The 72089-nt window shown below is 36.8% G+C and overlaps 1 protein-coding gene and 1 long non-coding RNA gene across 4 annotated transcripts; both read left to right on the top strand.

Annotated features, from left to right (window-relative positions):
* Positions 1-2355: 2355 nt before the first annotated feature.
* On the top strand, positions 2356-5597 carry LOC107806234 (putative 2-oxoglutarate-dependent dioxygenase SLC1). The gene is made up of 4 exons (XM_016630360.2): positions 2356-2754; positions 3384-3631; positions 4297-4642; positions 5142-5597. The coding sequence occupies exons 1-4, from the start codon at positions 2464-2466 to the stop codon at positions 5391-5393; spliced, it is 1137 nt and encodes a 378-aa protein (XP_016485846.1). The 5' UTR covers positions 2356-2463; the 3' UTR covers positions 5394-5597.
* A 47761-nt stretch (positions 5598-53358) lies between these two features.
* On the top strand, positions 53359-64866 carry LOC107806235 (uncharacterized). Of its 3 annotated transcripts, none has more exons than XR_012698854.1 (8): positions 53359-53722; positions 54270-54346; positions 54433-54507; positions 60085-60206; positions 60292-60356; positions 60455-62182; positions 62730-62806; positions 62893-64866. It is a non-coding gene; the product is annotated as an uncharacterized LOC107806235 (long non-coding RNA). The 3 variants fall into 3 exon arrangements; XR_012698853.1 differs by having other exon boundaries at positions 60292-60368; XR_012698855.1 differs by lacking the exon at positions 53359-53722 and adding an exon at positions 53729-54184 and having other exon boundaries at positions 60292-60368.
* Positions 64867-72089: the final 7223 nt, after the last annotated feature.

Below are 72089 nucleotides of genomic sequence, written 5' to 3'. Positions count from 1 at the left end.
AACATGAGTTATTTCATCTATATGTTTTCTAATTATAGGAGAAGGGCTAGGATTAGGACTAGGATTAGGATTACTACTACTTTCACCTTTACTACTTTTTTTACTAATTTTTTTAAATACGCCAAATATATTTTTAGGTACCATAATTTAAATACGAAATTAAATTTAAAAAGTTAACACAAAAATTAAAAACACAAATGAAATACGAAAATAGAACACGTAAAGTAAACACAAAAATTAAGCACTAAAATAATGCGCAAAAAATATATATTAAAATTAGGAGATGGAACGAGTGCACCGTGATTAAATATTGAAACTTGAAGAAATTACCCAAACTATTGCTCCAAATACTTGATAAATTAATTTGAAGCTTGAAAGTTACTCCAAATATTTGTCCAAATACTTGAAACTTATCACTTGATTGCGAGAAAATTGAGAGAATAATATAGATAGAATGAAAGGGATTTGAGAGAGAATAATTTATTTTTGTGGGAAGAAATGAAGAAGGATTGGGGTATTTATAGTAGAAAATAGGGTCAAAGTGTAATTTAATAAACTTAGGGATTATATTAAAAGTTTGGGGGTAGGGGGTGTTTTGGTGGGAGTGGGGGCCAAATATGACCTTTTTGGCCGTTGGGAACGGCTATTTTTGCAATTATAGCCGTTGCCCAACGGCTATAATTATAAAAAAAGGGACGCGGGGACGGGACGGGACGGGACGGGACAGGTGGGAAGGGACGGACGGAACGGGCAGGACGGGACATACGGGATGGGCGGGACGGGGCAAAACGAAACGGGACAAAATGGGACGGGATAAACGGGACGAAATGGCCATCCCGTCCCATCCCGTATCCCGTTTAACATGGGGCCATCCCGTTTAAAATTAAGTGGGACGGGACGAGACTGGACGGGACGCCCGTCCCGTTGGACAGCCATATATACAATGCAACATTTTTAGCAATCTTGTTACCAAAATAAATTAAGGAACGTCTTTTTGAAAACGTGCTAATAGTAATACAGTAAACTATTACTAGACGGACCGAGTCTTGTGTATTTTTCAAGGCTTTGAACCAATCATAGTAAAGGCCAGTCAGAAATGGCGTGACAATTCAAAATTAGGCTAAAAGAGTGATTCTACTTTATCTCAATGCCCTTAGACCATTGAAAGACAAAGAACTAATCAAGTTTCCAACAAATAGTACAAACAAGAATATCAAATTATTGTGATGACCCAAAATACAGAAAGACCCCACTCCAATTGATGATGCCTATTACTAAAAGTCAGCCACTACAGAAAGAACCAATCCCCTCCATTCCCCACATCCCCAACATAAACCAACTCCTGGTTTTTGGTTGGCCAGGAAAGAGGGAGGGGTTGGGGTTTGTAGGTCTAGGAACGTCTACGAATATTATCTAATATTGTTGTATATCTAAAATAACTTCCCTATTTTCACAAGTTAGAATAAGGTCCGCGTGTATACTATCATCAAAATTATACTGCAAATATTGTTGTTGATTTCTGTTTAACAAGAATTCGCCCCCACCCCCTCGCACAGCTCATTCAGATTCGTGCAGCAGGTCCATTAGGAATTACTCCTTTTGTGTCAAATATCTAATGTAGTTCGAGTTTCGAAAGTCATATTAGTAACTAATTTTAACCGTGAATTTAGACATTAAATTTTTAAAGTTTTAAAAATAAAATTTACATATTTGAAAACTACATAAAAAATATTATAAGTCACAGTAATTAATAGTTGAAGATATTTAAAAGGTATATGAAAAAATCGTGGTTAAAGAAAAACTCATTTGACTCTTAAAACCAAAATACATAACATAATTTGGAACAAAAAGAATAGTAATTTTTCAATTCTAGGGATCCGAGGCAGATGTAGTGTATTACCGACGAGTTCAATTGAACCAATATCTTTTGATGCGGAGTAAAAATGTATATGTAAAAATTTATTAAATTATAAAAATAGTAGATATTAACCTATAATTTTAAACTATAATGGGTTCAATACTAAAATCTTTTAAAAGTTAAACTCATAGGGTTTAAACCTATCCTACTATCAATCCCGAACCCTCCAATTAAAAGTGAAAGATCTATCTATCCCATCATAATATTTTTAAAAGATTTTATAGACTTGAATTTAGCAATGTTAGCAATTTTGTGGAGGGTGTCCATGCCATGAACCTATCACCTATGGGGTCCGTCAACGGTTTTGTTTTATCAAATCAAAAACCAGCACTTGGAATTCAAGAGCTGGTTTTGGAAACTAGCTACTATTTCTTTTCTTGATTTTTCCCCCTCCTCTCTATATAAGTAGAGCTTTTACTTTTCTTAATTCCCACCACCTCCTTTATATTTCCCTCTCACTTTCTTTTCAAGTTCATAACATATATATATAGATTGATACAAACTCAGCTATATATATATATTTCTCTTTTCAACTTTTGAGTAAAATGTCTCCTGCATTGGCAAAACCATTTGAAAGATTGAAGAATGAAGCTGAAGATTATCATAAAGGAGTGAAGTATTTGCATGAAAATGGCATTAAAAGAGTTCCAAAGAAATACATCCTCCCTATTTCAGAACGTCCAAATTATTATGCTATAAATGGAAAGCCACAATTAGCTAGTAAAGAACTCAATCTTAAGCTGCCAATCATAGATTTTGCTCAACTCCGTGGCCCTAATCGAGCTCAAGTTCTTAATTCACTATCCTATGCTTGTGAAAACTATGGATTTTTTCAGGTAAACTAAGGTTCCTGCGAAAGGAATTTTGTGCTCCATGTGACACACACTACTCTTTTATTTGTCTCAAAAGGAATGATATTTTTCTATATTTAGAAATATTTAATTTAACTATTTTATTTTATCTTTAATGACATGATATTATAGTCAGAGAACTGTCTCTGCCATGTTTTAGACAACAATTTTTTCTTTTTTTTTTTTAAAAAAAGAAGAGAATTAATCTATACTCAATGTCATTTAATAGCATCATTGAGAAGGAGGGAGAATATCGTTTTAGGATGAGTCGAACATATACAATTTTTACAGTACAATAGTTGGCTATTCCTACCTTAGTTGTACCTGATGTCTTTTTCTTTCTTTTTTTTTGGGAGAGGGGGAGCTAGCACGTAGAGTGTTCGAATCCACTAGCTTTTGTCCAAATTCTATATTGTTTTAAGAAATCTAAAAAATATGTACAAATTATGAAATTAGAACTATTAAATTAAACATACTACAATTCTGAACCCATAAACTTTAAATCCTGATCTAGAGTTGCGGGGAGCATAACACAATTCTTGAATTGATGATAGTTAATAGTTAGATTGTTAAAATATAGCATTTGAAGTTGTTATTTTTATGGTTTCATGCAGTTGGTAAACCATGGAATTCCAGATGAGGTTATAAGAAGCATGGTTGATGTTGGGGGAAGGTTTTTTAATCTTCCATTAACAGAAAGAGAGAAGTACATGACAACAGACATGACTACACCAGTTAGATATGGAACAAGTTTTAATCAAACTAAAGATGGTGTTTTTTGTTGGAGAGACTTTCTCAAGTTGGTTTGTGATCCTCTTCCTGATGTTCTTCCTCATTGGCCTTCTTCTCCCTCCGATTTTCGGTAAGAAGCTACATTTTCACATTAAAATATACTGATAGTATAAAAAGTTTTTTACATTATCAGTATATTCAACTTAAACTTCTCTTTTTGATAACACTTACACTTTCCTGTTTATTTTTCCATTGAATTCATATTATATACATAGTCAATATTAGAAATTTTTACAACATCAGGTGGGCGAAGCTACTTGTCTTAAAAGGCGGTCAATTTGACCATTGCTCGTCATAAAATTACATTGCATATATAGGTTAACATATTATATTTTAGAGGTATACAATGTATATTGAACATCCTTTGTTGAAGATTTTTTTTTTAAATTTTTTCAAGTTTGAACACCCAGAAAATTGCATCACTTCCTTTACATATAGTAATTGGTAAACCTTCTTATTTTAATTGAGATTACAAATCCGATATTTTGAGGAGGCTTACCTGATCTGATAGGATAAAAGAAAAAATTATACTAACTATGTATATAAGTTAAAAATCTTTTACATTATGGTTTCTTCATGCATGGTTATAAGCAAAGGGCTACAATCCCTAAACTTAACAACAAAACATGTACGGGATCATTTGTTCATGATGTAGATTATTAATGTGAATAGTAAGGGTCATAATCATTATTATTAAACACTGTTACAAATTCATTTACTTTTGTATTTAAACAGGGAACAAGCAATTGGATACGCGAAAGAGACCAAATTCTTGTTTTTAAAGTTAGTGGAAGCCATCCTAGAAAGCCTAGGTATAACAACAAAAGACAAGACACAAGATGATGTTGAAGAAATGTTAAAAGAATTTGAAGATGGAAGCCAGCTAATGGCAGTCAATTTCTATCCTCCTTGTCCTAATCCTGATTTGACATTAGGAATGCCACCCCATTCTGATTATGGATTCCTTACCCTTCTTCTTCAAGATGAAGTTGAAGGTTTGCAAGTACAGTGCAATGGAAAATGGGTCACTGTTCAACCTATCCCTGGAGCTTTTGTGGTCAATGTTGGTGATCACCTCGAGGTACGAGAGTTTAACTTTTATATATTGATAATTATAAATTATGATTTCAGCTAACAAATAATCGGATTCATGACTTAAATTTTATAAGTTCAATCTTTAAATTCTCACTAGTCGAATTTAGACGTTTGAAAGTATGGGCTCAAGATTTAATGATATATTTTTTAAATTTGTATGTTTTTCTACATATAATTTGGTGGTTCCTGTGGTTTTAGTTGAATCGATTATTTATATGCCCCATTTGTCACTGACTAGTAGCCGTCCATAAAAATTGAAATTACGAAAGTTACTAGCTTGAAAAGGTTACAATATACTGATAATATAAAAAATAAATTGTGTCGTTAATGTGTGTTATACATACAATCACATATATGTTAAATTTAAATATTTATAATGTCACAAACACTAAAGTATTAACTTAAACACAAACTCTTTTGCTTTTTATTGTCACGTTCGAAGTAAATAATTTGACGTGATTTTTTCTTGGTGTGTTTTGTGACAGATATTTAGCAATGGGAGGTACAAGAGTGTGCTACATAGAGTTCTTGTGAACTCCTTGATGTCAAGAATTTCAGTGGCTTCTTTACATAGTCTTCCATTTAATAGTGTAGTCAGACCATGGCCTAAACTAATTAGTGAAACAAATCCAAGACGTTACAAAGATACGAATTTTGCTGCATTTCTTGAGTACATAAAATCTTGTGATTCCACCAACAAAAGTTTCCTTGAGACCAGGAAGTTAACTTTGAGCTAAATGAGAGAATTAAACTCCAGAAAATTTTGGAGAAGTTTTGTGTATTTTGACTTTTTCATTAGTATTATTTTAATTTTTTTGATTGGTTGGATCAATTATTTAGAAATTATTGGTTTGGTATATAGTTTACATCACTTGACGACATATTTGTATTGAGCTTATAAATGTATATATAAATACAACAGCTCTAGCTTCTTCCAATCATTTACGAGGAATCTACCCTCTTCTTTCCTCTTGTAATTTGTAATCTTGTTTTGAATAATGAAAGATTGCTTATTTATTTCTTTCAAATTCTTTATTTCAATTTGAAGTTTATTAATGAAAGGAAAAAACGATGGGTACTTATTCGTAATCTTGACACTGAAACCACGGTAACATCAAAATAGCACCTGGAAGTACAAAACATAAAACTAAAAAAAGGTTCGAGTGCCGGGAGAAGATGTTGGAAAAAAGATTGAACAATTGAATTCAAAGAGAATTTGAACCTAACTCAACCTCGAAATCTAATTCATGGGACGAAGATTGTCTAAAATATACATTGAGATAACGAACTCATTCAGGCAACTAATGTGCACCATGAACACTAGGCAGGGGCTAGATTCAATTGGACGCAATAACTTTCAACGCGAAGTAAAAATATATATATAAAAATTTATTAAAATTGCAAAAGTAATATATATGAACCCATAACTTTAAAAATATAATGGGTTTAATGCTAAAAACCGTAAAAATTGAACTCATAAAATTTAAATTCTGGATGCGCCTCTTACACTAATGTTAACATATGAAGCATGAACTATAGAACATGCCAACATGGTAGGCGTAAAGTGAGAATAAGGATATGTTGGGATATATTACTATGATAAGAAAACGATATTTGATGTGTTTAATTTGGTATACGAAGGAATTTCTAATTTTATAATGTTTGGTTGGTCTAAATATTTTAAAAAATATTTTTCTTATACTTATTTTATTCCTATTGGAGGAAAATGACTTCCCTACAAAAATAATAAAAAATATTTTTCAAAACTCTATTCTTTCAGCTTCTCCACCCCAACCCCTACGCTCAACCCCCAATTCACACCCTTACCACCCTAATCTAGGACCCCGACCTCACCCCAACCATCCCGACCCACACCCCATTCCACCATCTAACTATCTCCTCCCTAGCAAGCCTTCCCTACCCCAACCAACCTCAGCCCTCGGAGCACCACCCACTCCTCTCCCGGCCCCCATCCCTTGCCCCGATCCCACCCCTATCTTCCTGCCCCTCCTCTAGCCTTTAACATTTCGTCTTCTATAGTATTTGCCTAGAGTGTATATGTTTCATAAAATAATATTTGCTAACTAACCAAATATCAGAAAATAAGAAAATCACTTATTTTTTTAAGAAAATATTTTCTAGCAAAATAGTTTTTGGGAAAAATATTTTTTTTATACCAAACACACCCCTAATTTAACGTTAAAATGTAACATGCGAGGTGGGGATAACCCAAGACCATATAATAAGGTAATAACTCGCTCTTTTAAACAATGTGAAACATTCTAACATCAACCTAAAACGAACTAAATATGGTAGTATTAGCATTAGTATTATTAATAGTAATAATATTATTGTTATTTTTGTTGTTGTTTAGTTTCTCATGGCCAAAAGAAGCCTCGAGAGAAACAAGGAAAAAAAACAAGAAGAAATACTCCACCATTTAGCATATCCCATAGAATTATGAAATGACCTGCACTAGTTTTGGGTCCCCCCAACCCCCCCACAACCCAAGTTTGTTGGCAGTCCAAAATGGAAAGTTGACTTTTGTGTATTGTTTTGCTTTCTCATTGTAACAAGATTTGGCCCTTCCTATCACTCGTAATCCTATCACCTATATAACAATTTTATTTCCGACCATATAACATTTCCACAAATTCCATAAGATGATACGTGTGATCTCATATAATGTTGAAATTTACCAGCACTACCTTTGTTTGGAAAATTAAAATTAGCCAACGATTTCATCTTCTTTTTTTTTTAATTCTACTCTTTGTTTGTTTGCTTGCTTTTGTCTTGCGTTCATGTAGCAAAATAGGTGCAGGCCTATGGTTTCCGTGAACTCAGTAACTTTTGTCCAAATCCTTTATTTGTATTAAGAAATTTACACTACTAGAAATTCGGTCAAAACCAACCGCGGCTGATCGACCGATTTCGATCGGACAAAATATTTTGAAAAGTCGATGGTTTTTCAAAATATTTTATTTTTCAATTTTTTTTTACAAAACTACCAACTTCGGTCGGTTTCTTTTTGCGCAAAAAATGCGAGAAACTATTTTGGCGTCCCGTGAAATTTATTTTTTAAGAAACCGACCAACTTTGTTCGATTTTTCATGTAAAATAAATTAAAATTAATATTCAAAAAAGTTATTTTTAAAAACCAATCGACTTCGATCGGTAATTTTATATTTTTAATAAATTGACCGAAATCGGTCGGTTATTTTCGCGCGAAAAGTGCAATGAAAGTATACAAATAAAATAAAATAAAAAGTCTTAAATCAAAATGTATCAATTGTCAAGTGGTAGAATAGTATCCTGTCACAGTACAGACCCGGTTTGATTCCCAGACGGTGTATTTTTTAATTACATAATTAAGTCGGTCGGTTTTTTCGGCATATTTTTTCTTTTTTTGGTCGTTTGTGAAATTAATTGACCGACCCAAATCGGTCGATAATTTCATCAAGTATTACTTGAACCCATAATTTTAACGGTGTAATAAGTTCAATGCTAAAAATCTTAAAAGCCGAACACATTAAATTTAAATTCTGGATTCGTCTCTGTATTTATAAATATTTGACGATACACCCAGTTACTATTATATATATAACTCGAGATTGTTGTAACAATCCATAAACTCCAGATTCTGATTTAGAAGCCTATGCAGCAAAAACCTGACCAAATGTCTGATCAGTTTCTTGCAGTACAAAATAATTGGTGAGAGGTGAGAGGATCTTCAAATAGAATTCTCCATTTTAACCAAGAAACATATTATAGTGATTACATTTTTTCCTTGGTTTAAGATAATTGTTTGAAAGCCATCACACTTTTGCTTATTTGGAACCGATTCAGTTCGATCAAAATGAATATCTGAAAGCCATCACACATGTTCGTTGCATTTTGTTTAGTTAGTTTGATACCTTCTTCTTCCTTTATATATGTATTTTTTGGCTTTTAAGATGAAGTCTAAGTCAATTTAGTCATATATTTTAGTTGGCTTTTTAAGAAAGAAAAAAAAGAACACACTATTGACAATATAATGGCTAAATAAACTGAACTAACAAATTAATATTAAGCATGAGTTTACCCACATGTGATGTTCGTTTCACTTAGAAGATTCCAGTCTCTTGATATGACTTGGTGAGTCATGTGAATGTAAGAACACGACCAAGTACTTGCCCTTATTTTTCCTAGTCAAACAATGGAATTATTTCTTTCTTTTGTTGTTTTAGGTAAGAAGCGGAACCAATATTTAAAGTTAATGAGTTCGAAATTCTATTCTTTCTAAATTAATAATTTGTACATAGATGAATTTTAAAGGCAAATATAGAGTTAGGTACTAGATTCGGCCGAACCCGCATTCGAAACTCTATCTCCACCATGTTTTAGGTCTCTTTTGTTTTATCGTCAAGTGTCCTTTCCGCTAAGAACCAAGGTGCACCGCTACCAGAGGTGGAGTTAAGATTTTAACTTTATGAGTTTTGAATTTTAGAATAAGAATTTTAAGTAGGTATACATATTTAATAATTTTTTTTAATACAAATACGTTGTTTAAGTAAAATTTACTGGGTGGAGCGAATCCACATATATGGGCCTCTAGCTTCTATGATTGAGAATTTGAGATTCCTTCCCTCTTAACACATATCTTAGAATTTTTAGTTGAGAAGCGCTTTGTTCTTTTTAGAAATGAATATATTTAGAGAAAATCTAAATTAGTCATACAAGTAAATTTAGGATATTAAATGGTTAATTAAATGAAAAAAAGATCTCTTTTCTCCTCAGTAAGTAGAAGTCTTTAGTCACAAAAGGAAGCTAATGGCTTTTCCTCCACTGAGAAGAGGATTTTGGCCGCCCCAAAAGATGGATCATTGTTTTTATTTCGTGCCAAACCCTATATATAGATCAGATAAATTGATACTAAAATAAATATAACATTTAATTTTGCACATTTAAATTGTTCATAGTTACCTAACGTGGTACTCAGGAATTTATACTGCAGTCAACTTTAGTAAGTTGGTCAACGAGTATGAAGTAGTATCATATTTCATGTAACTTTTTGAAAATACTTTCGCTTAGTCTTAGTTCCAACGTGTCATGACGTAGGAAACTATAAAAGCTACTTTATCCGTTCTAGTATATATGAAATATTTTTCATATTAGTCTGATATAAATAATTAAATATTTATATATTTTAAAAAAATTAACTTATAAATTTTATTTTATCCATTTTGTTCTTAATGAGAAACTTTTATGATTATATTAATGTTATGAAATATTTAAGATTACAAATTATAAATTTCAAATTTCTTACGGTCATGTAAATATTATATAAATATAGGAACTCATTTGTGACGATTATTTTCACAAGTTCCAAAGGCTTGATTGTCTACCGTTGAATTATATCCCTTCCGCGCCTCATTGAAAAATAGACCGGACTACTATTTGTGAAGATTATATTATATTTTCATCGGCTATTTTTAGTTTAAATAATTGAGTGTGTGACTATTTTAGTTAATTCTTCAATAAATTATGAACCACGAAGATTGCCCAAAAGACATATATATATATATATATATATATATATATATATATATATATATATCTTAAAATTAACGTCGCAGCGTAGTCATTGAGTATTTCTAGATCTCGTTAATTCATGTGTAACTGTTATGCATGTGAAATTGATGAATTTAAATAAAATTTAATTTCTAATTTTAATATTTACCTTGATAATTTTTGGGAAATGGCTTTGGCACAAAGATAATCTTATCATTTTACTTGTTTTATTCTGGGATACCTCATTGGATATGGTGTAAAATTATAATAAAATTATAGTATATAATTATACTGATATTATTTATACCCAAAAGATAATTAAATGAACAATAAAATAATACCTTATTTTATATCAAAATTATTTTTATATTCTCGATAATCAGAGATCCCTAAAGGGAATTAGGATGTGAGAGAGGAACCATGATAACCATTCAATCACAGAAAAATGACACTGTATAACTGTTATAAAAATAATAGCCGAAAAATATATAAAATTTATATATTTTTTGTATATATATACATTTTGTATGTTATATATAAATATTATATAAATTTATATACTTTTTCGGATAACAAATATAAATAATTTCTGGCGCACGCTAAAATTGATAATACCCCTTCAATCACTCCATAGGGTCCACTTACTTGGAGTTGGTAAATGGGCTTTTTTCAGAAGGAAATGGGCTTACTGAGGCACTTGTTTTGGGTAGAAATGATACTAGCTAGACATTTTAAAAAGCTGCTATTTAGGAATTAGCCAATGCGTCTTGAATTTTAGTTTTTCAGTTTAATTATTCACGACAAAAATGTTCCGAGTTGTCCTGAAATTAAAAGTTTTAGTTTAAAATTTCAGAAAAAATTAAGTACTGCTAATCTCTAAATAGTATCGCTGAGAATGACTATCTGTGCACTTGCCCCAAAGAATCTATTATTTCTTCAAGAAAACCCACAGAATAAGGTTTGAAGATGTGATCATAAATCATGTACTCATGTTCCTAAGATAAAGTATGCTTTTAGCGTGTTATCCAACTATATATGAGTAGAAACAACAAACACTTACTTTCTTTAAGACACTAACATTCATAGCAACTAAGAATTATCTCAATCCTAACTTATTAGAAAATATTGACCCATAATCCTATTAATTAGTCATCCTCCTAAATCCTACTTATAACTTATAAATACATCATCATGGGTGTAGATAAAGAGATTTTTTCTAACGTTTCTTGTAGGAAATAAACGACGGCTAGGGTTCGATACTCTATATCTTAGATAAGGGTAGTAGGCTTCGAACAAAGGGAATTCATCCGTCTTGTGGGAATTTTTAGCTACTGGTAACACAAGTCATGGTTGCTATAAGTTAGCTTCCCTTTAGAAATATCCATAAGTCTCCCAATCTAATAATTATGGTGAATTATAACTTGTTACTTGATCGTCAGCAGACCATTTAATAAGAAGCAAAGTTGTACTTGAACAGAGCAACGCACCGACATCAAGTGCTAGTCGAGAAAGAGGGGGGGAAATTATCCACACTTGATTTTTACGTAATAGTGTCGTGCGCTTTTCGCATACATGTGTCACTTGAAAATAATAAAATTGTGCAACTCAAGTCAATTGTATACGGTCGAAATCGGGCTCGACTATTGCACGACAGATCGGACTTGGAACGCGAAGAGTTGAAGATTGACCCCGAGTCTCATCGAACCAGAACACAAGGTCAGAATGTCCGTCCTCGAGAACATTGGGCCAATAATCCCGAAATCGACCCTGGCCCCGAATAAGCTCGAGAAAACATTGCCGGTATAACCAACAGAAGACCGAAATAACGGAAGGCCTAAATATCCGTAACCGGACGGATATTTCGGCGGGAATCTCGGCACAAATCAATAAAGAACCGACAAATCAGCAAATCAGGAGATTCTTACCTTTTATAGAATTGTACCTAGAGTAGGACTCCCATACTATATAAAGGGGGTATGATTACTTGTAAAACAGACAGTAACTCGCATCCCAAAGTAATATATTATTATTTTTAGTTCTTATTACTCTCTTATCATTTTATTCAGATATCGATAAAAGCACTTTTGGCTCGAGCACGAATAACCTTCTATGGCTAAGACGGTTCTACTTGTGTGGTTTACATTTACTTTCCCATTGTTTATTTTAATTTCAATATGATTTATCGCTTTGTATCAAATTGGATCACGTATCCTTAAAAATCACGTACAAATTTAATTGTTATCCGATTTTGAGGATAAACATTTTAGCGTCTACCGTGGGGCTAAGGATAATAGTGGTTATTTGATATAAATTTTTATAACACATACTACTTTACACTTGTTCTTTGAAGTGTCTTTGATTCCAAGTTAAAACACAAAATGTCAAACTCTCAATCAACAACCTTACATAATGACAACGAATCCGGTCATCAAGGTGAAAATAACAACATAGCTCACGGTAATGAGGTACCGCATGTCGATCCCATCAAAATTTCGGTCGCAGACCCAATTGATGCTAATTCACATGTGGTTATCGACGCAAACCTACCAACCGATCCCGAAAATAGCATCCGTTGTGGTGCCCGATCAACGACTCAAAATACGCAAAACATTGGTGGAGACTGGATCAGTTTAAGGGTGATCTTATAAATGTTGCAAGCTCAACAAGTGACGATAGCCCAGTTGCAAAACCAGGGCCGCGCACCGAGAAGAGCCGAGCCTGACCCGCCTCGGAAAGTCACCCGCATGGATGAACCGGTCGTAGAAAGCTCAAATGAACATGAATCGGGGGTTAACCCCGAGATCATAAAGATGCTCGAGGAGCTGACAAAACGGATAGAATCAGGGGAGAAGAAAATCGAAGCTAATGACAAAAAGATGGAAACCTACAATTCAAGGGTAGACTCCCAGGAGCGCCGCCAATCTCAAAAGGCCTGGATTCCAAGATGTTTGTGCAAAAATATTTTCCTCCAAGCGCGGCTCCGAAGCCGATCCCTAAGAAATTCCGCATGCCCGAGATTGCTAAGTATAACTGAATGACCGACCCAAATGAGCATGTAACCTCTTACACATGTGCCATCAAAGGGAATGACTTGGAGGATGATGAGATCGAGTCTGTCCTATTGAAGAAGTTCGGAGAAACCATATCAAAAGGGACTATGATATGGTATCATAACTTACCTTCTAATTCTATTGATTCGTTTGCTATGCTTGTTGATTCTTTAATGAAAGCACACGTCGGGGCCATCAAGGTCGAGATCAGGAAATCATACATTTTCAAAGCTAAACAAAAGGATAACGAGATGCTCAGAGATTTCGTGTCCCGTTTTCAAATGGAACATATGGATCTGCCGCTAGTCGCTGATAATTGGGATGTTCAGGCTTTCAATCAAGGGCTCAATGTTCGAAGCTCGGTGGCTTCGCAGCAGTTGAAACAAAACCTGATAGAATATTCGGTCGTTACTTGGGCTGACGTGCATAATCAGTATCAATCGAAGATCAAAGTGGAGGATGATCAACTCGGGGATCCTTCGGGGTCTGTTTATCCCGTCAGAACCTTCGACAGAGTCAAGAAGGATATCCACCGTGAACCGAGACCAAACAGGGATCAATATCAACCATATAATAGAGATCAAAAAAGTAGTGGGTCCGGGTGGATACCCATGAGAAACAAAAGGAGAAATGACCGAAGTCAGAGAAACCGGGGACTCATGACCTAAAACAGCATCCATCGGTCCTAAAGATGCACCAAGGCTATCGGAATACAATTTTAATGTCGATGTCGCCGCCATTGTATCAGCTATCGGGCACATCAAAGATACCAAATGGCCTTGACATATACAATCTGATCCAGCCTAAAGGGATCCTAACCAGATGTGCAAATATCATGCACTCACGGTCACAGAATGGAAGATTCTGGACAGTTGAGAGAGGAAGTAGTCCAACTATTCAATAACGGGCATCTTCGCGAATTCTTGAGTGATCGAGCCAAGAATCATTTTAGGAACAAGGATTCTAACAAATAGACAGAACAAGAAGAACCTCAACACGTCATTAACATGATCATCGGTGGGGTTGATATACCTCAGGAGCCGATGTTGAAACGCACCAAGGTATACATCACTAGAGAGAAATGAACTCGAGACTACATACCGGAAGGAATTTTATCTTTCAACGATGAGGACGCGAAACGGATTATACATCCCCACAATTATGCACTGGTAATATCTGTACTCGTAAATAAAATTCGAGTTAAACGTGTGTTGATCCAGGTAGCTCGGCCAACATCATTTGATCGAGGGTCGTAGAGCAGCTCGGTCTACAAGACCAAATCGTACATGTAGTCCGAGTTCTAAACGGATTCAACATGGCATGTGAAATCACTAAAGGTGAGATAATATTACCGGTAAACACTGCCGGGACCATACAAGAAGCTAAGTTTTATGAAATCGAAGGAGACATGAGGTACAACGCTTTGTTCGGAAGGCCATGGATCTACAACATGAGGGCAGTACCCTCAACTCTGTACCAAGTGTTAAAATTCCCAACACCATATGGAATTAAAATGGTTTACGGAGAACAGCCTGCCGCAAAGGATATGTTTGCGGTCAAAGAGGCAATTCCGGTATTCACACTTACAATGACAAAGGGGTCGAGTTCGATTACAAAGCTAGAAACCAAATAGCAATTACTGACACTAGCTCCAACCCAACCGAAAAATAGGGGACTGATGAAGACGATGATTACGGGGTACCCAAGTCTTTTATAGCCCCCAATGACTCCGACACCACCAAATCGACGGTCGAGGAGCTGGAACAGGTTATATTGGTCAAGCATATACCCGGTTGACATGTATACCTGGGCACGTGGCTAAATCCTGAGCTCAGGAAAAAACTCATTCAATTTCTCATGGCTAACATAGATTGTTTCGCTTAGTCCCATCTTGATATGACACGGATCCCACCAGAGATAACCACTCACAAGCTGAGCCAGGAACCAAAGTTCCATCCGATCAAGCAAAAGAGGAGACCGTAGTCCGAGGTCAAACATTCTTTCATCAAGGATGAGGTATCTAAACTCCTTAAAATAGGGTCCATTCGGGAGGTTAAATTCTCGGATTGGTTAGTAAATGAAGTAGTAGTCCCTAAAAAAGGGAATAAATTAAGAATGTGTGTAGACGATAAGGATTTGAATAAGGCATGCCTCAAGTATTCTTTTCCTTTGCCCAACATCGATCGAATGATCGATGCAACGACCAGCCACGAGATCCTCAGTTTTCTCGATGCCTACTCCGGTTACAACTAAATACGGATGGACCCGGGTGATCAGGAAAAAACCTCCTTCATCACTAAATACGACACATATTGCTACAACGTGATATCATCCAGTTTAAAGAACACTGATGCCACTTACCAATGCCTAGTAAATAGGATGTTCGAGGAATGAATATGAAAATCAATGGAGGTTTACATTGACGACATGTTGGTTAAGTACCTGGGAGCAGAGGACCATTTAAAACATTTACAGAAAACCTTCAACATATTAAAGAAATACAATATGAAGCTGAACCCAGAGAAATGCGCATTTGGAGTTGGATCAGGTAATTCCTCGGGTTCATGGTATCCAACTGAGGAATCGAGATCAACCCCGACAAAATCAAATCCATTGAAGACATCACGGTTGTGGACAATGTGAAGGTCGTGCAAAGATTGTCCGGGTGCATAGCAACCCTGGGGAGATTAATTTTGAGGTCATCCGACAAGAGCCACCGATTCTTCTCACTATTAAAGAAGAGGAATAACTTCTCATGGACCCCAAAATGCCAACGAGATTTGGAGGAACTCAAGTGGTATCTATCGAGCCCACTGCTGCTTCAAAGGCCAAAGACAAACGAACAACTATATTTGTACTTAGTAGTATCGAAAATAGCGGTAAGTGGAGTCCTGGTCCGGGAAGAAGAAGGTACGCAATTTCCAATTTACTATGTTAGTAAGACCCTAGGTGAGGCCGAAACTAGGTACCCTCACCTAGAAAAGATGGCGCTCGCGTTGCTAAGCGCCTCTAGAAAGCTAAAACCATACTTTCAGTGTCACACCATATGCATCGTGACCACTTACCCATTAAGGAATGTTATGCATAAACTTGAGCTCTTGGGCCGGTTGGCCAAATGGGCTGTGAAAATCAGTGGATACGATATTGAATATCGAGACCGCCATTAAGTCTCAAATTTTGGCGGACTTTGTAGCCGACTTTATGCCGACCCTAATACCCTAGGTCGAAAGAGAGTTGTTAATCAACTCAGGGACCTCCTCTAGAATTTGGACCCTGCTTACGGACAATGCCTCAAACGCAAAAAGGTCCAGTCTTGGCATCGTATTGAAGCCACCAACATGCAATGTAGTTAGGTAATCTATTAGGACTATGAAATTGACTAACAATGAGGACGAATATGAGGCCATGATCGCAGGTATCAAACTAGCCAAAAGCTTGGGGGCAGAGATAATTAAAGCTAAGTACGACCCCCTCTTTGCGGTAAACCAAGTTAATGGGACGTTCGAGGTCAGAGAAGAACTAATACAAATGTACCTAGATAAATTACATGTAACATTATATGGATTCAAGGAATGGACTTTACAAAACATTCCTCGGGATCAAAATTGTGAGGCCGATGCCCTCACTACCCTAGGGTCATCGGTCAAGGACGACGAATTCAACTCGGGGTCAATCGTACAACTCATGAGATAGGTAGTGGAGGAAGGCCTTGCCGAGATTAACTCAATGAGCCTAACTTGGGACTGGAGAAATAAATATATAGAGTACCTAAAAATTGGAAAACTGCCATCGGATCCAACTGAATCGAGGGTCCCTACGTACAAAGGCATCTCGATTTAGCCTATCCGGAGACAGAACCCTGTTCAGAAGGGAGTTCGATGGCCCACTCGCCATATGTCTAGGACTAGGGGACATTGAATATGTTTTGAGGGAAATCCATGAATGCACCTGTGGAAATCATTCATGTGCCGAATCACTGGTTTGAAAAGTTACCAGGGTCGGCTATTACTGGATCGATATGGAAAAGGACACGAAGGAGTTCGTACGAAAATGTGATGAATGTCAAAGACACGCTCTGATGATTCATTAGCCCGTGGAACTATTGCATTCGGTCTTGTCACCATGGCCGTTCATGAAGTGGGTCCAAACTAGGAAGGACCGTACTAGATTATCGAGATCACCGGAAAGGGATCCTACAGACTCGGAACAATGAACAACGAGCAACTACCGAAAAATTGGATATAACTCACTTGAAACGATATTATTGCTAAGGTACAACCCCATTCTTTCTCTTATTTACATTTTTAACTGATGCTTGCAGGTAACCAAAAAGGAACGATACAACATTTTAGGTCTGGAAGCACGTGTTGCACTCTTTTTCCCTTGAACCGATATTGTCCCAAATGGGTTTTCCGGCAAGGTTTTAACGAGGAAACACTAAATCGTGCTAACTTAGAATTGAAGGTCGTCTATGAGCCAGTGACGAAGATCACAATAGCATTTGAGGCCTATCTTCGATCAACCCCGAACACTGGGGGGCATTACCCTTAGATATCGACTTTATCAAGGAAAGAAACTTCGTGACCGAAGGTTCTCGATCGATAGGATTTATTGTAAGATTGTAAGGGCCAAACAGTCAAATTAACCTTACCTGCATAGACTATTCGACCCCTGGCACAAAGAATGTACGAATGTATAACTATTATGCACAACATTAAAAGGAAATCTTTTCCTTGCGCGTAAACATCTTGTCCTTTAAAATTATTTTTTGCATTCCTCAAGGAATTTCCTACATCCGATTCCCTAAAGGTATCAAGCCCAAGGGCCACCTTAATCCAGATTTGAACAATCACTCTCACTCGAGAACTGCTGTCCGAAAATAAGCTCGAACGGTCCAAGTTATCGGACATCGATGGCATAAGATCTATTAGGCAACGCCATAATTTTAAATGCGACGGCCACCCCCACACCCGAACTAAAAAGGCTACATCCATATTAACGCGACTCGGAGATGTCCGAGACCCGTAAAAAAAATAATAGGGCCTTAAAATTATTTAAACCGGTTCTAAAGACTACCCTCGACAAACTATAAGCTGAAAATTAGGTTATAGTTTTTCGGTCACACCGAACCCCCACGATGCCCAGAAACAAGATAAATGTTAAAGGCAAGGTTTGTTCGGACCTCTAAACGTAACCTAATTATTTCATGCTGAGGCATTTCAATTCTTACAAATGTAAGTAATAAAGTAGAGGGAAAATTCAGAAGACGTTGAAGGAAAAAGCCTTATATACATATCAAAAAAAAATTACAAGGGCCAAAAAGCCCTCATACAAATTTTTACAAAGGCCAAACAGCGTCGACAACAGGATAATATGAAAAGCAAAAGACAAAAATATCTGAAAATAGCCTAAGTGCCCTAATCTTCGCCAGAAACCGCATCATCACCTTATGTAACGACCCGGCCAGTCATTTTGAGAGTTAGAGCCCCAAACCCCTATTAACGGCTTTCCCAATATCTATTTCTGCTATTGTGACTCGCCGGGATGATTGATTTTGAGTTTCGGAGTATTTTGGGACACTTAGTCCCTAAATGAGAGCTTAAGTCTTAGAATTTGGAACGTAGTCGGAACTGTGTGAAGACGGATCTGTTAGCTCCGTTGAGTGATTTTGAGCTTAGGAGCGCGTCCGGAATGTGTTTTGGAGGTCTGTAGTATATTTAGGCTTGAATTGGCGAAAGTTAGATTTTCGGCGATTTCGCCCAATAGTGAAAATTTAGATATCGAGCTCGAAATGGATTTACGAAAGTGGATGTAGGTTCATAGTGTCATTTGTGACCTATGTGTAAAATTTGAGGTAATTCGGACTAGATTTGACGTGGTTCGGCGTCTTTTGTAGAATTTGGAAAATTCTAAGTTCTTAGGCTTTAATCCGTGCTTAATTCATGATTTTTGGTGTTATTCGATGTGGTTTGAAGGCTCGACTAAGTTCTTATGGTGTTATAGGATTGGTTGGTAAGTTTGGTTGAGGTCCCGGGGGCCTCGGGTGTGTTTTGGATGCTTAACGGAATGAAATTGGACTTAGGAAAATCTTGTGCTTTTGTTGTAATCGCACCTGCGCAAGGCTGCTCGCAGGTGCGAGCAAATTGGTGCAGAAGCAAAAAAAATGGAAAAGTGCCAGGGGTCGCAGGTGCTAGGTGATTTCCGCATCTGCGATGCCCGCAAATACGTTAGGGGTCTTCGCAGGTGCGCAAGGTCCGCAGTATCGAAAGGGAATTCCGCAGGTGCGCACGCGCAGATGCAGCCCTTTCATCGCAGGTGCGAAGGCAGATGGGTTAAGTGATTTGCGCAGATGCGCAAATTTTGCCGCACAAGCGCACCCGCAGGTGCAAGCCTAGGCTCCGTAGGTGCGGAAATACCTGGGCAGTGGTTAAAACCGAAGGGCTTCGCGATTTTTGTCATTTTTGGACTTTGCAACTCGGTTTAGGGCGATGTTTGAGAGCAATTTCGAGGGATTTCTTGAGGTAAGTTCCTTGTGCTTATATTTTATTAATAATCATGCTTCCCCATGTATTTTCCCACCTAGTTAGTGTGTATTGGAGGCTAGGGATTTGGGAGTTTGAATTGTGGATTTGGAGGACCATTTGGTGTCGGATTTAGTAAAATTGATGTGGTTAGACTCGTGAGTGAATAGGCTTTCGGATTTTGTGACTTTTACCCGATTCTGAGACGTGGGCCCGTGTAGATATTTTAGGGCGAATTTAAGAAATTTTGTTATAGTATTGATTTAATTAATTAGATGAGTTTATTATGGTTGTAATTATGATGTGTAATTGCTTTTGGCTAGATTTGGGCCATTCAGAGCTGGATAGTCATAGAAAGGGCATTCTTACGGATTGATTGCGCTTGATTCGAGGTAAGTGGCTTGCCTAACTTTGTGTGGGGGAAATCTCCTTAAGATTTGGAACTATTGTGCTATGTGAGCACCGTGTACGTGAGGTGACGAGTACGTACACAGGCTAGTTGTGGAAAACCTGATTTTCTTACTGAGCAGCAACATATTTTTCCTGTTATTTTGAGTTATACCATTTTTATGTGTACTAATCTATTTTCATTCTTAATTGAGTTATTCCAATATGTGTAGCTATCATATTTAGTCTAATACAACATGTCTATGTGTCTTAATTGTTTATGTGAATTATGTGTAGTATGCTTAATGAATTTCCTGCTTCTTCCCTAACTGGAACTTAGTCTAAATTGTAAGAATTTCGTGATGTAGTTGTATTTCTATCATTCGCGCTACATATTTACTTTGGGACTACGGAACGGTATTCCGGGAGATCCCCCTGCATATTTATTTTGGGACTACAGAACGGTATTCCGTGAGATCCCCCTGCACATTTATTTTGGTACTATGGAACGGTATTCCAGGAGATCCCTTTTTAACCTTAAAATCGGTGGTCACTGAGCACCCACTAGGAATAAACATGCTAAGAGGAGGTTTTGCCACTGGTTCCTCGCCGGCCGACTGTGATGTTGAATATTGGGGAACTATTTTTGAAGTCTTTGCTATTTTCTTTTAAATGGAGGGTAAAAAGATGAAAAACAGGAAGTTAAAGGGGTACACTTGACGGTTCGAAGTGAAGACAAGCGAAAGTTCTTACAAATATCTCAAGAAATTAGGATGCAAATGCTAGAAAATATAGAGATTTCTAAGGAACAAGAGTAGAGAAGGTTTGGATGAAAAGTTTGAATAAATGACGAAGGAGGTATTTATAATTTTTAAACTACGGTTCAAAGCCAGGAGTGGCCGATTAGCAGCTGACGAGCATTTAATGCCATTAAGGCATAACTGACGAGACGTTTCGTTCTTTTTGTCATTTCTGATATAGAGTACCGTGGTGAGAATCAGAAGCTCATATCATTTTTCGTCGTTTACATTCCGAAAAGCGAGGAGACTATCTATATACGGTCAAAATCGGGCTCGACTTTTGCATGACAGATCGGGCTCGAAAAGCGAAGAGTTGAAGATTGACCCCGAGTCTCATCAAACCAGAACACGAGGTCAGAATGTCCGTCCTCGAGAACATTAGACCCATGATCCCAAAATCGACCCTGACTACGAATAAGCTCGAGAAAATATTGCCGGTATAACCAACAAAAGATCGAAATAACGGAAGGCCGAAATATCCGTAACCGGTCGGATATTTCGGCGGGAATCTCAGCACATATCAATAAAGAGCCGGCAAAGCAGCAAACCAGGAGATTTTTACCTTTTATTGAATTGTACCTAGAGTAGGACTCTCCTACTATATAAAAGGGGTCTGATTACTTGTAAAACAGATAGTAACTCACATCTAAAGCAATATATTGTTATTTTTAGTTCTTATTATTCTCTTGTCATTGTATTCCGATATCGATAAAAGCACTTTTGACTCGATGGCGACTAATGTTCTAAGTCTAAGACTGTTCTACTTATGTAGTTTGCATTTACTTCCCTATTGTTTATTTCAATTTCAATCTAATTTATCGTTTTGTATCAAATTGGATCACGTATCCTTAAAACCACGTATAAATTCAATTATTATCTGATTTTGAGGATAAACACAATATATCATATAATCATTGATAAATTAACGTGGCTAAATAAAAATATCATTTGTGAGTAAATTTATTCATCGACAAAAGGCCCGAAAAAAATAGACATATCTTTTATGTTACCCATAATATGTGGAAGTATCTTGGTAATTTTATAGAGTCATTCGATCCGAATGCTAAATAAAAAATATAAGCCATGACAAACTATCTATTATAAAGTATTTTCGTGTAGCAGTTGAAACCACTTTTGAATTCATATGTCATTATAATAGGCGTTGGAAATATATAATATGAACTTAAATTAGGGTGTTATTTTGAAATAAGATTATTTGTTATTAAATTTCTTGATTTACTTGTCTTTGTGTCGCGATTGATTGCTCCTATGAAAGAGCAAAATTGTCTTTTAGTAGTATTGACCGTTAAGTATTATTTTGAAAAATAATTTTTGCATTGCTTTCTTTTTGTATAACTTTAAAGTTAAAAGCCGATCCATGATTTAAGCTTTATGGATTAGAATTTTTTTAGCATTAACTCATTGTATGTTTACCCTAAAAACGGATAACAATTAAATTTATAAGTGGTTTTAAGGATATACGGATTAATCCGATGCAAATGATAAATTGTATTAGATTAAACAAATAAATATAGAGTAACCACGTGAGGAGGAGGATTCCAGCCTCAATGAAATATCCACCCTCGATCCGAACTCACAATGGCTAGCACTAATGTACAAGGATAAGAGCTTTCAATAACAGAGAAAATAATAGTATATTGCCTTGGTATGCATGTGTTACATTGTGTCAATAAATAATTACACTCCCCTTTATATAGTAGGGGAGTTTTACCCTAAGTAAAATTCTATAAAAGGTAAAAAATCTTCTGTTTAACTAATCACTGGCTCTCTATCGATATATGCTGAGATCCACGCCATGATATCTGGCCGGTCGCGGATATCACGACCTTCTACTAGTCGTGCTCGGTTGCCCGACAACATTCTTCGAAGTCTTTTGGGATTTGGACCGATCCCAGATCATGGTCCCAATATTTCTCGAGGGTGGGCATCATGCCCCCGGACTCTGGCTCGATTTATCTTACCGGAAACCAGGGCATCCCACAAGCCCGGTTTGAGCCGTATACAGATAGCCCGGAAACGGCGAGAAACGACATGAGCTCTTCAATTCCTTCTTCAACACGCCATGACACAAAATGATATAGAAATCGAAATGTCTCGTCAATCACGTCATAATGACCCCAAACGCATGTCAGCCACCGGCAGGTCGCCCCTGGAAGCAAAACGGCACAAAGCCTCTATAAATACTTCTTCGTTCATTCATTTTTTACTTTTGACCAAGCTTCTACCTTAGATTTTTCAAGATATCACTGTCTCCCTTCATTCTTCAACATTCTTACCTTCGTTCTTCAAATTGCAATCATTCTTTGCCTTTCACTTAAGCTAATGTGCTTGATTTTCTCAGCAAGTTCTTACCCTTCATCTCCTCATTCTTCTTCATTCTTACCTTCCTTTTTATCCAGATAAAAATTGCGAAGATATCCAAGACCGTTCCCCAGAAATGTGCTCCTTCTTCTTTGCATCCCACAAACAAGGTCGAGGAGACCGTTTCCGATGTAGTTGTCCCCGAGAGGTCCACTTTGGGCACAACCACCGATGAACCGGCAGCCGAGTGCACCTTGAAAATGTTTGTCCCCGTGGGGTGTTCAGTTAATGACGACTTCAAGATCGAAAATCCCTCTTCGATTCAAGGCCGATGCAAGGCGGTGTCACGGTACATCTGCTGCATTACTGAGGCCATTCTTCCTGTGGTTCGAAAGGACTGTGGCTGGATAGATAAGGACGTAGTGATTCCCTGACCTGATGACGATATTACTATTCATGTTGAGGGATATCTGAGTGGTTAAACTTATCCATTTACATTAGGCCTGGTGGACCCGGTCATCTTTGACTTCATCAGGAGGTACAACGTATGCCTCGACCAAATTCACCCATCGCTATGGAGGATCGTGATCCTCCTCCGATTCTTTGTGAAAAAAAATCTATTCATGCACGTTCACCAACGATCATCTACTCCACTTGTACAATCTCCAAATCTTCCAGGGGGAGGTTGATAAAGCTTATACGTATCACGACCCGTAATTCCCACCTTAAGGACCGTGATGGAGCCTAACATTTCACTTGCTAGGCAAGACAACGTTAGAGAAATTCTTTTACCAATTTTAAATACTTTGAACAATTTAACCAATCAGAAGAAAATGTAATTAAAATGAAGTACGAAATAGCATAATAATCCAATATCTAGTACAATCGGATCTGGAGTCACACGTACACGAACTTCATTACTGATGTCGTTCTTCCTGTGGTTCGAAAGGGATTGCGGCTGGATGGATAAGGACGTAGTGATTCACGGACCTGATGACGATATTACTACCCTTGTTGTGGGATATCTGAGTGTTTAAACTTATCCATTTACATTAGGCCCGGTGGACCCGGTCATCTTGGACTTCTGCAGGAGGTACAACGTATACCTCGACCAAATTCACCCATCAATGTGGAGGATCGTGATCCTCCTCCGATTCTTTGTGAACAAAATCGATTCATGCAAATTCACCATCGATCATCTACTCCGCTTGTACAGTCTCCAAATCTTCTAGGGGGAGGCCAATAAAGCTTGTATGTGCCACGACCCGGAATTCCCACCTTCAGGACCGTGATGGAGCCTAACATTTCACTTGCTAGGCAAGCCAATGTTAGAGAAATTATTTTACCAATTTTAAATACTTTGAACAAGTTAACCAATTAGACGGAAATGCAACTAAAATGAAGTACGAAATAGCATAATAATCCAATATCTAGTACAACCGGATCTGGAGTCATAAGTACACGAGTTTCTAGAGGTTCTACATACAGGGTCTGAAATAAATACATATGTCTCGAATGAGATGAAAGGTAAATAAGGAAAGAGGAAGGGGATTTCAAGGTCTGCGGACGCCAGAAGATCTACCTCGAGTTTCCAAATGCTAATTCGAGTTGATACACCTCACGTACAGCTGAGACCAGTACCAAAATCTGCACAAGAAGTGTAGAGTGTAGTATGAGTACAACTGACCCAATGTACTCCGTAAGTGTCGAGCCTAACCTCGACGTGGTAGTGACGAGGCTATGACATGCCACCCACGTAATTAAACCTATACAGATGAAAATATACGCGCAACATAACAACAATAAGGATTTAACATGTACTATTGGGAAGGGACATGCGAAAGGGGTAAAAAATATGGTAACTACAACAGGGAATGACAACATGAAACAGTCAATAAACCTTCAGCCAATGAAACAGTTAAACGTAATGAATATAAACTGCACGGCATCACCCTTCCTGCTTTTACTCTCAACCTCACCATGAAACAACAATAATGGCATGACATCACCCTTCGTGCTTTTACTCTCAATTTCATCATGAAATGATAAATACGGCACGATATCACCCTTCGTGATTTTACTTTCAATTTCATCGTGAAATGATAAATACGACACATCACCCTTCGTACTTTAACTCTCTTCCTCACTCTGTATAAATCAACAATTGGAATAATAATCAGCACTGCATCACCCTTCGTGCATTAACACTCTATCCCTTACTATGAAGCAATGAATATATGACATTTGGGAGAAAGAATAATCAAGAATAAACCTTACATCAATAACGTTTCCCCAATACCGAGCCTCAACTTCCAATAATATTCAATTATCACAAATAATATTCAATTATCACAAACAAGTTTCAACCACATGCTTTAACCTAAAAACAATGCATAAGTACTCTTCGCCTCATATATACGTTGTACCCAACATTTACACACGTAGAAAATAGTCAAAAAAATCCTAATCCCTCAAGTCAAGGTTAACCATGACACTTACCTTGCTCCAAAAATCAATTCAAAGCCCAACCACGGCTTTGCCTTTTGAACAAGCCTCCGAGCTAACCAAATATAGAAAATTACCAAGCAATGATTCAAAATAAACCTTAAGAACTCCCCACAAATAAGGAAGGTTCAATTTAGGTCATTATTGAAGAAGTCAACTCCCGGGCCCGCTTGGTCCAAACCCGAAATTCGGACCAAAACCCAATTTCCCATTCACCCCCCCAGCCCGGTTAGGCAATTTATTTCAAAATCCGACCTCAATTTGAGATTTAAATTCCAATTTTACAAAAATGACTAATTCTACCCAAACCCTCAATTTCTACCATGAAAATCCTAGATTTTAGGTTGAAATCTTATAAAATGTAATGGGTAATTGAAATAAAGTAGGTTAGAATCACTTACCAATGAATTGGGGAAGAAGAGCTCTTGGAAAAATTGCCTTTAAGGTTTCTAGGTTTGAAAATTTGTAAGAATGAACAAAATCTCGTCTAGCTTAGCTTAAGTCCAGGCGAAGATGTCACAATTGCGACCTGGGGTTCGCAATTACGAACCCTGCAAATGCGAAAAAACCCTTGCAAATACGAAGGTCTCACACTTCTACTTCCATCACAATTGCTATGGTTTGTTCGCATTTCCGAACTTGAACTTCTCGCAATTGCGATAATTTTGATTGCAAATGCAAACATTGCTCCCCCAACCCACTTCGCAATTGCAAAAATATTGTTCGCATTTGCGAACCATTGATGCCCCACTGTTTTTCGCAAATACGAGGAAATAGCTGGCAAATACGAACCAGAAAGGAAGTCTGCCATATCGCAAATGTGAAGCCAGACCTCGCAATTGCGAGGTCTGAGGCTTGGACCAGAAACAGTAGAACACCAGTTATGATCCTAAGTCCAAAATTATTCTGTATCCTATCCGAAACTCACCCGAACCCTCGGGGCTCCAAACCAAAAATGCACACAAGTCCAAAATCCTCATACGAACTCGCTCGCGTTATTAAATCGCCAAAATAACACCTAGAACTACGAATCAGACACCAAGTCAAATGAAATTTTCAATGAAACTTTAGAATTCCTTTTTTAAAATGTCGATTTTATGTTTTATCTTTTCTTTTACTCATCGGTGTTTGATGTGGTGCAGCCCTCGCTCGAGTCCTAAATGCCATTCCTTGACTCACGGAGTGGATCAGAGGCATTTGTTCATAGATGCCTTATGCCGAGCGCTTGTGGCGCGAACTCTCAAAGGGCCGCTGGGAGTCCCGTTCCCACGGTAAGAGTCCTTTTCTTAGATAAGTATAACTAGGCTTTCCTTTTCAACGCTATGTTTTCATTCCTTCTCTTCTCATTTTTAAAGATTTTCCTAAGACCATTGAGCTTAGGACCTTAGTAGGGGAGAAGTCCTACCTACCAATCCTTCTACTCCGGGGCAGCCCAGAGCCACTGCAGGGGAGAAGAAAATAAAGAGGGCTTCGAGTTCCCCGAGCTCGGAGAAAAAAAAGCTAAAGAGAAGGTTGGCTCGTAAGCCAAAGAAAAGCTCCAGCTCTCGGGTGCCTGACTCAGACTTGCTTTACCAGTTCAGGGACGAGCCCGAGGAGGACAAAATATTTGTGGCTTGTGAGCCGTATGTCCCTGAGGAACGGGTGCCAGCCGAGGGAGAAATGACGGAGGCTAATCCCCTTCAAGTCCCAAAGGCGGGTACAGAGGTAAGGGTCGAGACCTCTCGTGACGTCGGCTCCGTCCCACCCGGTGTTATAGAAATTTTGGGATCGCCCTCGTTCATAGAGTCCATTTTCAATGAAGCCCGAGCGATGAAGGAGCGATCTAATGAAAGGGTTCATGGAGCGGACGATCCCCTATGATGCTTCTTTGATGGTGTAGACTCAACCGCCTTGGAAGACTTCTCCGGGTTGGGTGACCTAGAGGTACCGAGGAAAAGTCCATCCTCGGAGGTCGGTGGGCCGAACTCGAGCATGAGGTTGATCAACCGGTTTCTAGATCCGAGCAGGGTTCCTGGACGGAAGCGGCCAGTTGTTATCACCGTCCCAGAGGATGCCCAACTTCTTTCTGCCCCTGTCAGGGTAGCTAGCTACCTGCTGTTCCTGGTAATCGAAGAGGACCAGGCAAAAATGAATGAGGTGGATGCGTCATGCATGTTCAATGAAGAACAATAGGCACCGAACTGGTTAAGGTGTTGTCACACTCTTTTATCTTCGCCTTTAGTGTTTGATGACTCTAATGCCTTTTATTTTTCACATTTTGCAAGCATCAGTGCTCCACCATGAAAACTTTCACCGGTACCAGGATGAGCTTAGCCAACTCGAGGTCAAAGAGCTTGTTGAGAAGAGGGACATGTATAAGCTTCTCAGCGAGCAACGTGAATGAGAAGTCAAGAATCTTCGGGGTGAGTTGGACGCAGCTCAGAAAGAACATGCTGACCTGGTGGAACAGGTAAGATCTTTGAAGTTAGTTATGACAAGTCAGTCATGGTAACTAACGGTCAAAACCCACAGGTCTAGCAGAAGCTTGATCCGATCGACCAACTTCGAGCCGAGATGGACGTGGTCAAGGCTAAGGCCGAAGAGTGGAAGGGAAAAATTGACCGAATGGCTTCGGAGAAGGAGACTTCCCGGGAGCAGCTGGCCTCGGCGAAGGTTCAACTTCCAGCGGCGAGGGAGAAAGCGGAGGCCTGGTCCCAAAATATTGTAGACCTCCAGTCCCATCTGGTCTCGACTATCGCTGAACGTGATGCCCATAACATGGAGCTCAAAACAGTTATGTTAGTGATGGAAATAACCAGGGCTGATGCTGAAGAGATGATGGCCTAGTACAGAGCTGACACTGAGGGAGCCCAAAACCGCCTGAAAGTCACTGTCGAATACGTGAAGTGGCAATCCCGAAGAGAGGCTCTCGAGGAAGTTCATACTCGGGGTTTCGACCTATCAGCTGAGATCGAAAATGCTAAGAGGCTTGAGGTCAAGGCCAAGAAGTTGGCAGATCCCGAGGACGAGGAAGGCTTTGAGGGTTTCGGAAAATCTGAGGGCTGATAAGACCCCGATGGTCCCGCGAGGTGGGCTCCGGCGAAGATCATGCTTAGGTGCCTTGTAGATTTTCTTTGTTTTTGTATATTTTGTTGAGGACGTTTGGCCTTTGTTGAGGCCGTTTGGCCTTTGTAAAGATATTTATATATATACAAGGCTTTTATTTTTTCCCTTTGGCAATTTTCAAGTTTATTTCTTTTGAATTTTTCTTTACGATTGTAAAGATTTCAAATGCCTTAGCACGTAGTAATAAGGTCTTGTTCAGAGGTTCGAACAAGGATTGTTCTCGATATAATTTTGCTTAAAACTCGTGGGGGATTGGTATGACCAGAACACACATTCAGATATGCTCGCTGGTCAAATATAGTATAAGAAAATATCGTATCCACAGAGATTGGAGTTAAATAGTATTTTTTAGTTTATAGCTTGATTGCTATCCAAGATGATCAATAATTGAGATTTGTGTGATTAAAACTAAAATTTAACTAAGAGTTTAAACTATTGACTAATGACAATCGCAACAATGAGTAAGGAAGATATCAATGGGAGAAAATAAGGGTTGATTGGATAGGTGCAAGATACTTGTCTGGGATTTAACTCTAGCTAATGCACTCCTAAGGTTAAAGTGAGTCTCTCAAATTCACTCAATTACTAGTTCAAACGTTCAGTAGAAACTCCTCTCTCGATTAAGTCTCAACCTCACAATATAAACTAAGTTAAGCTCGGTGAAGATATGCAAGAATTCGTAGTGGATTGGTTTGTAAGAGAACCTCTTCCGATTATTCTCCTAACTAGGTCTAAATAATAATTCAACTAGCCTCTTTCGATTACTAAGATGAATCAATGAATTTAACCAACAAGATAATGCAAAAACATCACAAGTTACGCCTCTTTCGATTACATAAACATGTGAATATATGAGCAACAATTTAAATACCCAAAACAATTTAATACATAAAAACTAGAGTTAATATCCACAAACAATTCTCAAAACACCAAATCCATCAATCCCTAAAGAAGAATTACTCCATAGATATGGAGAAATTCATCACAAATAAGTTTAAATTAAAGGAAAACATAAACGATCCAAACTCTTGTCTTGAGTGAGGATTGAATGATGAAATCCTTGTGATATTGCTTTTCCCCCCTTCTCCTTAGCCTCCTTATGTCTTAGATGTGTCAAAAGTTCCAAAAATACCATTTTTCAATGTATATATACCAAGTAGGGTCGGGCCCAAACGAACACACCTTCTCATTCACTAAATAGGACTCCTCCCAATAGGACGTGTGCGGACGCGCACCTGGAGATGTGCTCGCGCATTAGGCCGCACACTTTGGATGGTACACTACCTCAAATGTGCACCCAGTGTGCGCTCATGCACCTGGGTGACGCCCGACTCGATTCTTTTTTCTCTCTTTGAATGCACTAGTGCCCGTTGATCCCAAACTTGATCCGAACTTAATTCGTGGGCTTTTACTCATACTTCAAAACTCCAGAATAGCTTAAATTCATTCCATAACATCTACATAGATCGGGGAACACTCCTACAAAGCATAAAACATATAATTAGTGCAAAACACTAGCTATTAAGGTTCAAAGTCAAATAAAGTGCAATAAATTAGAGTGCGATAAGCGACTAAAATACGTAATTATATCCTACCATCAACACCCCACACTTAAACCATTGCTCGTCCTCGAGCAATCAAACTACACTTTATATAGACACGACCTTATTACACAACTCTCATAACTCATCATACCAAGAATATTTAAAATAGCCTAAGAAAAATAGTGTCACATCCTCGCCTCCAGATTTGACTCAAAAGCACCACACATTATTTATAACTCACTCACTTACTCTGACACAGAGTTCAACGACATTATCTTTTCTTCACGAATCACGTGCCCTCACAACAAAAGAGAGTAGTTCCACACTCAATCAAATTTAAGCATAATTAGGAACTTCAAATTGAAAGAATTCGCTCACTCTCAGAAACAACATTCATATGCCACAAAAGATGAACCATAGGCTTGCCCGTAGTATACTACTCTACCAATTCAAACTCACCCAGTCAAGGATCAAGTAGGACTTAATTTGGTTGTAATGTAGGCTGTGGGACGGTAGGATACATTTAGATATCAGAGTGACTACACCTCCCTAAGCACTTTAATACATACATTTCATTTTTTCAAAACCTCACACTTGTGTCAAACCAATACTCCACATTTACATCAATTTACATTAACTCCCAACTTCTTTAAGCATAAATACATCAAGAGTTACCACTTATCAATGAATAATTTTCACAACAATACACTATGTATATATTGTTTTTCTTTTTCAATTTAAGTGGCTCTTACGTTTTTTTCAAAACAGTGCACATTTCTCCTTATTTCATAAGCTCCACGCAAAAACCAACCCAATCACCCCACACTTCAACTTTTACAAAGTTCATATAAATTCAAGTGCTCACGAGAGGTAAATGGTTCAAATAGATGGCCAATTCAAACAAAAGGGTAAGACTTGTAATGTGGTTACAAAAGAAAGAGGATTACAGGCTCAATGGGGTTAACTACGATACATAACAATTAGGTGGATAAAATATATAACTGGCTCAATAAAGAAATGCCTATATCACTTCCAAGACTGAATAAAACTACTATTTTGCTTTGCAAACACATGTGGCAAGTTCTAGACATTAAATGCAATGCACAGAATAACACAAAAACCTCACACACACATGGCACACAACTCACTCAAGATTAGATTATCAAGACATTCTAATCAAAACAGTTAAGCAAAGTTAAGATTATACAATTTAAGGTACTTATACAAGAGTCAAAAACTGAGCATACGCGTCACAACTAAAGCACTCACTCTTCTCAAGGCATGATAGTGTCACGAGATATTGCTTCCAATTAAAATTATTGCATAAGGTTTTCTACTCCTAACAAAAATAAAACTAACTACATCTGATTCAAACAAAAGCCCTGGAAAAGAACCGCGGCACAAAGAAAAACCAAGGGAAAATTAATACTCTAACTAAAAAAAAATCTTTTAGTCTTTTTCTTTCGACTTTATCGCTCAAGAAACCTGTCGAATGATGTCCATTCGTCGGGAAAAGTCAAAAATTTTAAAAAGTTTTTGGTTTTCCAAATTTTTTCTATCAAACTACTATAACTAAGCATAAAGAAATACATATACATACAACATACAAATATCCCCCACCCTCACTTTAAGTTATTGCATATCCCCATGATACACAATTAAAAGGCATAAGGTAGAGGAAACTTTCTTGAATCTCTAGTCGGGGTTTGAGTCAAAGTCGGGCTTCATTCTTCGTGCCCAAACTAGTGCACACATCCACGCGGACAACTTCTTCTCATCCTTCTTGGGGTTCAACCCACACTTATATTTCTCAATCACTAAGTTCTTCTCTTTCGAGATTCTCACTCTCCACTCTACACTTCCAGCTGGATTCTCTTTTATCACCCACATCTCTACATTCATCTCGAAGGTCACCGTCTCCTCACTCACTCTAAGCATGAGCTTTCTATCATGTATGTCTAATATTGCTCTGCTCGTCACTAAGAATGGTCTTCCTAAGATAAGAGAGACCTCTTTATTCTCCTCCATCTTCACCACAATGCAATCTATAAGAAATACAAACTTATCTACATGAACTAAAACAACGTCCACTATCCCCTCGGGTATTATAGCTGTTTGGTCTGTCAGCTGCAAAGATATTGGCGCAGATCTTATCTCCCCACACTCATTCTCCAGCTTCCTGTAAATAGACAAAGGCATTAGATTAATTGAGGCACCCGAATCATATAACGATTTATCAAAATTAAGAGTGCCTAACGAGCAAGGTATAGTAAAACTCCATGGATCACCACACTTTTGTGGGAGTTTGTTTTGCAAGATTGTGCTGCAATGCTCTGTGAGCTTGACCATTGAGGTATCTTCTATCTTCCTCTTCTTTGTAAGGATATCCTTCAAGAATTTGGCAGAAGTTGGCATTTGTGAGAACACTTCTGTGAATGGAAAGTTTACATTAACCTGCCTCAGCATATCTAGAAATCTTTCAAACTGCTTGTCCAACTTTTCTCTATACAGCTTTTGGGAAAAAGGTAGAGCAGGCATGTGCTCGCTCTCATTTCGATCTTCCTTTCTCGAAGTTTCCTCTTTCTTATTTTTCTCAACTCCTTTCTTTCCTTTCTTCTTCATATCACCTTCAATTTTCAACTTCTCCTCACTTTCTTTTTCAAGTACCACCTCTTTTTGTACTGAAGTGGGATCTTTCAGCACTTGCCTGCTTCTCAAGGTCACAACATTCACTGTTTCTTTGGGATTTCTCTCGATATTAGCTGGCAGAGTACCTGGGATTCTCTTAGATAATATTGTTGCAATTTGCCCCACTTGCTTCTCCAAGTTCTGCAAACCAGTGCCAAGTTCTCTGATAGCTGAACCATGAGCATCTAATTTCTCTTATGTATTGAAAATGAAGGACTTCATTAGATCTTCTAGCCCAGGTTGAGTGGAATGTTGAGGCTGGAACTGCGGCCTCGGCTGATTCACAAAACTAGGAGCTCCTTGAAATCTGGGATTGTTTTGTTGCCATGCATTTGCTGTACCCCCAGGTGAACTCCATGAAAAACTGGGGTGCTTCTGACCCATTGCATTGAAATTATAATTCCCAACATCATTATTTTCCTCGATTGAGGTTGACACTCATGAGTAGGGTTCCCTCTTCCACATATATCACACGCTACATGAGGCTCACTGTGTATTGAAGTTAAGGTCAGCTTCATTATTTCCTTGGACATGGCACCAAGTTGTACCTGCACAGATGTGTTAGCGTCAACTTAGTGAACACTAGTTGATCTTCTTCTTTCAGCTATTTCAAAGGGCCACTGATTTGCATCCTCAGATAACTCACATTGAATTATGACTATCTCCTCTGTAGTCTTTTTCATCAACGGACCTCCAGATGCATTGATCAATGTTCTGCGAGCGGCAGGTGTCAATCCATCCCAAAAGTCCTAGAGTTGCATCCAGAGTTTAATTCTGCTATGTTGACACTTTCGCACTATCTCCTTAAACCTCTCCCAAGCTTCAAACACAGTTTCAGTCTCATTCTGGCAGAAGTTATGGATTTCTCTTATAAACTTTTCCATCTTAGCTGATGAGAAATATTTGTCACGAAATTTTCTGGCATCTCATCCCATGTTCTAATCGATCCATTAGGCAAGCTTCGAAGCTAGTGCTTTTCATCGTCTTTAATAGTGAATGGGAATGTCCTTAAATAAATTGCATCTTGTGACACACCATTGTATTGAAAGGTGTTCATAATCTCTTCGAAGTCCATAAGATGATTGTTTGGATCTTCGTTCATCTTTCCTCTGAAGACACAGCTGTTTCGAAGAGTTTGAAGCAACCCCTGCTTCAACTCAAAATTGTTATCTGCAACTGGAAGACCGGTCTAGCATAATCGCCAAGGGGTCTCCCAGCACCGGGAGCTATATTTCCGAATTGGTGTGCACCTAAAGGTAGATTCTAAGCAATTCTCCGAGCCCTCTCCTCTTCATATACAAGTTGTGCATTTCGAAGAGTTGTCTCCTCAGTATCTCGTGCAATGTTTTCTCTTTGCTGGGCTGCCTCTCTTGGAGCCACATCAACATTATCCTCATATCCCGCCATAACTTCCTTGGTTGAGGATTGCCCAACCTTCACAGTATTCTCAGGGATATTTATTTCCTTCCTCAGCTATCGTATTCGTTTCTTAATTTCTGGTTCGTATGGTAGCACTTCCTTCCCAGAAGATCGGTCATGCACCAATCTAACCTGTAGTCTGCGCATAGTCAAGGAACACCAAACGTAAAAAGAGAAAAATAAAAATAAAAATAAAAAAATCCTGAATTAGCACTACAAACTATTTCAAACACTATTAATTGCCAATCTCCGACAACGACGCCAAAATTGACCAGCGCAAAACACATAATTAAATATGCTCGCTAGTCGAATATAGTATAATAAAATATCGTATCCACAGGGATTGAAGTTAAATAGTATTTTTGTAGTTTATAGCTTGATTGCTATCCAAGCTGATCAGCAATTGAGATTTGTGTGATTAAAACTAAAATTTAACTAAGAGTTTAAACTATTGACTAATGAAAATCGCAATAATGAGTAAGGAAGATATCAGTGGGAGAAAAATAGGGGTTGATTGGATAGGTGCAAGATACTTGTCTGTGATTTAACTCTAGCTAATGCACTCCTAAGGTTCAAGTGAGTCTCTTGAATTCACTCAATTATTAGTTTAAACATTTAGTAGAAACTCCTCTGTTGATTAAGTCTCAACCTCACAATATAAACTAAGTCAAGCTCGGTAAAGATATACAAGAATTCGTAGTGGATTGGTTTGTAAGAGAACCTCTTTCGATTATTCTCCTAACTAGGTCTAAAAAATAATTCAACTAACATCTTTCAATTACTAAGAAGAATCAATGAATTCAACCAACAAGATAATGCAAAAACATCACAAGTTACACCTCATTCGATTACATAAACATGTGAATATATGTTCAATAATTAAAATACCCAAAATGATTCAATACATAAAAACTAGAGTTAATATCCACAAACGATTTTCAAAACACCAAATCAATCAATCCCTAAAGATGAATTACTCCATAGATATGGAGAAATTAATCACAAATAAGTTTAAATTGAAGGAAAACATAAACGATCCAAACTCTTGTCTTGAGTGAGGATAGAATGATTAAATACTTGTAGTCTTGGTTCTCCCCCTTCTCATTAGCCTCCTTAGGTCTTAGATGTGTCAAAAGTTACAAAAATACCATTTTTCCATGTATATACACCAAGTAGGGTCGATCCCAAACGAACACACATTCTCCTTCACGAAATAGGACTCTTCCCGGATAGGACATGCATGGCCGCGCACCTGGAGATGTGCTCACGCATTAGGACGCGCACTTTGGATGGTACACTGCCTCAAATGCATGCGCAGTGCGCGCTCGCGCACCTGGGTGAATCCCAACTCGAATCTTTTTTCTCTCTTTGAATGCACTAGTGCTCGTTGATCCTCGAACTCGATTCCAACTTAATCCTTGGGCTTTTACTCAGACTTCAAAGCTCCAGAATAACATGAATTCATTCCATAACATATTCATAGGTCGGGATCACTCCTACAAAGCATAAAATATATAATTAGTGGAAAATGCTAGCGATTAAGGCTCTAACTCAAATAAACTACAGTAAATTAGAGTGAGATAAGCGAATGAAAAACGTAATTATAGCCTACCATTAGGGCTTGGTATGACCAGAAGCTTTCCACAAAGTGCTTATTTAGAAGTTTTAGATTATAATTTTTTCAAGGGTAGCCTTTGAACCGGTTTGGAAATTTTAAAGGCCTTATGTTTTGGTTACGGGTTTCAGATATCTCCGCACCGTTTCTAGGATGACCGTAGCCTTTAAAGTTCAAGTATTTCCCAATAGGCTTATTACCCCACGCTTCGATACCCGAGCCGTCCGAGCTTGCCCAAGACGATAGTCCCAAAGTAGGGGTGACCGTAGCCTTTAAAGTTCGGGCACTGCCTAATAGGTTTTGTGCCCTCGGGCTTCGACAGCCTGAACCGTCTGAGTTTACCTTGAACGACAGTCCCCGAACGGGGTTGATCTCTTGGATCCGGGCAGAGGTGGCCCTTGGGCTCGATATCCTTAGGGAACAAAATGTAGTTTTTAGGACACAAAATATGTATCTGCAAGGTAGAAACTTTCTTTCATTTTTGTGCGTAACATACAAGATTTCAAATATGCACAAGCTTTGTGTTATGGCTTAAGTGATCTATGTGGCATGGATCATTTGACTGTTTGGACCTTATAATAAATCCTATCCATCGAGCCCAGTCTCTTCGAGCATCAAGTTTTCTTCCTTGCTAAAATCATTATCTGAGGGTGATGGTCCCCAGTATTCGAGGCTGGTCGTAGAGAAGGCTCGGATACTGTTGATATGACCCTCGATTCCGATTCATAGCCGGTCTTCAATTCTATGTTAGCTCGATCCAGTGTTGCCTCGTTAAAAACCTTGCCAGAAAACACATTCGGGATAAAACTAGTTCAAGGGAAAAAGAGTGCAACGCGTGCTTTAGGCCTAAAGGTTGCATCATTCCTTGGCCATTACCTGCAAGAGTTAGTCCAATTCGCATATATATAAAGAAAAGAAATGAATGGTGTCGTACCTTAGCAGTAGTATCATTTTAAGTGGGTTACGTTCCAGTTGTTTGGTTGTCGCTCACCGTTCACTGCTTTGAGTTTGTATGATCCTTTGCCGGTTATCTCGATAATTTGATATGGACCTTCATAATTCGGTCCCAGCTTCCCTTTGTTTGGGTTCCGGGTGTTCAATGTCGCCTTTGTTAACACCAAGTCCCCTACATTGAAGTGTCGAAGATTGGCTCTTCGAATGTAATACCTTTCGCTCCGTTGTTTTTGGGTTGCCAACCGGACGAGGACGGCCTCGCGCCTCTCGTTCAACAGTTCCAAGCTTGTACTCATGGCCTCGTCGTTTGACTTTTTGGTTGCATATCGGAACCTGAGACTCGATTCTAGTACTTCGACCGGTATTAGCACTTCGGCACCGTAGACCAATGAGATTTGGGTAGCCCCGGTACTAGATTTTGAAGTTGTATGAAATACCCATAGGACTTCGGGCAAAATTTCCATCCATTTTCCTTTGGCATCGGTCAACCTCTTCTTAAATTTTTGGAGTATTGTTTTATTCGTAGACTCTGCCTTCCCGTTCCTACTAGGGTGATAGGGTGTTGCTATGATTCTTTTGTTTTATGGTCCTCGAAACATTTGCTCATCTTACTGTCGATGAACTACTTCCCATTGTCGCACACGATCTCGGTCGGTATTCTGAACCGGCATATTATGTGGTCCCAAATGAAATCAATAACTTCTTTCTCCCTGAATTTCTCAAATGCCTAGGCTTCCATCCACTTAGAAAAATAGTCAGTCATAAATATTATAAATTGAGCCTTACCGGGTGCCTATGGCAGGAGACCGACGATGTCCATTCCCTATTTCATGAATGGCCAGGGTGACAAGACCGAATGTAGCAGCTCCCCGGGATAAAGAATCATTGGTGCGTGCCTCTGACATCCGTGGCATTTTCGTACGAACTCCTTCACATCTTTTTCCATGTCGATCTAGTAGACTCTGATTACCTTACGAACCAACGATTCGGCACCCAAATGGTTCCCGTAGGTGCCTTCATGAGCATCCCTCAAAGAATATTCGATATTTCCTGGTCTCAGACATACGGCGAGTGGGCCATCAAACGTTATTCTAAATAGGGTATTGTTTTCGGATAGGCTGAAATTGGCTGCCTTTGTGCGTAGAGCTCTCAATTATTTAGGTTCCGAGGGCAGCTTCTTGGTCTTCAGGTAGTCTATATATATGTTTCTACAATCTCATATTAAGCTTGTCAAGTTTATCTCGGCGTGGCCTTCTTCCACTTCCGATTTCATGAATTGTACGATCGTTTCTAAGTTGAATTCGTTGTCATTTACTGATGATCCCAAGTTAGCAAGAGCATCAGCTTCGCTGTTTTTAATCCCGAGGTACATGTTGCAAAGTACGCTCTTTGAACCGATATAGCATCACCTGTAGTTTATCTAGGTACCTTCGCATTCGTTCCTCTTTGACTTCAAACGTCCCATTCACTTGGTTCACCACAAGGAGGGAATCACACTTAGCTTCGATCACCTCGGCTCTCAGGATTTTAGTCAGTATGAGACCTGCAATCATGGCCTCATACTCAGCCTCGTTGTTAGTCAATTTTACAGTTCTAATAGATTGCCTAACTACATTACCCATCAGTGGATTCAACACGATGCCAAGTATGGATCCCTTTTCATTCGAGGCACCGTCCGTAAAGAGGGTCTATATTCCCGAGGAAGTCCCTAAGTTTAGAACCAATTCCCGTTGTATTTGATGGTGGTTCGGGGTCGATATTCGATATCGTACCCGTTGATTTCCATGATCTATTTGGCCAATCATCCCGAGAGCTCGGGTTTATGCATTATGTTTCTCAACGAGTAAGTAGTTAAAACACACATGGGATGGGATTGAAAATACGGTTTTAGATTCCTAAAGGTGCTTAGCAAAGTGATCGCCAACTTTTCTAGGTGAGGATACCTAGTTTCGGCCTCGCCTAGAGTTCTGCTAACATAATAGATAGGAAATTGCATACCTTCCTCTTCCCGGACCAGGACTCCACTTACCAATATCTCGGATACCGCTAAGTACAGGTACATGTGTTCATCTGCCTTCGGAGTATGAAGCAAATGTGGGCTCGGGAGGTACCGCTTGAGTTCTTCCAAGGCTTGTTGGCACTCCTGGGGTACATGAGAAGTTATTCTTCTTCTTCTTCAATAGTGAGAAGAACCGAGGGCTCTTGTCGGAGGACCTCGAGATGAATAGACCCAAGGAGGTTATGCACCCAGTTAACCTTTGAACGACCTTGACATTGTCCACCACGGTGATGTCCTCGATGGCCTTGATCTTATCTTGATTAATCTCGATTCCCCGGTTAGACTTCATGAATCTGAGTAATTTCCCGGACCAACTCCGAATGCGTATTTCTTCGGGTTTAGCTTCATATTGTATTTTTTCAATATGTTGAAGGTTTCTTGCAAATGTTTCAAATGGTCCTCTGCTCACAGGGGCTTAACTAACATATCGTCAATGTAAACCTCATTTTCCAATTTGCTCCTCAAACATCTGATTTATTAGGCATTGGTAAGTGGCACTAGTGTATTTTAGTCTGAACGACATTACATTATAACAGTTGGTACTGTATTTAGTGATGAATGATGTTTTATCCTGGTCACCCAAGTCCATCCGAATTTGGTTGTACCCGAAATAGGCATCGAGAAAGCTGAGGATCTCGTGGCCGGCCGGCGCATCGATCATTCGATCGATGTTGGGCAAAGGAAAATAGTCCTTGGGGCATGCATTGTTCAAGTCTTTATAGTCCACACACACTCTTAATTTTCCCCTTCTTAGGGACTACTACTATGTTTGCTAACCAATCCGGGTATTTAAATTTCTGAATGGATCCTATTTTAAGGAGTTCAAACACTTCGTCTTTGATGAATGCGTGCTTGACTTTGGACTGAGGCATCCTTTTCTATTTGACCGGGTGGAACTTCGGATCCAGCCTCAGCTTGTGGATAGTTATTTCCGACGGGATCCCTGTCATGTCAAGATGGGACCAAGCGAAACAATCTATGTTAGCTATAAGGAATTTCGTGAGTTTTCCTGAGCTCGGGACTTATCCCCATACCCAGGTATACCTTACGATCGGGTAGGTGTTCGATCAATATGACTTGCTCCAGTTCCTCGACCGTCGATTTGGTGGCATCCGAATAGTCGGGGGCTATGAAATACCTAGGAACGCCGTAGTCGTCATCCTCGCCTGTCCCCTGCTTTTCCAGCGCGGTCGGGACTGGCATCGATGATTACTATTTGGTTTCTTCCTTGGTGATCGAATTTGGATTCTTTGGTGTCGAGAGTGAAGATATCAGGACCACATCATCAACCGCGAACATCTCTTTTGTGGCCGGTTGTTCTCCGTAAATAGTTTTAACCCATCCTGGTGTTGGGAGTTTCAACATCTGGTGTAGTGTCGAGGGCACTGCCCTCATATTGTGAATACACGGCCTCCAGAACAGAGCATTGTATCTCATATCTCCTTCAATCACATAGAACTTTGTTTGTTGAATGGTTCTGGCGGTGTTCACCGATAGAATTATTTCCCCTTTAGTGGTCACACATGCCATGTTGAATCCGTTTAGAACTCGGACTGCAAGCACAATTTGTTCTTGTAGACCCAGCTGCTCTACGGCCCTTGATCTGATGATATTGGCCGAGCTACCTGGATCAATGAACACACGCTTAACTCGAGATTTATTTATGAGTACAGATATTACTAGTCCATCATAGTGTGTTTACACGATGCCTTCAGCGTCCTCATCGTTGAAGGATACGGTTCCCTCTTGCACGTAATCCCGAGTCCATTTTTCCCTTGTGATGGACACTTTGGTGCTCTTTAACATCGGTCCCTAGGGGACGTCGACTCCACCGATGAACATGTTAATGACGTGGTGAGGTTCCTCCTGCTCGATCTGCCTTTTGGAGTCCATATTCCTGAAATGATTTTTGGCTCGATCGCTCAGAAACTCTTGGAGGTGTCCGTTGTTGAATAACCGGGATATTTCTTCTCTTAGTTGTCAGTAGTCTTCAGTTCTATGACTAAGGGTGGCATGTGGGCCGGGGCCGGTCCTAAGTGGGCTTCGCGGGCCTGGTCCTTAGTGGGCCGGTCCTAGGCGAGCCGGTCCTAAGCAGTCCCGGGCTTCTTGTTGGAACCAGATCGGGACCGGGACCACGAACTATCGGTCCCGGGTTAAGTGGGCCAGTCCCGGGCCTAAGTGGGCTTAATGGATACTTTCTATTTTTTAATTTTTTTTTATAGAAGTTAGAGAAAAAAAATAGTAATAAAAATATCTAAGGCAATTCCCTATAAATTATATTATAGAATTGTCACCTAAATATTTTTATTTAAATTTAAAGACAAAAATATTGTAAAGATATATATATATATATATATATATATATATATATATATATATATATATATATATATATATATATATATATATATATATATATATATATATATATATATATATATATATATATATATATATATATATATATATATATATATATATATATATATATATATATATATATATATATATATATATATATATATATATATATATATATATATATATATTATATATATAAGCTATAGATATTTATAAAAATCAGTATAATTATCTACATATTGGTATGGTTCAAATTGCTTTTAAGCCATTAACCCTTAAAGGGTTACCAGAGACGTTTTTGGCTGCTCTCATAGATGCCAGAAATCTGACATTTAGACAGTCTCTGATGGGTTCTATTGAATCTACTGTGGCCTACGGTCCAGTATATTTTAATACTCAACCCAATCTGCAATTATCTCTATCTGATGTTAATATACTTAATGCTTTGACATTAAATGTGAAAACGCATGATTATAATTATGCACCTGGTTCTGAACTTATATGTTTATCGTATAGAATTTATTTTAAATTGCTATCTACGTTAAACCCTACATGTAAATTATATGATACATCTGATCAGACTATTTTAGTGGGAACGAATTTTGCAAAGTCTAAGGTCACCACGAGGACACCTATTAAGTGGGAAGAAATTAATTTTCCAACTACATGGACTTTGGATTCGGTTATATCCCCCAGTCAGATAACTGATGTTGTCAGTAATACTGAGTATTCTCATATTACTCAAAATCCGGATGGTAGGATTTGCATTCAGTTTGATGATAATAGTTCCACTTATAATAGGCAGTCATTTTCTAATAATAGACTTTTGCCTACTATTAGTTCTAATTATAATAGACATTCTTTTACCAATCATAGACTGTTGCCCGATATTCAACACATTTCTCCTGTTGAACCAGTCTATGGACCAGCTAGAAATCGTGCTGCATCTTTGCACACAATTTCTACTAAAGTGGGAGAAAAGCCAGTTGAAAGGGTTAAGATTAACCCCCAGACAAATATTGTTTAGGATAGTGATAATATTTCTGATATGGATATTCCTTCTGCGTCCGAGATGGATTTCAACCCCAATGATGTTTAATGATCCCAATCCAAATTGATTATAGTCCAGGGTCACAAGCTAGAAATTATATTCAAAAAGAATTTTTCAGTGATAAATGGAACCAGTTTAAAACTTGGTTTTTTGATACTTATAGTAAAAATGATTTGAATAATATTTCTCAAGAGTTTTATGAAACTTGTGCTTTACATAATCAAATTATGTATTTTGTTCCTAGGTTTATAACCACCTATTTACCGCTTTTTATAAAATTTTTGGAAAGATCTTTTAAAGACGGGAGTAGCAATATTACTAAAGCCATCTACCCTCCTCAAGCACCTTTTGTTTTACCAAATAATACAGGTATTACTTTTACTGCATTTCAAAAATTTATTAATGAAGATGTTGCTGCAGTCAGTATCGCAGAAATTAATAAATTAATTTCTCAATTTAATTATTTGAGTTTATATGTTAAAGTTTTGGGTGAACAAATCAGTTCTCTTGATAAAAAACTTGACGATTTAACAGTTTTGATAAAGGATATGAGTACTAGTAAGATTTCAACTGATATTGCCTCTACGTCAGGAAGCAAATCAGAACCTCAAACTGTTTTTACTCATATTCAAAGACCTCCTGAGATTCAGGATTTTAAATTTAAATCTTTAAATGATTTAGAAAAACTTCTTGATAAAAAGTTATCCGGTTTGAATATCAAACCAATTGATTTATCAAAAGATTTTGCTGATAAATTAGATAATACTTTTGATTACAAAAATGAAGTTTGGTCAGAGTTTAATAAACTCAGAGGTTATCCCAAAAAGAATAGTAGGCACGCTGATAAGCCTAGAATGCAAACCTATTATTACGATCGTCCTACTCCTCAAGATGTTTTAATAGAGGAACGTGATTGGAATCAGACTAATACATTTTATAGTGGTTCCGAAATCTACGAATGGAATCTTGATAGTTTGATTGATAGACAACTGACTATTCTTGTGCATAGAATGCTTATGTATGCAACTATCTATAAAAGTGTGAATAATACAGATAGAACTATTTATAAAATGATTGTTGCAGGTTTTACTGGCCAACTTCGTGGCTGGTGGGACAATTATTTGACTTCTAATGAAAAATTGATGGTTATTGATACTATAGACACCGACGAGGGAGTTGATAACCTAGGCATGGCTCTTGTTAAGAACATAGAAGATGCTGTTTATACTCTGGTTCTTACAATTTTAGAACACTTCAATGGTAGATTTACCAATCAGCATGAGACAATCCGTACCCTACTTAATGGCCTTAGATGTAAGACCTTAGGGGAATTCAGATGGTATAAAGATACTTTTATGAGCAAGGTTATGGAATTACCCGAAAATAAGTTCGACCATTGGAAAGCTAAGTCTATAGATGGCTTTCCCTCTTTATTTGCTTAAAGAGTTAGAAAGACTCTAAGAGGAAGCTATGGTGAAATTCCATACAAAGACTATAACTATGGTAAGTTAATAGGAATTTGCACACAGGAAGGGTTAAACCTGTGCAATGAGTTAAAATTGTCCAGACAGCTTAAGATGGATAAGCTTAAGGAAAGAAACCAATTAGGAGACTTTTGCACCCAGTTCGGTTTACCCGAGACTTCTACTCATAAAAAGAAGAAACATAAGTATCATAGATACCCTAACCAAGACAGTCCTTATAGGAGAAAGAGATCTAGATATAGATCCAAAGAAGAACGAAAAGCCAAGAAAGCCCATCGCAAGTCTACTAGATTTACCAAAAATAGGTCTAAGCGAGAACTTGCTGATATTAAGTGTGGAAAGTGTGGAAAGTTTGGCCATATAGCTCCAAACTGTAAGCTTCAAAAGCTGAAAACCTTAGAACTAGACAATGAGTTACGTGATAAGATTTATGATTTGTTATACACTTCTGGATCAGAATCTGATTATTATTATTCTGAGCCAGAATCTGAAGCTAAAGTAGATTTACTTGATTTATCTGATAGTGATAAAATGTTGATAATACTTGTACAACTTATAGAGGTAATACATGTACCTATGATGATGATGAATTTTATAAATTGCAATCTCAGTTCCAAGATTTGAACATGAAAACTATTACATCTGATAATGTGATAGAACTTTTAAAAGAAGTTACCGATGAAAAACTTCGTGAAAAGATTATAAATTTGGCTGCAAGTACTAGTTCAAGTTCTTCAAAAACTTTTGAAAAATCAAAAAAGGAATTTGAATATACTACTCCGTATTCTTTATTAGAGGTTAATAACCGTCTTTTAAACAAAAGTACTACTCCAGCAAGAGATTCTTCTTTCGATGATTTAAAAATTGAAGTTGAAAACTTGAAACGAGAGATCAAATCTCTTAAACAAAATCAAATGATTTGTGATCATATGATTACTCAGATTGAGAAAATCAATTCTCCAGCTGAGAAATCTAATGATAAAAACAAAGGTATTTCTGAAATTGATATTTCTACTGAAAAACCTATTAGGATTAATTCTCAACTTGATATGTTTTTGGGAATGATGCAAATTGTTACTGCTCATAGATGGTATATTAAATGTACTATTCTTATTGATAATAGTTTTTCTATTACAAATATTGCTATGATTGATAGTGGAGCTGATGTTAGCTGCATTCAAGAAGGTCTAGTACCTACTAAATATTTTCAAAAAACTACTCACATGGTTAAATTTGCATCAGGACATGCTTTAGATTGCCTAATACTGGTATTTGTCAGAATAAAGTCTGCATTCCTCACTTCTTTTTCTTAGTGAAAAACCAGTTATACCCTCTAATTATACTTGGAACATCGTTCATTAACGCCATTTATCCATTTACTAGCATAGACTCGAAAGGTTTTACTGCTACTTCTAAGGATAAAGAAATAAGTTATACTTTTGTTACAGATCCCGTAACTAGAGATATAAATGCTTTAATTGATATGAAGCAGAAACATATCGATTCGTTACAATTAGAATTGTTTAGTATGAATATATTTGTTACTTTAAATTCTACTAAAGTACAGGAAAAGATCAAATTGATCTCCGAGAATATTGCTATTGATATTTGTGCCGAGCATCCCAGTGCTTTTTGGAATAGAAAAAAGCATATTGTTATTCTGCCATATGAAGATAATTTCTCTAAGGATGATATTCCTACTAAATCTCGACCCTGTCAGATGAACACTGAATTGGTAGAATTCTGCAAGAAAGAGATTGATTATTTGCTACAAATGGGTTTGATAAAACCCTCAAAATCTCCCTGGTCTTGCACAGTTTTTTTATGTTAATAATGCTGCTGAAAAGGAACGTGGAGTTCCTAAATTGATTATTAATTATAAACCTTTGAATAAGTTTTTAAAGTGGATTAGATATCCAATTCCCAACAAAAAGGATTTGCTGTCAAGATTATATGACGCTAATATATTTTCAAAATTTGATTTAAAATCTGGATATTGGCAGATTCAAATATTTAAAGAGCATACTTATAGAACTGCTTTTAATGTTCCATTTGGGCAATATGAATGGAATGTTATGCCTTTTGATTTGAAGAATACCCCTTCTGAGTTTCAAAAAATTATGAATGACATATTTAATCCATATCTGAATTTTATCATTGTTTATATTGATGACATTTTGGTATTTTCCAAAACATTTGAAATGCATATTAAGCATTTAGATATTTTCAAAAGAATTGTTATACAAAATAGTTTGGTTATTTCAAAATAAAAAATGAGTTTATTCCAAACTAATATTCGATTTTTAGGACATTATATTTGTAAAGGAAAGATTACTCTGATTCAAAGATCTATTGACTTTGCTTCAAAATTTCCCGATGTTATTACTGATAGAACTCAGTTACAAATATTTTTGGGAAGTTTGAATTATATATCACCTTTTTATAAAGATTTGTCTCGTGATTTAGCCCCCTTATATGATAGGCTAAAAAAGGATTATAAAAGTCCTTGGACTGATAGTCATACTATTTTGGTTAAGAATATTAAAAAGCGTGTTAAATCTTTACCTTGTTTGACCCTTGCTAATCCCGCATGGCAAAAGATTATAGAGACAGATGCGTCTAATATTGGTTATGGAGGGATTTTGAAACAGATAAATCCCAGTAATAAGCATGAATATTTGATTAGACTTTACTCTGGAAAATGGTCTGCAGCCCAGAGAAAATACGCTACTGTTGCTCATGAAATGTTAACCATAGTTAAATGCGTTTTAAAATTCCAAGATGATTTATACAATCAGAAGTTTTTGATAAAAACTGATGCACAATCTGTTAAATATATGTATAACAAAGATTTTAAACATGATGCCTCAAAAATGATATTTGCTAGATGGCAGACTCAATTAGCCACTTTTGATATTGAAATTCAATACAAAAAGAGAATTGATAATTCTCTGCCAGATTTCTTATCCCGTGAATACTTGCAGGATGGAACCCCCATGGGGGCAAGGTAGAGGCAGAGGATGGGGAAGATCAACCCCACAATCCAAAGGAAGGACATTCCCTTCAGGATCGTCATACAGATCCACATCAAACTCCCCAATTATACAAATGGGAAGAAAACGTTTGTCCAATGAGAAGATATCTCTTAGAGGCGAGTCCTCGATAGTAGGACCATCTATTCACCTGGAAGATATTCCAGAAGAAAGCCCGTTATACGCACACTTGCAGGCATATTTGACTGCTCAAAAGCAAAGTGATACTTTTGCTTCTATTACAAAAGAGGACAATGATGATATCAAGTCCTATGAGAAATTGCCTAAAAAAGAAATGATATTTCTTTTAGAAAATTCTGATATTCAGAGAAAAGAAGAACCATGGAAGATATTCCAAAGGTATTTGATAAATGGATTGTATTATCCGGGTGAGTCATACAAAACCCGTTCTTATTATGAAACTATACTCACTAGTACTGGCAGTGCAGAATTTCAGCACTTTTCTGGTTATAGTACAGACGAGAACGTTTATAACTTCTCAAAAATCATAATCAAACAGATTATATCTGTTGAAGATTGAGGAATATCCACGATGAAAGAAATGCAGATAAGCCTTAACAAGTCCCGCATGAATTTTACTTATTGGGATTATATCCAGGCCTTTGATAAAGTCCTTTACTACAATAATGATAGACACAAGCATACTTGGTTCGTTAAAGTATGTGCAAAGATATTTGCAGAGCCCATTCCAAATTGGTTCTTAAATTGGTGGTCATACCACGGTCCAGCTATAAAGATTTTACCAGATCCATTTCTCATGTTATACAAATAATGGACAAAAATTTCTCCGGTTATAAATGAACTTTATCACGCAGATCATATCTGTTACTTAGAGAAGATTGACCAGATATATTTCTTTCTGGAATTCTTTATTCCTTAGATACATAAATGGACTCCAGAAGTTGGATTCACCGAGGAACAAGTTCCGTGTTTATACAGGACCTTTTATAACAATTTTTGGGATAAATTAATGAAGAAAGATCCCAAAATAAAGACGTTATACGGTCAAGAACTCTTGGATTCCATCAAGACAAAAATCCAAGAATATTTCAGCACCTCTCAAAAGGAGAAGGTTGATGATAGTTCAGTCAGGCATATTGCCAGAAAAATCTCCTTTCAAGAAGGGGATAAAGAAGAAATGATCAACAATTACTTAGAAGAAGTTAAAAGAAATTTACTTCGCTCAATCAATCAGTATGAGAAATCAGACACTTCGATGCAAAGTGAAACCAGAAACGATGATATCGCTGATGACTCCCAACTAATAGAATCAGAAAAGATATTATCTGATGAAGCCCTACAGGATGCGAAAGAATTACTCTGCAAAATGAAAAAAGTGGAAAAGAGACCAGCACAGTAAAGCTGTCGGACCCCACTGCACAATGAAGCTGCCGGATCCAGCAGCTGGACCCCACTCAACAGTAAATAAACTGTTCACCAACAGTAGAAACACTGTTCATCAACAATAGAAACAATGTACAGGGACCCATGTGGGACCCTATTTTACTGTTCATAGATTCTTTTTATTTTCTATTTATACGTTCTTTCATTCATTCATTCGAGACAGAAGAAGGAACCCCCCTTTCTCTCTCTCTAGAATTCTCTCTCTCTCTCTCTTCAAGTGTAATTAGAGTTGAAGTTTGTAACCGAAGAACAAAGTAAATAAAGTTTTCAGTTCTTGATCTTCAGGCCTTGCATCCCGGCCAAAAAGTACTGGTTTTCTTCCTTAAAGTGTTTTCTTCCTTAAAGTGTTTTCTTCTAGTCTCTCCTCTCTGGCCGTGACGATGTCCGGCTAAGAGACATCATATCTATGTTGAATATCTAACTTCTCTCCTATATAAACCATGAAAGCGACGACATTTATTAAAATATAAATGAGTTTTATATATAGTATTTTGACTTGGTTTCAAGATGGTTGGTACAGTCTAATATAGCACTACTCTTATTGGCTTTGCCTTAGTAGCTTCGTCTAGCCAGCCGTGAACCTTAGCCCGATGAATGAGTTGAAAAGGGCGTCTTCTTTCACGGTTAGAACTGCTAGACACATGGGCTCAATAAGAGTATGTATTATATTATGACAGGCCCCTTGCTTGAGTAAAAAGGTTTAACCTTCCATAAAATCACTAAACTATATAAAAAAATTCAAGTATATTTCAATTCTTATATCCTTACTGATTGTGTGGATTACCGCCAGTCTTTAAACATAAGGATACTGAATTAGCTAGATTAAGAATTCTCAAATGTGTTAAAATAGAGATCTTTAACTGGTGAAAACCTCGATGGACATATAATAGTCAGCAGAGGTATGAAACAATTCCAGTTCCCAGTCAAACGGCGATCTCTGTTTTAGCTTAGTTGAGAAGGCTGTGCGGATTACGAGTACCCTTTTTTTTTACTTTTGCTGCAATAGAGGAGGTTTCCATTGGACTACTATATATATATATATATGATGTATATATAGTATATTATATATATAAGCTATATTCGATATATATACATATCTTAAGATGTATATATAGTATATTATAGTATATATATAGGTTATATTCGATATATATATATATATATATATATTTATATATATATATATATATATATATATATATATATATATATATATATATATATAAGTAATTATATAGTATAATATAGTACTATATATTCGATATATTCAATATATATACATATCTTAAGATGTATATATAGTAAATCAAATATAGCTTATATATCTTAACGACTATTTTGGCAGGTAAAATGACCATATTTTAAATGTCATAACGGCTATAATGTGGCAGATTATTATTATTATTATTATTTAAATTAGTCGTTGGGCCCGGATAAGCCCGTTTAGGACCGCTTGAACCAGCCCACTTCCCAGCCGGTCCTGGTCTCGTGGACCTCGCCTATGGGACCGGCCCACCTCCCCACGGTCCCAGTCCTATCCGGTTAGGACCGTTAGGGCCCACCGCCCATTTGGGCTCGCGGTCCTGGGTCGGGCCCGGTCCTAACCGGCCCACATGCCACCCTTATCTATGACAGTGAGTGCCATGATACTTACACATTAGGTTAGGGTCCCTTTGGGCAGGATCGGACTGTAAAGGTCGAGGCCACTTGGTGTCTTTGATGCGTCTGATGACAGATACGATGGCAGCAACATCGACGTTGAAGTTGTACTCCGATAACCTCGGTGCTTCCTTAGGCCCGATGGGTCTATCGAAACCACTTTTGCTCATGAGACCCCGATTATTTTGACCTCGGTCACTCCTTCTCTCACTCCTCACAAGGTTTCATCCAGACCCATTACCTCTTCGGTCTCCATTGTATGGTTGATACCGGTCTCTATTCGATTTTGATTCATGATCAATGTCTCTTTTGGATCGTTCACTAGCTCTGACGGGGTAAACGGATCTAGAAGGGCCCCCAAGCTGATCATCTTCGACCCTTATTTTTGATTGGTACCGGTTATGGACGTCGGCCCAAGTTACTACCGGATACTCTATCAAATTTTGCTTCAACTGCTGTGAAGCCAGCGAGCTTCGAGCATAAAGTCCTTGGGTGAAGTCCTGAACAGCCCAATCATCTACCACCGGTGGCAGATCCATCTGTTCCAATTTAAATCTTGACACGAACTCTCTAAGCATTTCGTTATCTCTTTGCGTTACCTTGAAAAGGTCTGACTTCCTGGTCTCAGCCTTGATGGCTCCGGCGTGCGCTTTTACAAAGGCATCTGCAAGCATAACAAAAGAGTCAATAAAATTAGGGGGTAAGTTATGATACCATATCATAGCTCCTTTTGACAAAGTCTCTTCGAACTTTTTCAGTACGATGGACTCGATCTCATCATCTTTTAAATCGTTCCCCTTGATGGCGCATGTGTAGGAGGTCACATGCTATTTGGGTCAGTTGTTCCGTTGTACTTAGGAATTTCGAGCATGCAAAACTTCTTTGGGATCGGTTTCGGAGCTGCGTTCGGATGGAAAGTTTTCTGAACAAACTTTTTGGAATCTAGGCCTTTCAGCATCGATGGTGCTCCTGGGATTTGGTCGACCCTGGAGTTGTATGTCTCCACCTTTTTGTCGTTAGCTTCGATTTTCTTTTCTCCCAATTCTACCCGTTTTGTCAATTCCTCGAGCATCTTTACTATCTTGGGGTTGGTCCCGGATTCAGCTTCATTTGGCCTTTCTGTGACTAGTTCATTTCTGCGGTGTTTTCCTGGGACGGATCGGGATCAACTCTACTGGGAGCGCGGCTTTGGTTCTGTAATTGGGCTATCGCTGCTTGTTGAGCCTGTAGCATTTCGAAGATCACCCGCAAGTTGATTTCATCGCCGCTATCGCTACCGACCTGGTTCCCCCGCTAATACTGTTTTCCGGGTCGGTGGGCAAGTTAGCATCGATGGCCAAATGGGAGTTGGCATCGATTGGATCTACGATCGGGACCCCGTTGGGGTCAGCAGGCTGAACCTCGTTGCTGGGCGCTATATTGTTGTTCTCGCCATGGTGGCCAGATTCAATATCGACGTTAGGGTGAGCAGACTAAGAATTTGATATCTTTAAGTTTTCCTTAAATTAAGATCTCAAAGAGCGTGTTGTGGAAATTTGTATCAAATAACCACTATTATCCTTAGCCCCACGGGGGCGCAAAACTGTTTACCCTAAAAAACGGATAACAATTAAATTTGTAAGCGATTTTAAGAATACGCGAATTAATTCGTTACAAACGATAAATTGCGTAAGATTAAACAAATAAAGATATAGTAAATTCAAACCACGTGAGGAGGATGATTCCAACCTCAATGAAATATCCACCCTCGATCCGGACTCATAATGGCCAGCACTATTTAACAAGGAAAAAAGCTTTCAATAACAGAGAAAATAATAGTATATTGCCTTGGTATGCGTACGTTACAATGTGTCAACGAATAATTCGACTCCCATTTATATAGTAGGAGAGTTTTACCCTAAGTACAATTCTATGTAAGGTAAAAAAAATTCTGTTTAACTAATCACCGGCTCTCGATCGATACGTGCCGAGATCCAAGTGTTGCTCGACAACGTTCTTCGAAGTCTTTTGGGATTTGGACCGATCCTGGATCATGACCCCAATATTCTCGAGGATGAGCGTCATGTCCTTAGACTCTGGCTCGATGAGACCCTTACCTCGATTCTGGTTCCTTGTTCTCACGTCTCTAGCTCGACTTATCTTACCGGAAACAGGGGCATCCCACAAGCCCGGTTTCACCCGTAAACATTGTACTTCTAAATTTATTAATTCCAACCTACTATTTGTTAGTGCAATTTCAGTGAACTTATTGAAGATGAGCAAAATAAAGCCTTTCTTCGGCCCCTAATCTATACGGCCTAAATACAAACTTACTACTATCTTTTTTTCTGTTTTACAGCATGTAATCGTGCTTCACAATAATTTGCCTCGTTCTCAACTAATATTTTGTTGCGATGGGAATTATTTGAAGGCCTATTATATATTATGTGGGGTTTAACAAAGATAATAATATATTTTCCCTCAGTATCAACCGGCCAATTAGGTATAAATATCCAGAAAATGACAAAGTTTCTTTAATACCAGACCAAAATCTTGTTTGACAATCAATTTGTCTAATTCTCCAAACTCTAATATTTGATTTTTATTAAAAATCTAATACGGAAAAGGGTTAAAAATACCCTTTTACTATTAAAAAATATTTATTTATACCCTTTGTTATACTATTGGTCTACTATAACCCTCGCATCATAGAATTGATGTAAAAATACCCCTGCCGTTGAAATCCTCCACCATGATAATATTATCCGATGTGACCTGACATACAATTGAAGTGAAAACAACTTAGACATGTCACCTCATCGCATTTATCTTATTTTACCCCTCTTACTAAATTGTGAATGCCTAACGCAAGATATTATATTAATTCTTTCTGTTTCTCCATTTCTAATATTGGGAGCTTATTTGGTTTAGCACGACTACTAAAATAGTAGTTGATTTTTTTTTTTATAATAGACCAGTGAATAAAAGAAATAGAAGCATATATGGAGAAAGAAAACAGCTATATAACTTTTTGGACAACAAATATAAGACTGACAATTAGGGGTGTACAATTGAAACCGACAAACCACACCAAACTGACAAACCGAGTCAAATCGAAAAATAAAATCCGATAGTCGTTTGGTTTGACTTGGTTTGATATTGGAAAAAGAAACCCGATCATAAGTGGTTTGGTTTGGTATTAACGAAACAAAGTCAAACCGAAACCAAACCAATCCGACATTACATATATATATTTTTAGAATTATTTTATAGATTAAAATATTAATATAATATAATTTCCAAATTATTATTTAAATTTATCAAGATCTTTGTTTATTAACAATGTAATAATAGGATGGAATTAAATTGTAGCCCACTCCTTTAGAACAATAAAATTAGCCCAAGCCCAAAGCAAATTGCACCCCTAAATCCCTAATATCAGTAGTTGTGCGTTCATTTTATGAAAGCAAGTAAGAAACTAGCCTTCAACTTCAAGGTTTGTTCAAGTCGTCATTGTCAGCCTCCATTTAAGACCAGTTCATCATCTTGATTTAAGGTATTATCCGTGACCTTTTAGTCTGTTTTTCAACTTTAAAAGAAAGAAAGTGGGAAAAAAAGAAAACAATGCATTGCAAATAAATTAGTTTGTGTTCCTCTATTTTTAATTGTTTATTACACACTTTTGCTTTGTAACTTGACCTTTGACAAAATTATTCAGTTTACACTGCTTCTTCTACTGTAGTGACATTTTAGTGGTTACTAAATAGAAGTCATTGTAGAGCGACGAAAAAGATTTACTTTTAGCGCGCCTATATATGTATTTGCAATTAATTAGCTTTCTAAGTAGTTCAATTGATTAGTATTCATTCATTGACTTGAATGCTTTTTCTGTTTCAAATCCTCTCGCCCATAAATTTTTATTGAGTCAATTTTGTGCAAATCTCGAATACATTTGATCTTCTTGCTCCATTTGTACTGCACACTGATTGCCCTCATTATTGGCGCTATCATCTATCAGGTTATTACTTATTCTTGCTAGCTCTTAGGTTTGTCTTGTTCTTATGGGGTGTAATATACCATTTTTGTTGAAATATATCGGCCAGGTGAGACGGAGGAGGAGTTCTCAACCAGGTTGGCTAAAAATCTAGAAGATCTTATCCTCAAAGAGGGGCCTGAAACAGTAACTTTTGTCAACTTTAACTCACTGTTGCTCAGTTTCTGCATTGAGGGTAATTTATTACTGATTAATTTACTTGTTCGCCTCAGATAACTGCTTTCATTGCTGAACCAATCATGGGGGCAAGTGGTGTCATACCTCCTCCAGCAACTTATTTTGACAAGGTAGTTTTTCTTTTGCCCTTTTGACAAGTTGGTGATAATTCGTATGTAGAATGCAATATAAAAGATCTTGTGCAACATTCTTGAGCAAAGGCTCAAAAGAAAGGAACTAAAGAAATATTTGGAGTATAAGCTCAAAAGAAAGGTACTAAAGAAATATTTGGAGTATAAGTTTATCGGAAAAAACCCAAAAAATCCGAGGAAAACCGAGATTGAAAATCCCGACTTTTGTTAGTTTGGTTTGATCTATAGATTTAAAAATTCGATATAGTTGGTTTGATTTGATTTTGATAAAAACCGAATCAACTCGGTCCATGTACACCCCTACTGACAATTAATTTAGGACTAAGCAACTTAATTCTACTTTCTGTTTTCCCTTTTCCCTAATGTTTTCAAGAACAAACTCCGTGCGGGAACAAGATAATGCACGTAGAGTTTATTATTTAATTTGTATACTTACTTATAATAACAAGTAACTCTAAATCTTGATTTATGGTAACTTGGAAAATGTATATGAAAAATATATATAATATAACCGATTAAATTAAGTTCATAGTGCAAGAATATTCTGCAATATCAAATATATAACTTAAAGGTATTAAAACCAAACATAATTAGTTTTTTTACCCTTTGGGTCCTTATATATATGGCAAGAATAAAGGTATTTTCAACTTTGCCTATAATTTTAGCTTTTTAAACTTTTCGAGTAAATGGCAAGAATAAAGGTCTGTTCAACTTAACTATTTGAGAATCGTTTCATTTTCCTTCTAAAAACAGAACCTCTCACTTCTCTTTAAAGCACACATAGCACAAACTACAACTCCAATACTTTTTTTTTTTTGAGAATTATGAGCCATGGAAAATATAGGAGCTCCTCCAATACTTTCTTCAACAAGATCTTTCATAGCCCCTCTTCTTATTTCAATGCTAGGCATAGTTTGCACTGCCTTAGCTTTAGTGATTTACCACTTCATTTTGTTAAGATTTTGCATAAGGAGAAGAAGATCACATATTAGAAACAATATTGGACAATCATTCCATGAACCCCATTTAACCATTGGCATAGAGCAGAAGATTATTGAATCAATTCCTCTCCTTGTTTATTCGATTAATAAACAAGATTTATTTCGTGTAGATCAGAATGAATGTGCCGTTTGCTTAGGTGAATTGGTAGAAGGTGAGATGGTTCGATTTTTGCCTAATTGTAGGCATATTTTTCATGTCACATGCATAGACAAATGGCTTATTGGCCACGTAAATTGCCCGATTTGTCGATCTCCTATAGTAGAGGCAACAAAATACGAGCAAGATAAGCGAAATACGACAATCATTCCAGTACCATCTAATTCTCTGTCATGTGTCAATGACGAGAGTAACACGATTGAAGTTCAAATTCAAAATCAAGATCACGAAAATCAAGTCAACCTCGATTATCGTACTGCTTCATCGTCTGATTAGGTACAATTACCATCACAATCTTGTAGGTTGCATTGCCATAGTACATCATTGGAATTGCCTATGGAGAGAATTAGATCAACAGAAAGAAAATTAGTGATGGGTTTGAAGAGATCATTATCTATGGATCAAACATTTATATTATTGATAGAGAGAAATTAGAAGACGAAATCAAGTCATTTTCAACATCTTGTTGCTCTTCATCAACGGAGGAATTAATCAGAAGCAATCAACAAGGAACTTTTTAATGAGGAAAGGAAGTCAAATTATTCCCTAATGATTTATTTATTTTTCTGAAATTGTTTTATACGTAGTATTTAATTAGCTTCCTCTAGCTGGATATATGTTCACTAAATAGTGGAGTAGTATATTAGGAAGACATTTAAGAGGTAATCCTCCTACCTCCTTCTCTTCTACTATTTTGCTAAGAATTTAATTTAGAACTTATTTAGCACTTAATTAGTTTAGTGGCCTTCATTTTTTAGATTGTGATGTAAAAAATTAACTATTAACTAAATTTGCATATAACTTTTCACGAAAGTGTGGATTTAAATATCCTTCGCCAACAAGGTTCTTTTAATTTGGCGCATTATTTAATGGTCAATGAAGGATACACATTTATTCTCATTCGATGATTATATCAAACTCTATAAAATTATCATTATAGAGTCATAAAGTAAGGTTAAAATATATATTAATTTACTACAATTTAGTGATAAAAGTGTATGTCACTCTTTTTTGACAAGGCATACTGATTGCGTTAGTACGACAATGTTCACACGGTTAGATTTCGTCAAATATAGTTCCTTGTAGTTTGCATTCAGTTGGTCATAAAATACTATGCCCTCTGCTTTGCTTTGTTTGTCATAATTTGATTAGATACGAAGTTTAATAGTATAGATAATTTTTTTAAATTTTATGATTTTAAGTTAAAGATGTATATAACATATCAAAATACTTTTTGAAATGCATGTCACTAGTATGATGGAGTGTCATTAAGAGTTAAATAACTCTCATACAATGATTTTGATCTAGATACAAGATACAATCTTTCGATGAAGAGTGTTCAATTGACCACAATTACACCAGCTTAGCTCTACACGATTGGTGGATGGGAATTTTAGCAGAAGAACTAACCCAAATTATACTCCATTATATTGCTTAAACTAGAAAAAGTTACAGTGAATCTAACTCACTATTTGGGTAAAGATTCGAATTTAACGTGACCACTGGGATGCTGATATTAGTTATCTGTAGAATGGTTTGTTGGTGGCCAGCTAGTATAAAAGATACCGTGGTTCCTCTATTCAAATGAAATCGTATTGCGAAAAGATCATCTGACATGAATATGCAACTTTCTCATTACTAGTTATCGCGTTCTCTTATAGACAATCAATTAATAAAAAAAAGTTAACGAAAATTTGAGAAAAAGAAAAATATATAATATAATGCTATCAAAGAAAGGTTGAGCATTTGCTTCGTTCTTTTTCCTTTTTAGCCTCGTGAGAAATTTCTATAAAAAAGATGATGAGTGATCACGCCCAACTATGCCTTATAAAAAGGACTAAGCGGTCGTTGCAAATATATTCCGGCTAATAAGTTCGGAGTCGAATCCCACAGGGAATTAACCTAGCAAATACAGCTACTAGACTCGCACGAATCACGCAATCAATCTTCAGAAATATTTAAGTAACAATTTAGATGTTTACTAACTAAATATTACATAATGAAAATACAACAATTAATAACTAACTACTAACGGGTTGTAGACAAGTTGTGAAATGATCTAAGGTTGTGATTTCACCTATTGTCAGAATCTTTTCTGCTACGTTTTCTATAAATTTGTCTAAGTCTTCTCTATCGATCATGAGCATTGTGACTGTCGTAACTCTCTCCCGAGTAATTACCATAATTTATTAGACATATTCTCCCGAATTACGCTAGCTGGCATTAAGTACAGCTCACTCGGATCGCACCAAGGTTTCGTTATCCCTAATCCCACCTTTAAACCCTTCGTATTGATCCCTCATATACGTTAGGAGTGATGTTGTTCAACAACTACCTAAATATGCACTCTCTCCCGAGTAATACATACTAAATAGGCATAGCCAATTGAGGGCCCCTCAATCAACCATAATAATATTATAGTTGAATAAATAGAGAAAATACTACGGCAAATCTATATTAACGTAACAAGAACATCATCCTTCAATAGGTTCCATCAAAACCTTAGATTAGGAGTTTAGCTACTCATACTCATAGTAACAATATCCAAAATATTTTGCATAATTAAATTACAAAGTAAGGATAAAGGGATGTAGAAATCGACGAGTCTAGCTCCCAACGGTTGTTCCACGAGCTATCCTTGCCTCCGGTTGCCAAGAATCCTCCAAAGTGGCGTTTTTAGGTCTATTTATATGTGTTGGAAAAGACCTAAACGCGTAGGCCAAGTCCTAGTTAAACCAGGAGACGAAATAAGTTTTCAAAGTTCGGAATGTGCGTGCCTCAGATCTGGCCTCACGAGGCATAACGCCAGCTTAAGCTCGCCCTAGGCCTGGCGTCGCGAGGTATAACGCCTGCTTGAGCTCGCCACAGGTCTGACGTCGCCAGCTCCTACGCGAGCTAAAGGGCTCGCCCAGCCTGCTCTAACGCCTGCTCTCTTTTCATTTGTCGGTTGCTCACTTCTTTCTTTATTCTTTTCAACTGTTTTCGAGCACGCTTTAGACTTTAATTATTTTTTTTTACTCTACTTTTATCTCCAATTTCACATACACATAAAATATACTCTATTACGCGCAAATAAAGTGTAATTTATCATTAAAGGATATAAAATATAAGGCGAATAATGTGTTAAACTATGAAATTATAGCCACACATCAAGGAGCAAGTTAAGTGGCTATTGATAAGGGTCGGCAATACTTTGGTTGAAAGTGGAGAAATTTCGGGGCCACTTGTTTGTTTATCATTCACCGAGGCAGAAGCAATTTAGGCTTGGATCAATGTCAATCCACTCAAAGAACTCATAAAATATTTTATATAAAAACATATTTACAATTATACTCTCACACAAACTAATCTAATGGATTAAGTGAAATATAAATGACAAAAATCACACTAAACAATCTATTTTCTAAAATTTCAAGTTCACGCTCATCGTAGTGCTAAGGACCACATCAATATGATGCTATTATAGCCATCTCTAAAACAACATACAAGAACCTTCGAAAGAACATTTTATCAAACACTTCATAAGTGTCAATACAAATTTTGATGTCGTTCACTGTCTGAGCATTTTAAAAAACAACATCCCAACCATCTGAAAAGTCACCATCACAACATCACCACCAAAATAGACCCGAGAAACAATACAGGAAGTACATTACATAGAGTGCATATCTATACATTACACTTACTTGGGCATATACAAACAGAGTCATCACCATTCTTGAAGTATCCAGTTGAAGTACAGTGCTTGTTCATAAGCATTCAATAGTTTCCATCTGAAGCGAACTGTTACGATCCCAATTTTTTTTCGTAGGATGTCGTGATGACACCTAGTCTCTAGGTAAGCCTAACATTCATACAGAAATAACTGAAATAATAATTAAAGTTTCAAAACTCAGCAACTATATAAAATAAACTCGGCAACTCAGCATATACAACTCTCAAGACCCGACGAATATAAGTCACAAGCACTAAATAATAGTACTGCATAACCCTATACATCAATGTCTATAAAATGATAAGGAAAATAGAATAGTCTAGGTAGAGGGGACTCTGAGGCCTGCGGATGCCTGCAGGTTTACCTTGAAGTCTCTGCAGCTGAGCTCTCGCTAATACCTGGGCTGGTAGGAAGTACCTGGATCTGCACAAAAATATGTGCAGAAGCGTAGCATGAGTACACCATAACGGTACCCAGTAAGTATCACGCCTAACCTCGGTAGAGTAGTGACGAGGTCAAGTCAAGGCCCTACGGGAATAAATAAAAAAATTGTACAAGTGTATGGCAGTGTAGTAATGATTTACTTTTAGCGCGCCTATATATGTGTTTGCAATTAATTAGCTTTCTAAGTAGTTCAATTGATTAGTATTCATTCATTGACTTGAATGCTTTTTCTGTTTCAGATCCTTCTCGCCCATAAATTTTTATTGAGTCAATTTTGTGCAAATCTCGAATACATTTGATCTTCTTGCTCCATTTGTACTGCACACTGACTGCCCTCATTATTGGCGCTATCATCTGCCAGGTTATTACTTATTCTTGCTAGCTCTTAGGTTTGTCCTGTTCTTATGGGGTGTAATATACCATTTTTGTTGAAATATATCGGCCAGGTGAGACGGAGGAGGAGTTCTCAACCAGGTTGGCTAAAAATCTAGAAGATCTTATCCTCAAAGAGGTGCCTGAAACAGTAACTTTTGTCAACTTTAACTCACTGTTGCTCAGTTTCTGCATTGAGGGTAATTTATTACTGATTAATTTACTTGTTCGCCTCAGATAGCTGCTTTCATTGCTGAACCAATCATGGGGGCAGGTGGTGTCATACCTCCTCCGGCAACTTATTTTGACAAGGTAGTTTTTCTTTTGCCCTTTTGACAAGTTGGTGATAATTCGTATGTAGAATGCAATATAAAAGATCTTGTGCAACATTCTTCAGGAGTGAGCAAAGGCTCAAAAGAAAGGTACTAAAGAAATATTTGGAGTATAAGCTCAAAAGAAAGGTACTAAAGAAATATTTGGAGTATAAGTTTATCGGGAAAAAACCCGAAAAATTCGAGGAAAATCAAGATTGAAAAACCCGACTTTTGTTGGTTTGGTTTGATCTATAGATTTAAAAATCCGATATAGTTGGTTTGATTTGGTTTTGATAAAAACCGAACTAACCCGGTCCATGTACACCCCTACTGACAATTAATTTAGGACTAAGCAGCTTAAACTCTACGTGCATTATCTTGTTCCCGCACGGAGTTTGTTCTTGAAAACATTAGGGAAAAGGGAAAAAAGAAAAATCGAACCAACCCGGTCCATGTACACCCCTACGACAATTAATTTAGGACTAAGCAACTTAATTCTACTTTTCAAGAACAAACTCCGTGTGGGAATAAGATAATGCACGTAGAGTTTCTTATTTAATTTGTATACTTACTTATAATAACAAGTAACTCTAAATCTTGATTTATGGTAACTTGGAAATGTATATGAAAAATATATATAATATAACCGATTAAATTAAATTCATAGTGCAAGAATACTCTGCAATATCAAATATATAACTTAAAGGTATTAAAACCAAACAAAATTAGTTTTTTTACCCTTTGGGTCCTTATATATATGGCAAGAATAAAGGTATTTTCAACTTTGCCTATAATTTTAGCTTTTTAAACTTTTCGAGTAAATGGCAAGAATAAAGGTCTGTTCAACTTAACTATTTGAGAATCGTTTCATTTTCCTTCTAAAAACAGAACCTCTCACTTCTCTTTAAAGCACACATAGCACAAACTACAACTCCAATACTTTTTTTTTTTTGAGAATTATGAGCCATGGAAAATATAGGAGCTCCTCCAATACTTTCTTCAACAAGATCTTTCATAGCCCCTCTTCTTATTTCAATGCTAGGCATAGTTTGCACTGCCTTAGCTTTAGTGATTTACCACTTCATTTTGTTAAGATTTTGCATAAGGAGAAGAAGATCACATATTAGAAACAATATTGGACAATCATTCCATGAACCCCATTTAACCATTGGCATAGAGCAGAAGATTATTGAATCAATTCCTCTCCTTGTTTACTCGATTTCTAAACAAGATTTATTTCGTGTTGATCAGAATGAGTGTGCTGTTTGCTTAGGTGAATTGGTTTGGTTTGGTATTAACGAAACAAAGTCAAACCGAAACCAAACCAATCCGACATTACATATATATATTTTTAGAATTATTTTATAGATTAAAATATTAATATAATATAATTTCCAAATTATTATTTAAATTTATCAAGATCTTTGTTTATTAACAATGTAATAATAGGATGGAATTAAATTGTAGCCCACTCCTTTAGAACAATAAAATTAGCCCAAGCCCAAAGCAAATTGCACCCCTAAATCCCTAATATCAGTAGTTGTGCGTTCATTTTATGAAAGCAAGTAAGAAACTAGCCTTCAACTTCAAGGTTTGTTCAAGTCGTCATTGTCAGCCTCCATTTAAGACCAGTTCATCATCTTGATTTAAGGTATTATCCGTGACCTTTTAGTCTGTTTTTCAACTTTAAAAGAAAGAAAGTGGGAAAAAAAGAAAACAATGCATTGCAAATAAATTAGTTTGTGTTCCTCTATTTTTAATTGTTTATTACACACTTTTGCTTTGTAACTTGACCTTTGACAAAATTATTCAGTTTACACTGCTTCTTCTACTGTAGTGACATTTTAGTGGTTACTAAATAGAAGTCATTGTAGAGCGACGAAAAAGATTTACTTTTAGCGCGCCTATATATGTATTTGCAATTAATTAGCTTTCTAAGTAGTTCAATTGATTAGTATTCATTCATTGACTTGAATGCTTTTTCTGTTTCAAATCCTCTCGCCCATAAATTTTTATTGAGTCAATTTTGTGCAAATCTCGAATACATTTGATCTTCTTGCTCCATTTGTACTGCACACTGATTGCCCTCATTATTGGCGCTATCATCTATCAGGTTATTACTTATTCTTGCTAGCTCTTAGGTTTGTCTTGTTCTTATGGGGTGTAATATACCATTTTTGTTGAAATATATCGGCCAGGTGAGACGGAGGAGGAGTTCTCAACCAGGTTGGCTAAAAATCTAGAAGATCTTATCCTCAAAGAGGGGCCTGAAACAGTAACTTTTGTCAACTTTAACTCACTGTTGCTCAGTTTCTGCATTGAGGGTAATTTATTACTGATTAATTTACTTGTTCGCCTCAGATAACTGCTTTCATTGCTGAACCAATCATGGGGGCAAGTGGTGTCATACCTCCTCCAGCAACTTATTTTGACAAGGTAGTTTTTCTTTTGCCCTTTTGACAAGTTGGTGATAATTCGTATGTAGAATGCAATATAAAAGATCTTGTGCAACATTCTTGAGCAAAGGCTCAAAAGAAAGGAACTAAAGAAATATTTGGAGTATAAGCTCAAAAGAAAGGTACTAAAGAAATATTTGGAGTATAAGTTTATCGGAAAAAACCCAAAAAATCCGAGGAAAACCGAGATTGAAAATCCCGACTTTTGTTAGTTTGGTTTGATCTATAGATTTAAAAATTCGATATAGTTGGTTTGATTTGATTTTGATAAAAACCGAATCAACTCGGTCCATGTACACCCCTACTGACAATTAATTTAGGACTAAGCAACTTAATTCTACTTTCTGTTTTCCCTTTTCCCTAATGTTTTCAAGAACAAACTCCGTGCGGGAACAAGATAATGCACGTAGAGTTTATTATTTAATTTGTATACTTACTTATAATAACAAGTAACTCTAAATCTTGATTTATGGTAACTTGGAAAATGTATATGAAAAATATATATAATATAACCGATTAAATTAAGTTCATAGTGCAAGAATATTCTGCAATATCAAATATATAACTTAAAGGTATTAAAACCAAACATAATTAGTTTTTTTTTACCCTTTGGGTCCTTATATATATGGCAAGAATAAAGGTATTTTCAACTTTGCCTATAATTTTAGCTTTTTAAACTTTTCGAGTAAATGGCAAGAATAAAGGTCTGTTCAACTTAACTATTTGAGAATCGTTTCATTTTCCTTCTAAAAACAGAACCTCTCACTTCTCTTTAAAGCACACATAGCACAAACTACAACTCCAATACTTTTTTTTTTTTGAGAATTATGAGCCATGGAAAATATAGGAGCTCCTCCAATACTTTCTTCAACAAGATCTTTCATAGCCCCTCTTCTTATTTCAATGCTAGGCATAGTTTGCACTGCCTTAGCTTTAGTGATTTACCACTTCATTTTGTTAAGATTTTGCATAAGGAGAAGAAGATCACATATTAGAAACAATATTGGACAATCATTCCATGAACCCCATTTAACCATTGGCATAGAGCAGAAGATTATTGAATCAATTCCTCTCCTTGTTTATTCGATTAATAAACAAGATTTATTTCGTGTAGATCAGAATGAATGTGCCGTTTGCTTAGGTGAATTGGTAGAAGGTGAGATGGTTCGATTTTTGCCTAATTGTAGGCATATTTTTCATGTCACATGCATAGACAAATGGCTTATTGGCCACGTAAATTGCCCGATTTGTCGATCTCCTATAGTAGAGGCAACAAAATACGAGCAAGATAAGCGAAATACGACAATCATTCCAGTACCATCTAATTCTCTGTCATGTGTCAATGACGAGAGTAACACGATTGAAGTTCAAATTCAAAATCAAGATCACGAAAATCAAGTCAACCTCGATTATCGTACTGCTTCATCGTCTGATTAGGTACAATTACCATCACAATCTTGTAGGTTGCATTGCCATAGTACATCATTGGAATTGCCTATGGAGAGAATTAGATCAACAGAAAGAAAATTAGTGATGGGTTTGAAGAGATCATTATCTATGGATCAAACATTTATATTATTGATAGAGAGAAATTAGAAGACGAAATCAAGTCATTTTCAACATCTTGTTGCTCTTCATCAACGGAGGAATTAATCAGAAGCAATCAACAAGGAACTTTTTAATGAGGAAAGGAAGTCAAATTATTCCCTAATGATTTATTTATTTTTCTGAAATTGTTTTATACGTAGTATTTAATTAGCTTCCTCTAGCTGGATATATGTTCACTAAATAGTGGAGTAGTATATTAGGAAGACATTTAAGAGGTAATCCTCCTACCTCCTTCTCTTCTACTATTTTGCTAAGAATTTAATTTAGAACTTATTTAGCACTTAATTAGTTTAGTGGCCTTCATTTTTTAGATTGTGATGTAAAAAATTAACTATTAACTAAATTTGCATATAACTTTTCACGAAAGTGTGGATTTAAATATCCTTCGCCAACAAGGTTCTTTTAATTTGGCGCATTATTTAATGGTCAATGAAGGATACACATTTATTCTCATTCGATGATTATATCAAACTCTATAAAATTATCATTATAGAGTCATAAAGTAAGGTTAAAATATATATTAATTTACTACAATTTAGTGATAAAAGTGTATGTCACTCTTTTTTGACAAGGCATACTGATTGCGTTAGTACGACAATGTTCACACGGTTAGATTTCGTCAAATATAGTTCCTTGTAGTTTGCATTCAGTTGGTCATAAAATACTATGCCCTCTGCTTTGCTTTGTTTGTCATAATTTGATTAGATACGAAGTTTAATAGTATAGATAATTTTTTTAAATTTTATGATTTTAAGTTAAAGATGTATATAACATATCAAAATACTTTTTGAAATGCATGTCACTAGTATGATGGAGTGTCATTAAGAGTTAAATAACTCTCATACAATGATTTTGATCTAGATACAAGATACAATCTTTCGATGAAGAGTGTTCAATTGACCACAATTACACCAGCTTAGCTCTACACGATTGGTGGATGGGAATTTTAGCAGAAGAACTAACCCAAATTATACTCCATTATATTGCTTAAACTAGAAAAAGTTACAGTGAATCTAACTCACTATTTGGGTAAAGATTCGAATTTAACGTGACCACTGGGATGCTGATATTAGTTATCTGTAGAATGGTTTGTTGGTGGCCAGCTAGTATAAAAGATACCGTGGTTCCTCTATTCAAATGAAATCGTATTGCGAAAAGATCATCTGACATGAATATGCAACTTTCTCATTACTAGTTATCGCGTTCTCTTATAGACAATCAATTAATAAAAAAAAGTTAACGAAAATTTGAGAAAAAGAAAAATATATAATATAATGCTATCAAAGAAAGGTTGAGCATTTGCTTCGTTCTTTTTCCTTTTTAGCCTCGTGAGAAATTTCTATAAAAAAGATGATGAGTGATCACGCCCAACTATGCCTTATAAAAAGGACTAAGCGGTCGTTGCAAATATATTCCGGCTAATAAGTTCGGAGTCGAATCCCACAGGGAATTAACCTAGCAAATACAGCTACTAGACTCGCACGAATCACGCAATCAATCTTCAGAAATATTTAAGTAACAATTTAGATGTTTACTAACTAAATATTACATAATGAAAATACAACAATTAATAACTAACTACTAACGGGTTGTAGACAAGTTGTGAAATGATCTAAGGTTGTGATTTCACCTATTGTCAGAATCTTTTCTGCTACGTTTTCTATAAATTTGTCTAAGTCTTCTCTATCGATCATGAGCATTGTGACTGTCGTAACTCTCTCCCGAGTAATTACCATAATTTACTAGACATATTCTCCCGAATTACGCTAGCTGGCATTAAGTACAGCTCACTCGGATCGCACCAAGGTTTCGTTATCCCTAATCCCACCTTTAAACCCTTCGTATTGATCCCTCATATACGTTAGGAGTGATGTTGTTCAACAACTACCTAAATATGCACTCTCTCCCGAGTAATACATACTAAATAGGCATAGCCAATTGAGGGCCCCTCAATCAACCATAATAATATTATAGTTGAATAAATAGAGAAAATACTACGGCAAATCTATATTAACGTAACAAGAACATCATCCTTCAATAGGTTCCATCAAAACCTTAGATTAGGAGTTTAGCTACTCATACTCATAGTAACAATATCCAAAATATTTTGCATAATTAAATTACAAAGTAAGGATAAAGGGATGTAGAAATCGACGAGTCTAGCTCCCAACGGTTGTTCCACGAGCTATCCTTGCCTCCGGTTGCCAAGAATCCTCCAAAGTGGCGTTTTTAGGTCTATTTATATGTGTTGGAAAAGACCTAAACGCGTAGGCCAAGTCCTAGTTAAACCAGGAGACGAAATAAGTTTTCAAAGTTCGGAATGTGCGTGCCTCAGATCTGGCCTCACGAGGCATAACGCCAGCTTAAGCTCGCCCTAGGCCTGGCGTCGCGAGGTATAACGCCTGCTTGAGCTCGCCACAGGTCTGACGTCGCCAGCTCCTACGCGAGCTAAAGGGCTCGCCCAGCCTGCTCTAACGCCTGCTCTCTTTTCATTTGTCGGTTGCTCACTTCTTTCTTTATTCTTTTCAACTGTTTTCGAGCACGCTTTAGACTTTAATTATTTTTTTTTACTCTACTTTTATCTCCAATTTCACATACACATAAAATATACTCTATTACGCGCAAATAAAGTGTAATTTATCATTAAAGGATATAAAATATAAGGCGAATAATGTGTTAAACTATGAAATTATAGCCACACATCAAGGAGCAAGTTAAGTGGCTATTGATAAGGGTCGGCAATACTTTGGTTGAAAGTGGAGAAATTTCGGGGCCACTTGTTTGTTTATCATTCACCGAGGCAGAAGCAATTTAGGCTTGGATCAATGTCAATCCACTCAAAGAACTCATAAAATATTTTATATAAAAACATATTTACAATTATACTCTCACACAAACTAATCTAATGGATTAAGTGAAATATAAATGACAAAAATCACACTAAACAATCTATTTTCTAAAATTTCAAGTTCACGCTCATCGTAGTGCTAAGGACCACATCAATATGATGCTATTATAGCCATCTCTAAAACAACATACAAGAACCTTCGAAAGAACATTTTATCAAACACTTCATAAGTGTCAATACAAATTTTGATGTCGTTCACTGTCTGAGCATTTTAAAAAACAACATCCCAACCATCTGAAAAGTCACCATCACAACATCACCACCAAAATAGACCCGAGAAACAATACAGGAAGTACATTACATAGAGTGCATATCTATACATTACACTTACTTGGGCATATACAAACAGAGTCATCACCATTCTTGAAGTATCCAGTTGAAGTACAGTGCTTGTTCATAAGCATTCAATAGTTTCCATCTGAAGCGAACTGTTACGATCCCAATTTTTTTTCGTAGGATGTCGTGATGACACCTAGTCTCTAGGTAAGCCTAACATTCATACAGAAATAACTGAAATAATAATTAAAGTTTCAAAACTCAGCAACTATATAAAATAAACTCGGCAACTCAGCATATACAACTCTCAAGACCCGACGAATATAAGTCACAAGCACTAAATAATAGTACTGCATAACCCTATACATCAATGTCTATAAAATGATAAGGAAAATAGAATAGTCTAGGTAGAGGGGACTCTGAGGCCTGCGGATGCCTGCAGGTTTACCTTGAAGTCTCCGCAGCTGAGCTCTCGCTAATACCTGGGCTGGTAGGAAGTACCTGGATCTGCACAAAAATATGTGCAGAAGCGTAGCATGAGTACACCATAACGGTACCCAGTAAGTATCACGCCTAACCTCGGTAGAGTAGTGACGAGGTCAAGTCAAGGCCCTACGGGAATAAATAAAAAAATTGTACAAGTGTATGGCAGTGTAGTAATGATTTACTTTTAGCGCGCCTATATATGTGTTTGCAATTAATTAGCTTTCTAAGTAGTTCAATTGATTAGTATTCATTCATTGACTTGAATGCTTTTTCTGTTTCAGATCCTTCTCGCCCATAAATTTTTATTGAGTCAATTTTGTGCAAATCTCGAATACATTTGATCTTCTTGCTCCATTTGTACTGCACACTGACTGCCCTCATTATTGGCGCTATCATCTGCCAGGTTATTACTTATTCTTGCTAGCTCTTAGGTTTGTCCTGTTCTTATGGGGTGTAATATACCATTTTTGTTGAAATATATCGGCCAGGTGAGACGGAGGAGGAGTTCTCAACCAGGTTGGCTAAAAATCTAGAAGATCTTATCCTCAAAGAGGTGCCTGAAACAGTAACTTTTGTCAACTTTAACTCACTGTTGCTCAGTTTCTGCATTGAGGGTAATTTATTACTGATTAATTTACTTGTTCGCCTCAGATAGCTGCTTTCATTGCTGAACCAATCATGGGGGCAGGTGGTGTCATACCTCCTCCGGCAACTTATTTTGACAAGGTAGTTTTTCTTTTGCCCTTTTGACAAGTTGGTGATAATTCGTATGTAGAATGCAATATAAAAGATCTTGTGCAACATTCTTCAGGAGTGAGCAAAGGCTCAAAAGAAAGGTACTAAAGAAATATTTGGAGTATAAGCTCAAAAGAAAGGTACTAAAGAAATATTTGGAGTATAAGTTTATCGGGAAAAAACCCGAAAAATTCGAGGAAAATCAAGATTGAAAAACCCGACTTTTGTTGGTTTGGTTTGATCTATAGATTTAAAAATCCGATATAGTTGGTTTGATTTGGTTTTGATAAAAACCGAACTAACCCGGTCCATGTACACCCCTACTGACAATTAATTTAGGACTAAGCAGCTTAAACTCTACGTGCATTATCTTGTTCCCGCACGGAGTTTGTTCTTGAAAACATTAGGGAAAAGGGAAAAAAGAAAAATCGAACCAACCCGGTCCATGTACACCCCTACGACAATTAATTTAGGACTAAGCAACTTAATTCTACTTTTCAAGAACAAACTCCGTGTGGGAATAAGATAATGCACGTAGAGTTTCTTATTTAATTTGTATACTTACTTATAATAACAAGTAACTCTAAATCTTGATTTATGGTAACTTGGAAATGTATATGAAAAATATATATAATATAACCGATTAAATTAAATTCATAGTGCAAGAATACTCTGCAATATCAAATATATAACTTAAAGGTATTAAAACCAAACAAAATTAGTTTTTTTACCCTTTGGGTCCTTATATATATGGCAAGAATAAAGGTATTTTCAACTTTGCCTATAATTTTAGCTTTTTAAACTTTTCGAGTAAATGGCAAGAATAAAGGTCTGTTCAACTTAACTATTTGAGAATCGTTTCATTTTCCTTCTAAAAACAGAACCTCTCACTTCTCTTTAAAGCACACATAGCACAAACTACAACTCCAATACTTTTTTTTTTTTGAGAATTATGAGCCATGGAAAATATAGGAGCTCCTCCAATACTTTCTTCAACAAGATCTTTCATAGCCCCTCTTCTTATTTCAATGCTAGGCATAGTTTGCACTGCCTTAGCTTTAGTGATTTACCACTTCATTTTGTTAAGATTTTGCATAAGGAGAAGAAGATCACATATTAGAAACAATATTGGACAATCATTCCATGAACCCCATTTAACCATTGGCATAGAGCAGAAGATTATTGAATCAATTCCTCTCCTTGTTTATTCGATTAATAAACAAGATTTATTTCGTGTAGATCAGAATGAATGTGCCGTTTGCTTAGGTGAATTGGTAGAAGGTGAGATGGTTCGATTTTTGCCTAATTGTAGGCATATTTTTCATGTCACATGCATAGACAAATGGCTTATTGGCCACGTAAATTGCCCGATTTGTCGATCTCCTATAGTAGAGGCAACAAAATACGAGCAAGATAAGCGAAATACGACAATCATTCCAGTACCATCTAATTCTCTGTCATGTGTCAATGACGAGAGTAACACGATTGAAGTTCAAATTCAAAATCAAGATCACGAAAATCAAGTCAACCTCGATTATCGTACTGCTTCATCGTCTGATTAGGTACAATTACCATCACAATCTTGTAGGTTGCATTGCCATAGTACATCATTGGAATTGCCTATGGAGAGAATTAGATCAACAGAAAGAAAATTAGTGATGGGGTTGAAGAGATCATTATCTATGGATCAAACATTTATATTATTGATAGAGAGAAATTAGAAGACGAAATCAAGTCATTTTCAACATCTTGTTGCTCTTCATCAACGGAGGAATTAATCAGAAGCAATCAACAAGGAACTTTTTAATGAGGAAAGGAAGTCAAATTATTCCCTAATGATTTATTTATTTTTCTTAAATTGTTTTATACGTAGTATTTAATTAGCTTCCTCTAGCTGGATATATGTTCACTAAATTAGGAAGACATTTAAGAGGTAATCCTCCTACCTCCTTCTCTTCTACTATTTTGCTAAGAATTTAATTTAGAACTTATTTAGCACTTAATTAGTTTAGTGGCCTTCATTTTTTAGATTGTGATGTAAAAAATTAACTGTTAACTAAATTGGCATATAACTTATCACGGAAGTGTGGATTTTAATATCCTTCGCCAACAAGGTTCTTTTAATTTGGCGCATTCAAGGATGTAATTTAATGGTCAACGAAGGATACACGTTTATTCTCATTCGATGATTATATCAAACTATATAAAATTATCATTATTAAGTCATAAAGTAAGGTTAAAATATATATTAATTTACTACAATTTAGTGATAAAAGTGTATGTCACTCTTTTTTGAAATGTATGTCACTCTTATGAGGGATTGTCATTAAGGGTTAAATAACTCTCATACAATGATTTTGATCTAGATACAATTCGATAAAGAGTGTTCAATTGACCACCATTACACCAGCTTAGCTCTACACGATCGGTGGATGGGAACTTTAGCAGAAGAAATTCAACGTGACCACTTAGTTATCCGTATAATGGTTTGTTGGTGGCCAGCTAGTATAAAAGTTACCGTGGTTCCTATATTCAAATGTAATCGTATTGCGAAAAGATCATCTGACATGAATATGCAACTTTCTCATTACTAGTTATCGCGTTCTCTTATAGACAATCAATTAATAAAAAAAAGTTAACGAAAATTTGAGAAAAAGAAAAATATATAATATAATGCTATCAGAGAAAGGTTGAGCATTTGCTTCGTTCTTTTTCCTTTTTAGCCTCGTGAGAAATTTCTATAAAAAAGATGAGGAGGAGCAAGTTAAGTGGCTATTGATAAGGGTTGGCAATACCTTTGAGGTTTCGGGGCCACTTGTTTGTTTATCATTCACCGAGGCAGAAGCAATTTAGGCTTGGATCAATGTCAATCTAGTCAAAGAACTCATAAAATATTTTATATAAAAACATATTTACAATTATACTTTCACTCAAACTAATCTAATGGATTAAGTGAAATATAAATGACAAAAATCACACTAAACAATCTATTTTCTAAAATTTCAAGTTCACGCTCATCGTAGTGCTAAGGACCACATCAATATGATGCTATTATAGCGATCTCTAAAACAACATACAAGAATTTTTGA

The sequence above is a fragment of the Nicotiana tabacum genome, chromosome 2, assembly GCF_000715075.1.
Source record: "Nicotiana tabacum cultivar K326 chromosome 2, ASM71507v2, whole genome shotgun sequence".
Classification (NCBI taxonomy): domain Eukaryota; kingdom Viridiplantae; phylum Streptophyta; class Magnoliopsida; order Solanales; family Solanaceae; genus Nicotiana; species Nicotiana tabacum.
The sequence above is the reverse complement of the archived record's forward strand: the minus strand, read 5'-3'. Positions and strand labels throughout refer to the sequence as shown.

Excerpts from the sequence above, each read along its gene's own strand:
- LOC107806234 (XM_016630360.2), top strand. The coding sequence starts at position 2,464 with ATGTCTCCTGCATTGGCAAAACCATTTGAAAGATTGAAGAATGAAGCT. Across the intron at positions 2,755-3,383 it reads AAAACTATGGATTTTTTCAG|TTGGTAAACCATGGAATTCC; the intron begins GTAAACTAAGGT and ends GGTTTCATGCAG. Across the intron at positions 3,632-4,296 it reads TCTTCTCCCTCCGATTTTCG|GGAACAAGCAATTGGATACG; the intron begins GTAAGAAGCTAC and ends GTATTTAAACAG.